At 44.6% G+C, this 70,658-nt stretch overlaps 2 protein-coding genes and 3 long non-coding RNA genes across 5 annotated transcripts; all 5 read right to left on the bottom strand.

The window, feature by feature from the left end:
• Nucleotides 1–22,766: 22,766 nt before the first annotated feature.
• LOC121561205 (mucin-5AC) lies at nt 22,767–34,487 on the bottom strand. Its single transcript, XM_045216097.1, has 8 exons — nt 34,334–34,487; nt 33,274–33,665; nt 26,446–26,510; nt 26,152–26,306; nt 25,663–26,054; nt 24,197–24,255; nt 23,948–24,081; nt 22,767–23,818 (listed from the first exon to the last, which is right to left on the bottom strand). The coding sequence occupies exons 1-8, from the start codon at nt 34,485–34,487 to the stop codon at nt 23,715–23,717; spliced, it is 1,455 nt and encodes a 484-aa protein (XP_045072032.1). The 3' UTR covers nt 22,767–23,714.
• LOC123485188 (bromodomain-containing protein DDB_G0280777-like) lies at nt 33,573–35,425 on the bottom strand (the record flags this gene model as incomplete). Its single annotated transcript, XM_045216098.1, has 5 exons — nt 33,573–33,665; nt 33,763–33,917; nt 34,057–34,121; nt 34,317–35,209; nt 35,255–35,425. Coding segments are annotated over 2 exons (462 nt in total), but the record flags the coding sequence as incomplete, so codon positions are not given.
• An 875-nt stretch (nt 35,426–36,300) lies between these two features.
• On the bottom strand, nt 36,301–37,987 carry LOC121561209. Its single transcript, XR_005999176.1, has 4 exons — nt 37,804–37,987; nt 37,375–37,439; nt 37,051–37,205; nt 36,301–36,469 (listed from the first exon to the last, which is right to left on the bottom strand). It is a non-coding gene; the product is annotated as an uncharacterized LOC121561209 (long non-coding RNA).
• Nucleotides 37,988–40,900: 2,913 nt separating this feature from the next.
• LOC121561210 lies at nt 40,901–42,626 on the bottom strand. The gene is made up of 4 exons (XR_005999177.1): nt 42,402–42,626; nt 41,973–42,037; nt 41,651–41,805; nt 40,901–41,069 (listed from the first exon to the last, which is right to left on the bottom strand). It is a non-coding gene; the product is annotated as an uncharacterized LOC121561210 (long non-coding RNA).
• A 22,389-nt stretch (nt 42,627–65,015) lies between these two features.
• On the bottom strand, nt 65,016–70,484 carry LOC121561211. The gene is made up of 3 exons (XR_005999178.1): nt 70,399–70,484; nt 65,373–65,419; nt 65,016–65,087 (listed from the first exon to the last, which is right to left on the bottom strand). It is a non-coding gene; the product is annotated as an uncharacterized LOC121561211 (long non-coding RNA).
• Nucleotides 70,485–70,658: the final 174 nt, after the last annotated feature.

The following is a 70,658-nucleotide window of genomic DNA, read 5'->3' on the forward strand; positions in this document are numbered from 1 at the left end:
TAGGTGGAGCTGTTGTTGTAGTGGCAGAAGCTGTAGTTATTTTGGGAGCAGCTGTGTTTGATGTGGTAGGAGCTGTTGTTGTGGTGGCAGCAGCTGTGGTTGTTGTAGGTACATTTGTGGTTGTTGTTGGTGGAACTGTTGTTGTAGTGGCTGCAGCTGTGGTTGTTGTAGGTGCAGCTGTGTTTGTCGTGGCAGGGAATGTGGTTGTTGTGGGGGCAGCTGTGTTTATTGTAGTACCAGCTGTTGCTGTAGCAGCAGCTGTGGTTGTTGTGGGAGCAGCTGTGGTTGATGTGGTATGAGCTGTTGTTGTGGTGGCAGCAGCTGTGGTTGTTGTAGGTACACTTGTGGTTGTTGTTGGTGGAGCTGTTGTTGTAGTGGCTGCAGCTGTGGTTGTTGTAGGTGCAGCTGTGTTTGTCGTGGCAGGGAATGTGGTTGTTGTGGGGGAAGCTGTGGTTATTGTAGTACCAGCTGTTGCTGTAGCAGCAGCTGTGGTTGTTGTGGGAGCAGCTGTTGTCGTTGCACTAGCTGTGGTTGTTGTAGGTACAGCTGTGGTTGATGTTGGTGGAGCTGTTGTTGTTGTGGCAGCAGCTGTTGTTGTATGTGAAGCTGTTGTTGTTGTGGCAGAAACTGTGGTTATTGTAGATGCGGCTGTGGTTGTTGTTGGTGCATCTGTGGTTGTAGTTGGTTCAGCCGTAGTTATTGTGGGAGCAGCTGTGTTTGATGTGGGAGTAGCTGCTGTTATCGTTGCACCAGCTGTGGTTGTTGTAGGTACAGCTGTGGTTGTTGTTGGTGGAGCTGTTGTTGTTGTGGCAGCAGCTGTGGTTGTTGTAGGTGGAGCTGTTGTTGTTGTGGCAGAAGCTGTGGTTGTTGTGGTAGGAGCTGTTGTTGTGGTGGCAGCAGCTGTGGTTATTGTAGGTACATTTGTGGTTGTTGGTGGTGGAGCTTTTGTTATTGTGGCTGCAGCTGTGGTTGTTGTAGGTGCAGCTGTGTTTGTCGTGGCAGGGAATATTGTTGTTGTGGGGCCAGCTGTGGTTATTGTAGTACCAGCTGTTGCTGTAGCAGCAGCTGTGGTTGTTGTGGGAGCAGCTGTGGTTGTTGTGGGTATAGCTGTGTTTGTTGTCGTTGCGCCTGTGTTTGTTGTGGGTGCAGCTGTGGTTGTAGTTAGTGCAGCTGTAGTTATTGTGGGAGAAGCTGTGTTTGATGTGGGAGTAGCTGTTGTTGTCGTTGCACCAGCTGTGGTTGTTGTAGGTACAGCTGTGGTTGATGTTGGTGGAGCTGTTGTTGTTGTGGCAGAAACTGTGGTTGTTGTAGATGCGGCTGTGGTTGTTGTTGGTGCAGCTGTGGTTGTAGTTGGTGCAGCTGTAGTTATTGTGGGAGCAGCTGTGTTTGATGTGGGTGTAGCTGCTGTTGTCGTTGCACCAGCTGTGGTTGTTGTAGGTACAGCTGTGGTTGTTGTTGGTGGAGCTGTTGTTGTCGTGGCAGCAGCTGTGGTTGTTGTAGGTGGAGCTGTTGTTGTAGTGGCAGAAGCTGTAGTTATTGTGGGAGCAGCTGTGGTTGATGTGGTAGGAGCTGTTGTTGTGGTGGCAGCAGCTGTGGTTGTTGTAGGTGCAGCTGTGTTTGTCGTGGCAGGGATGTGGTTGTTGTGGGGGCAGCTGTGTTTGTTGTAGTACCAGCTGTTGCTGTAGCAGCAGCTGTGGTTGTTGTGGGAGCAGCTGTGGTTGATGTGGTAGGAGCTGTTGTTGTGGTGGCAGCAGCTGTGGTTGTTGTAGGTAGACTTGTGGTTGTTGTTGGTGGAGCTGTTGTTGTAGTTGCTGCAGCTGTGGTTGTTGTAGGTGCAGCTGTGTTTGTCGTGACAGGGAATGTTGTTGTTGTTGAGACAGCTGTGGTTATTGTAGTACCAGCTGTTGCTGTAGCAGCAGCTGTGGTTGTTGTGGGAGCAGCTGTGGTTGTTGTGGGTATAGCTGTGTTTGTTGTTGTTGCGCCTGTGTTTGTTGTGGGTGCAGCTGAGGTTGTAGTTGGTGCAGCTGTAGTTATTGTGGAAGCAGATGTGTTTGATGTGGGAGTAGCTGTTGTTGTCGTTGCACCAGCTGTGGTTGTTGTAGGTACAGCTGTGGTTGTTGTTGGTGGAGCTGTTGTTGTTGTGGCAGAAGCTGTGGTTGTTGTAGGTGCAGCTGTTGTTGTTGATGGTGCAGCTTTAGTTATTGTGGGAGCAGCTGTGGTTGATGTGGGAGTAGCTGTTGTTGTTGTGGGAGCCACTTTAGTTGTTGTGGAGGCGGCTGTGGTTGTTGTGTGGGAGGCTGTGGTTGTTGTAGCCGCAGCTGTTGTTGTAGATGAAGCTGTACTTCTAACTGCGGCTTTGGTAGTTGTGGCAACTGTGGTGGTTGTAGCAGCTGAAATTGTAGTTGTTGTCCCTGTAAAACCACAGAAGTTAAGTAATAACAATTAACCCAATATTAATGTGCCAATGGTCAATGTTGAAAGTGATGACAATGACAACAAGGTCAGCAATGATGGCATTACTTACTTGCAGGAATGGGTTTTTTATAAACAGTGAGGAAGATCTTCCCCTGAGACAGAGAGTCAATAAATCCCTGTGCTGCACTGGTTGCATTTGGAACCACACTCTGGCTCTTGAAGATAAGTTTAATGTTGACAATCCCTGAACCACTCCTGTAAAAAAAAATGATATAGACAAAGAAATACATAGTATTCCTTTTCAAGTGAGGTGCTTGAACAATTGTTTCTGAAACATTTTCATTCATTTAATGATTTATTTTACATACATATGAGAATTCACAGAAATATTATTTTACATCTCTCTTAGTCAACTTTTATATCATCATATTAATGTTGTTTAAGTAACGCTATTAGAGTATAGATACACAGTTATACAATCATTAGTAACTTACGAGAAATTAATGATCCTACACCTTAGGTAGGACAAAGGATATTTTTTTCTGTATACACGATTCACCTAAAACAAAAATAGTTAATTAGTGTCAATAACTCCATCCTATATTTCAACTGTGAAACTACTGACACATTCTTGTTCAAATATAGAACGGTTGCTCACCTCTTTGGTCACATTTGCTGACAATTCCTGATACGCAGTTGTGGAAGTGTCCAAATAGTCATTTAGGAATGTGATGATAATTCTGAATCGTAATCCCAGTGACCCCTCGTTTCCTGTGGGTGCTGCTGTTAAGTCTTTAGTTGTAGTTTCGGCAGCTGTTTGGATTGTGGGAGCAGCTGTGGTTGTTCTGACGATGGATGTTGATCCTGCAGTTGTTGCCAAAGTGCTGACAGGTGTTTTTGACCCTACATTTGTTGCTATGGAACTAACTGGGAGTGTTGATCCTTCAGTTGTTCCTGTAGAACTTATGAGTAGTGTTACTCCTTCAGTTGTTCCTGTTGAGCTAACTGGGGGTGTTGATCCTGCAATTGTTGCCAAACTGATGACAGAAGGTGTTGATCCTGCTATTGTTGTTCCCGTTGATGACGTGGGAGTTATTGCTGTTGAAGTAGAATCAGTATTTAATATTTTGGAACTAGCAACGGTTGCTGATACTGAAGTTACTCCTGGTGTGTTTGAGGGTGCAGCTGTTGTAGTAGGAGTTAACTCTATAAAACCAGAGATATGGCATTCAACAAATTAACCTTTGAATATTTTATGAAATATACATTGAAATGTTGCAAGCAAGCTGTTTATGTGTGCTCCTTTTGAATTATGTTCTAAATATGTTTACTAGATGTGCAGAGAACATCTTTATTCATGACACTGATGACAATGACAAAACAAATATGGCTTACTTGCAATGATGGATGCCATTTCAACTGAAAGGGAGGTGCTGCCCTTGGACAGAACTTCAGTAAATGCCTGCTCTGCGCTGGTTGTATCGGGAACCACTGTGTTGTTGTTGAATATTAGAGTCATGTTGACTATCACTGAACCGCTCCTGTATTATAAAATAAAAGTAATTTTCAAAGGTAAAGTACAACAGTATTGTAAATGATTTATGTAAAGGAGTCATGCATATCAGATTAAAAATAGAAACAAGTTTGTACTTACGAGAATGTATTGACGCGACATCTTTTGTACGTAATGGGATAGATTGTCCTGTACCCACGATTCACCTGACAGAAGAACAAAACAAATAATTGTAATATTTAAATAATAAGGAGTAAGCCGGTAAAAATAAAAAATAAACAGCTGAGGGATGGAACTGAAGAAATGTAACAACTCTCAAATTCATAGACAGAGCTATGGATGCAAGGACTGACCATCCATGAGATCAAAATGATAGTTTTAACCATGTTTTGAAGTTATAGAGTGCTTATTTACAATAACGTTGTTTACAAATAATAGAGTAAAACAAGCTTTTATGTTGGTTTCTGATGGGGTATGACAGTTGAACGTGAGACATTTATGAGTTATATTCTTCAAGAATCAATGGCTGTATGTAATTCCTTTCAATCCAAAAAATGTATGTACCAATGTCATATTGACCTTTAACTCAGTGGAGCCAATGAAATGATCTTGTCCAAATTTACCAAGAAATACAAACATCGTACCTCTGCAGAAACATTTGCTGCCAGATTCTTGAATGCTGCAGTGGAAGAGTCTGAATAGTCACTTATGAAGGGAAGCGCCATTCTGAATCCTAATTGCAGTGACCCCTCTTCTCCAGTGGGATCTGCTGTTGAGTCTGCCAGCTCAGTTGTAGCAGTTAAAGTTGTATTAGGAGATGTTGCAGTGGAAGCAGCATTTGTTGCCGCTGAACTAACATGGGTTGTAGTTATGTTAGTGATGGCTGCCGAAGCACCGGGTGTTGTAGTGGATGGTGAATTTGATGCTGTGGAACCAGTTGCTGTAGAGTCTACAGGATGTGTTGTTGATACTGAACTTGTTCCTGAAGATGTCACTCTAGAAACACTAAGTGAGTTGGTAGAACCAAATAACATTGACCCAGACGTGGTTGCTGTGGAAGCTGATTGTGTTGTTGTAGTTGCCATGGGAGTTGTGGTTGTGGCTCTGTTTATTAGAGTGAGGACTGAAATAAAGAAATGTTTTTAAGTTTTGGAAAAAAGAAACCAAAATAGTAAAATATCACTGTCCTCCCCGATATAATATTTAAAAATGCTTGCTATTTCATCATCCGAGAATCCCAGATTCTTCAAATTCCTGAACAAATCTATGTTGATGTTGTTAATTTGAAAGCCTCTCATCTTTTGACCCTAGTGGCATAAAGGCATCTTGAAAATTCTACAATGTTAAATGATACAATCATACATGGATATGAAACATTATCAAAAACTGTATGTGTCTTTTTATCTTACCAATAAAACAAAACTTTATCCTGTTCATTGTGAAATCAGTCGCAGTTGCACCTTGAAGGGAGAAGAAGTCAGTATGGTGGTTTTACATCAAGTCAAGTCTTATCTTTCAAATCATAGTCACACTGTAAGCTGCCGTGATTTACATGATTTGAATATATATATTATATGTTTACAATGTCTCCTATGACAATAATAAATACAAAAATGGGTAATGTTATAAAAACTAGAAATGTAAGACTTCCGCTCTAAACACTGTTGTGGTTTACTTTTCTTTATATATATATACCAGAAATTGCAGCCCAAATAAATGCTTCACAGAGTTCAAGTCACAGACGCATCTCAACATCAACTGTTCAGAGGGGACTGTGTGAATCAGGCCTTCATGGTTGAATTGCTGCAAATAAATCACTACTAAAGGACACCAATAAGAAGAAGAGATCTGAATGTCCAAGACAGGTTGACAACAACCATTAGGAATAATAATTATGTAGGATGATTATGTTTCTATTGCGTTAACCCTAAATGCGCCAACATGGTCAATTTTGACCCCAAGGGGTCAAAAATGTCAATTTCAAAACCTTTTTTTTATCCTTCTGAAATGTTAAGACTTTGTCAAGTAACTAGCTAGTTACTGACAAAAAACACAATTGATAATGATTTTTGTGTTAATATGGAGGAATTAAAAATAATCTCTATTTTGTATACTAGCGGTGCAAATGAGAAAATATATAGTAAACTTTGTGATAAAAGCACCACATTTGGCACATTGGTAGATGTATGTCTCCTGAAAATATATAGAGATGGAGCCACACCAGATTTGTCCCCTGGGGGGCATGGCAGCCACTATAACAAAAAAATTACTCAAACATTTAAATACATGTTTAGCTTCCAGACAATGTCTCAATACCAAGCCGAGAGTTTCGTCTTTCAGATGTAATTGGAACTGAGTTGATAGCCCATTGAGTTCCAAAGTTGGAGCTAAAAGAATGATGGCACTGGCACACATGTCACCTATATCACCCATATTGGTGACCATTTTAGGTCGTACCGATATGTCGGATTAGCTCAATCGCCAATTTCTCAGCCTCTGAGTATCACAGAAACACAACACTTTTAATAAATAACAGACAAATGTTCATAACAAGTGGCTATGGATAAAGTTGATCAAAATATCTGTTAAAAACATGAAAAAACATCTATTTTGAAACATGCATTTTTAGTATAAATGTGTGAAACTTATGCTTATTTGGGGGAATTTAAACAACTTACTTGTGTCACAAAAGGTTAATATAATTTTTTTAAATGTACTTCTTGACAGACAGTGTCCCTTTGCCTCATTACCAGTTTGGGGTAAAAATTACCCCCCTTGGCGCTTTTATGCAAAATATTTCCAATTTTTAGGGTTAAATGCTGTAATTCCATCAATATCTGATGTATTTGGAAAATTCCAAGATTATATTCACTCATTTTCTAACTGGTACATTTACTGTTGCCCAACTGATACATTTATATTTCAGACTTTTCAAAACTTTTAGTGCTATTTTTGTCACTGACATGATTGATCATTTTATGTCCCTAACTGCTGAATTGAGGATAAATATAGGGCTACATGCATATCCAGATTTACTTGAACTGTTGCCCATAAAAAAAAGTCTGAATAGAGGTTTCTATAAAATGTGAACTATGTACAGTACACAGTCTAGCTAGAGTGGTAGTTCAGACATTTTACAATTTAGTTAATATGTCAGTAAATGATGATGAAAATAGTTTCCTCACTTAAATGTTACAGTCTATACAGTCAAAACTACTTCAAAACAGTCAAACTTTCATGTAATTATTTCGGAATAAAGGTTGGGAAGTTGCAACTTTGGGTAACACTTTACTTGAAGGGTACCATCTACAAAATTCGATTGATTTTGTTTGTCAACAATCTCTGTTCTCTTGGAATTAATAATTTGAAAAAAATGTAACGATCGTGGTAATATGCCGGTAACAGGTTATTTTTCTCATTGTTGGTTAAGGGCTTGTAAGTAAGCATTTCACTGTAAGGTCTACACCTGTTGTATTCGGCACATGTGAAAAATAAAATGTGATTTGATTTGACGTGTTGGATGCCGATATAGGGTGTGTTCATCAATTCAATCTGGAATGCCAGAGTGCGCTCAGAGTGCGCTAGGGGCGTTCATAAATTCAGAGCATTGTCAAATTGTCCGTTCCTAAATTCAGAGCGTTTAGCTCTCGGAGCGTTCAGAGCGCACACTGGATGCTCTGGCGGAGGAGTAGGGTTGATCCTCGCATTCAGACCTCACAACCGCAATCAAGCACCCAAACTAAATGGCTAACGTTGGCTAGCTACATCCAGAACAAATGAGAGAACACCCCACTCTGACCATTTTACTCGCCCTAGCAGAGCTGGTTAGGCTATTTTCATGTTATCCAGAGCGTTGGTGACTAACTGCGCTGCTGGCAACAATTTAATTAAGCTTTTTTGCCGACGTTTACTGACACCGGTCATATTCAACAGGTGTTGAGCGTTCATATATTAATCAGTTATGCTGCGCTCTGGCACACTCAGACTAGAGTGCTCTGAAATCAGAGTAGATATCCAGAGTGAATTTACGAAGGCGCCCATGAGAAGGGACGAAATACAGTGGTTCGCATCCAAAAGGTGGGTGGTAACTAGGTGTGTCGAGTGTTTGTACCTAATGGGGCTATGATGCTCCGTGCTTCGTTTTAACCACATTATTTTTACCACAAGGACAAGTTATAAGATAAATAATTCCCTTAGTGGAGCACGTGATAACACCATTGATTAGGATCTGTTTCCCTGTTTGAGGGTGTTTGAAAGAACTACATTTGTAAGTGCCATTGCATTGAGCACAGCCATTACACTTGTGGTATCTATCTGTAGAGGCGCAAATAAACGTTGTGCAGGGCTATTTTGGGGTGGTAAATCAGAGTTTCCTAATTGATCTCTGAGATGTGGCCCTCCTGTAGCTCAGTTGGTAGAGCATGGCGCTTGCAACACAAGGGTTGTGGGTTCGTTTCCCACGGGGGCCAGTATGAAAAAATGTATGCACTCACTAACTGTAGGTCGCTCTGGATAAGAGCGTCTGCTAAAGAACTAAAATGTATAATGTAAATTTCTGCCCCTTGAGAGTACGACCCAGGGAGGGTCCGAAAACACATTATGGATACTGTCATCGGATCTTAGAATATGCCAATGTTTGTGAACAATTCCCTTAATTTGTTCAGAGCACTTTGAATAGTGCATACAGTAGTAAGAATGCTTCTTTTTGTGAGACTGTCCTTGAAAGAGATCATGTCTCGATTTGTTTTGGATTTTCTCAATGGCAGTATTAATCTGACCGTTTTTGTACCCCCTCTCCTTGATTCAACAGAATTGGCTGTAAGGCAAACTGTTTTTCAAGGGAAGCGGGTAACAGCTATCAGCCCTCAACAAACTGATACGATCAGTAGGCTTATCCTCACACATCATCTAAAGGTAACTGATTTGACATGTGTCAGATTGCATAGTAAATCTCAGGTGCTCAGAACAAGAGTTAAGAAAAGCATGGAACGCCTGGAGCTGTTCTGCATCACCCCTCCATAGAATAAAAATATAATCAATGTACCGTTTCCAAATAATAATGTTAGGCAATAAAGAAATATGCCGGTAACAACTATAATAGCAAGATGTATTGTGTATTAATGTTATGATGATATAGATCATTTTCCCTATAACAGAAATATAAAGATTATCATATAAAGATCTGGATTTTTATAAGTAAATATTTTTATTGATGTTATAATTAATGGATAATTTCGTCCCTTTTCATGGAATTAACTGTTATTGAACGATATCTACTTGCTTGTAATCTAATCTGCATATCTATTCAGATGCTGTATCTGATGAAATAATATTGATGTTCAGCTTTTCTGATTTTTTTTTTTTTTTTTACAACAATTGTGGTAATATGCCAGTGACAACCATAATAGCAAAATGTATTGTGTATTAAATTAACATTACTATTACATACAAATAACAGCAAATCAGATATGTTTTTAAAGTAGATAAATGTACATATTTACATTGGGCTTAAAAATTAAATGTATGATTTTATTCATGTTCTATCCGTGGCATTAAATGTTATTGAATTTGGATATTTATTTGCTTGTAATCTAATCTGCATGTCTATTCAGATATTCGATTAAACAATATTAATCTTCAACTTTTTATCATCTTGAAAGAAATGTTGAAAATAACATAAATATGTAGCCAATATGTCAGGGATGTTTTGATATAGGTTTGTATTTAGGTTATTTCAAATTGCTCTTCCAAACCAACCATAAATAATTTCAAGACTCACCTGCTCGCAATACTGTGAATGTGTTATCTCCCATTATTGAATAATAATTCCTTTGCTGCGATAATTCTGAAAACTGATTCACTTGAATGGCTTAGGAGTGAGTGGAATCACCTTTATATGGAATTTAAAACAATGTTGCCCTTCCTGCCCATCTGCAACCCCACCCTTTCCAATGCGAAATCAAAGGGAATTTCTCTGACATAAATGTTTGCGCATGTGCATGTGGGAGTGAGTGTGTGTGTGTCAAGGGTGCATATGAGAATCTTTGTAAAATGTGTCTTCATATCAACATAGGGGCTAATTGAATACTTACATAACAGAACAAACACCTGAATAGCATCAATCCCCCTACTGTATTATTGTCACATGCTTATCTATTTCCAGCACATTTTATTCAGTTGTGCATTATAAAGTACACGTTGACAGGACTAGTTCATCATTAACCACATTAGTGGCTGAATTGTAATAGGATTGGAATTCCAAGGATGCTGTCTGACCTGATGCGATGACTCTTTATTGGCACTTTGCACAGTGACAGAGGGAGTCCTAATGAAATGTGAAGTGCTGAAAGATCTCATTAAATACTCTCAGATTGGATAGTAGTTAATACAGACGTTTAGCCTTTTTTAATAAAATAATTGATTAAATCTGAAAATCAGACAAAAAGGTGAAACTTTGTGTTTGAATGGTAGTTACACGGGCATTTGCAATGTAGGTAAATTTGATTGGTATTTCCATGTTTGACTTTTAAATTAACAATATATACAGTAGCCATTGATTCTTGAATAATATAACTTCAAATGAGCTTAGATCAACTGTCTCACATACTTACAACCCAAAATATTACCTTATTTTACTCAATGAATTGTAAACAATGTAATTGTAATCAAACACTGTAAAACTATAATTTTGATCTCATTGCATCCATGGCTCTGTCTATTAATTTGAGCGTGGTTACATTTCTCCAGCCCCATCCCTTAGCTGTTTACAAAAAAAGTGGTGGGGTGTGCTTTGTTGTTGTTTTAATCCCAGATTGCCCTTTTAAATAGAACATAAATGTTTTATACCTGGTTATGCATATCACTACATTTCAACTTGTAATTACATGAAACCACAAACAGCCGTAACACTTGAAATTATATGTAACAATGTGTACCTAGGTCCTAGACTGGTATTACAGTGCCTGCCTATGTAACTACTGTGTATTAGGGACATTTATTGTGAACTGGAACTGACAAGAATTAAAGGGCAATTCCACCACTTTTCAACCTTACTTTCATTATCTCCAGCACAAAAGCAGTGTCTACATATATGAAAATGTTGCATTTCTACGTTTTGTAGAAAAACATCTAAACTTAACACTGAGATTCGTGGTGATATAGGGAGCAAGTAAATTGCCACCCCTGGCTAGAAACTCGTTGAAGATTTTGAAAATCACCATAAAAAATTTTAAAAAATGTTACCCTGTGATGTCACAGAGAAGGATGTTTTAGGACCTTTCTTCTTATCTTTATAACCACAGATCATAGAAACACGCTGTTTTCACAAATGTATACACTGGTTTGGTGCTGGAGATAATGAATGAGGTCTAAAAGTGGAGGAATTGCCCTTTAAGATATGTTTCTCTCTGCACTGTAAAACATTTAAGTATAATATACTTAGATTTTAGTGTTTCAGTAACACAAAAAAAGAAAAGTCAAACCAACTTACAGCATTTAAAAAATTTATTAGATCCTTAATTTAATTTATTTCAGAACTGTTATTGTATATTAGATCTACATTATCTTTTTGATTAATTACTTTTGGGGATCGGGTCACAATGTTTAAGGTGCAATATGCAGAAATCACTCTGCCATTTCCTGGTAGCTATAATTTAAATAGTTCAACTAATTTCCGTTTATGTGAAAAAACAAGCAGTTATTATGTAGAGAATCATTGTAACCATCTAAACCTCTGTAAAATATATTTTCCATAACTAAGAATATTATATTTTTCAGCTGTTTGAAGCTGTTGTACAAAACCGAAAGTAAAAGATGCAAACATTTAATTTAAGAACGGGAAGTATAGAAATAGCACATAGAAGAGATCTACTGCTTCTTAGACTTGCTTTCAATGAGAATGACAGATCTGTCACTCACATTTCCTCTGTAGCTCAATTTGTCACAAGCCGGGCTAGAACTCCGGTCTCAAATATGTAGAGCTGGGGGTACTACCCCTTGCCACAGAGGAGATGTTGTAGGACCCAAATGAAACACCCCAGGCAATACTCCAGGTAAGTAGATTTAATGTTCAAAACAGGAGGCAAAACAAAACAACTCCCCGAGGGGAGAAAAACAAACTAAAGATAACTACGAATAACTTACTAGGACTGATACGGTGGGACAAAGCAGGAGACACATAGACAGGACGCAATAACCAAGTGAGAAACAAGGGGAAAACACACAGCTAAAATACTCAAGGGGAAACAAGGCACAGGTGACATAGATAAGCTAATTAGGACACATGAGGAAAAACTAAGGCAAAGGGGGAACACAGCTGACCTCTAGAGGCCAGGAGACAAACAGGGGAAGCAGGAAGCTGACAGGACCCCCTCCTCTAGGAACGACTCCTGACGTTCCTTCCAGAACACCCTGGCCCCAGGGTGCGAAAATCTCGGATCAACCCTGGGTCCAGGATGTCCCTGGCCGGAACCCAGGAGCGCTCCTCTGGCCCGTAGCCCTCCCAGTCCACCAGATACTGCAGAGAGTTCTGGACCCTCCGGGAGTCCAGTATCCGGCGGACTGTGTAGGCTGGCTGGCCGTCTATGATCCTGGGAGGTGGCGGGGGTCTGTGGGGGGCAAAAGGAGAAGACAAGACAGGTTTAAGGAGTGAAACATGGAAAGTGGGGTTAACTCTAAGGGAGCGAGGCAGAACTAAACGATACGACACAGGGTTAACCTTTCTAGAAATGCGGAAAGGGCCGATGTATCTCTGGGAAAGCTTCTTGGATTCGACCCGGAGGGGCAAGTTCTTAGTGGCCAACCAAACTCTCTGACCAGCTCGGAAACTAGGGGCCGTCCCGGGCGGTGGCGATTAGCCTGACTTTGGTATCTCTGGGAGGTCCGAAGGAGGGTACACCTGGCCTTCTTCCAGGTCCGCCTACAGCGTTGGACAAAGCGCTGGGCCGAGGGAACACCAACTTGCGCCTCTTCCTCTGGAAACAAAGGAGGGTTGTAACCGAACTGGCATTCGAAGGGGGACAATCCGGTAGCTGAGGACTGGAGGGTGTTGTGGGCATATTCAGCCCAAATGATATAGGTGGCCCAAGACGTGGGATTACTGGCCGCCATACACCGCAGGGTGGTCTCCAGATCCTGATTAATCCGTTCCGTTTGGCCATTAGACTCTGGATGGAATCCTGACGATAGGCTGGCTGTGGCCCCAATAAGCCTGCAGAAGGCCCCCAAAACCGGGACGAGAATTGGGGACCTCGGTCAGAGACCACGTCCAGGGGAATGCCAAATATCCGGAAGACATGGTTCATGAGGAGCTCCGCAGTCTCCTTAGCCGAGGGCAGCTTGGGCAGGGGAATAAACCGGGCAGCCTTAGAGAAACGGTCTACCACCACAAGGATGACGGTGTTGCCCTGGGATAGAGGAAGTCCCGTAACAAAGTCCAGAGAAAGGTGTGACCATGGCCTTCGAGGAACAGGTAAGGGATGGAGCAGTCCCTGGGGTCGCTGGCGTGTCGACTTTCCCTGGTTGCACACAGGGCAGGCCTCAACATAGACCTGCACGTCCTTCTTGATGGACGGCCACCAAAACCGCCGTCGGAGGAACTCCAGTGTGCGAGCACTGCCAGGATGGCATGTCAAGGGCGACTCATGACCCCACTGCAAGACGCGGGCCCGAACCGAGAGAGGAACGTACAGGCGACCGGCAGGACCACCGCCTGGATCGGGCTCATGGGCAAGAGCTTCTCGTACCCCTCTTTCTAGTTCCCACTGAAGAGGTGCGACGATCCTAGACCTCGGAATAATCGATGCCAAGGGCTTCTCTTGTACCTCGGGAGAATAGACTCGAGACAGAGCATCCGGCTTGACGTTCTTGGTGCCAGGTCGGTAAGTCAGGATGAACTGGAATCGATTAAAGAAAAGGGACCATCGTGCTTGCCGAGGGTTCATCCGCTTAGCCTGTTGGAGATATTCCAGGTTCTTGTGGTCTGTGAGAACCTGGAAAGGGTGCTGAGCCCCCTCAAGCCAATGGCGCCACTCTTCCAAGGCCAGTTTAACCGCAAGCAACTCTAGATCCCCCACGTGGTAGTTGCGCTCGGCCTCAGACAGGCGGCGAGACATGAAGGCACAAGGGTGTAATCTCCCATCCGCACCCCTCTGAGACAGGACGGCTCCCACCCCCACCTCTGAGGCGTCCACCTCCACCACGAAAGGTCTCTCTGGGTCAGGGGTCACCAGAATCGGAGCAGAAGTGAAGCGGCGCTTGAGATCCTCGAAGGCCCCTGCTGCTTCCGGACCCCAGTGAATCTTGGTCCCTCCTCCCTTGGTAAGCGTCGTCAAGGGGGCTACCACCGAGCTGAAATTCTTAATGAACTTCCGATAGAAGTTAGAAAAGCCAATGAACCGTTGAACCTCCTTGACCGTGGCAGGTGTGGGCCAATCGTGGACCGCCTTGACCTTCTTGGGATCCATCTCTAGGTGCCCGGGAGTGACAATAAACCCGAGAAACTGAGTCTGAGAAACATGAAATTCACACTTCTCAGGCTTAACGTAGAGGTGATTGTCAAGGAGCCTCTGGAGAACCCGGCTAACATGCCCCTCATGCTCCTTCAGTGACCTCGAGAAGATGAGGATATCGTCCAGGTACACGAAGACGAACAGATTAAGCATATCCCGGAGAACATCATTAATCAGGGCTTGGAATACTGCGGGGGCATTGGTGAGCCCGAACGGCATCACCCGATATTCATAGTGTCCCGTGGGCGTGTTGAACGCCGTCTTCCATTCGTCTCCTGGCCGGATCCGCACGAGATGGTAAGCATTGCGGAGATCCAGCTTAGTAAAAATGGAAGCCCCTTGAAGCAGCTCAAAAGCAGTGGCCATGAGAGGAAGAGGGTATCGATTCCGAACCGTGATCTTGTTGAGTCCCCGGTAATCAATACAAGGCCTCAGACCCCCGTCTTTCTTTTCAACAAAAAAGAAGCCCGCCCCAGCCGGGGAAGTAGAGGCATAGATGAGGCCGGCTGCCAAGGACTCCTTAATGTAGGTGTCCATAACTGCGTGCTCGGGGGAGGACAAGGAAAAGATCCGACCTCTAGGAGGGCAGCACCCAGGGAGTAGATCAATGGCACAGTCATAAGTGCGATGAGGCGGTAAGGCAGTAGCCCGGGCCTTGCTGAACACTGCTTTGAACCGATGGTAAACACTGGGGACTCGGGAGACGTCAACAGACTCTTGAAACTGGGTACTAGGGGCTGAGGAACTCTGAAGCATGCAGGTGAGTTGGCAAGTGGGACCCCAGCTAAGAATGGTGCCAGTAGGCCAGTCGATCTGGGGATTATGTCTGCATAGCCAAGGGTGACCCAGGATAATAGGATACTCGGGAGAGTCAATGAGATAGAAGGTCTCCTCCTGCTGGTGTTGAGAGATGGTAAGTCGCAGGGACTGAGTCGCCTCAGTAACTTTTCCTGGTTCCAGAGGTCTGCCATCTAAGGCTGTAACTGCCTGGGGTTGAGGAAGTAGTTGGGTAGGGATCTTAAGTTCCTTAGCCAAGGTTACATCCATAAAATCACCTGCGGCACCGGAATCGATCATAGCCTGGACCCGATGCTGGTGGCCCTCCCAGGACAGAGTGGCTGGAATAGCTAGGACCGCGTTAGTAGGAGGAGCTCTAATTTTCCCCATCACAACCCTCCTGTAGCTGGGCGGGGACAGGCGTTTCCCGAAAGCTCGGGGCAAGTGGAGCGGAAGTGGCCGGCAACCCCGCAGTAGAGGCACCGACGCTCCCTCATGCGACGTTCCCTTTCGTTGGAAGAAAGCCTGGAACGGCCTAACTGCATGCTCTCCGGGGAATCCTGGGGCAGTTCAGGAGCCGGGGCAGCTCTGAATGACGGAATCCAAACAGGAGAAACAGAGCTGCTCAGAGGAACTTGGGACTGAGACACCTGATGGCGAGCCGTTCTCCGCTCTCTTAGACGATTGTCCAGGCGGATGGCCAAGGCTATGAGGGACTCGAGATCTTCAGCTGGTTCACGGGTGGCTAACTCATCTTGAAGGGGCTCAGATAACCCTCCCTGAAAGCAGACCCTCAGCGCTTCATCATTCCATCCGCTCCTTGCTGCTATGGTTCGGAACTCAATGGCAAAATCTGCCGTGCTTCGGGGGCCCTGACGGAGAGACAGTAGGCGCTTGGAAGCCTCCCGCCCACTGACAGGATGATCGAACACCCGCTTGAACTCTTCTACAAATGCAGCGTGGGAGTCACAACAGGCCTCCTGGGACTGCCACACCGCAGAGGCCCAGGCGAGCGCCTTGTCTGAAAGAAGGGTAATGAGGTAGGCAATCTTGGAACGGTCTGTGGGAAAACTTGAGGGTTGGAGCTCGAAGGTGAGGGAGCATTGGGTGAGGAAACCCTGACAAGAGCTTGGATCCCCAGAAAAGGGCTTGGGAGGTGGTAGTCGGGGCTCCGCCAACCGAGAAGGCCTGTCGTCACTGGGAGGTGACCGGGGGAAGGGGGAGAACCAAGGGAGGCGTTCAAAGAGCTGGTGAAGGGAACTCATCATTTCGGCCAGGAGTTGAGAATGTCTAGCCATCAGCTCCTCTTGTCGGCTGAGAACGGCTTCATGGCGCTGGAAAGAAGCCTCATGTCGAATGATCACCGCCAACAGGTCCTGGGAACTGAGTGTTTCTGGGTCCATGATTGACTTGGTTATTCTGTCACAAGCCGGGCTAGAACTCCGGTCTCAAATGTGTAGAGCTGGGGGTACTACCCCTTGCCACAGAGGAGATGTTGTAGGACCCAAATGAAACACCCCAGGCAATACTCCAGGTAAGTAGATTTAATGTTCAAAACAGGAGGCAAAACAAAACAACTCCCCGAGGGGAGAAAAACAAACTAAAGATAACTACGAATAACTTACTAGGACTGATACGGTGGGACAAAGCAGGAGACACATAGACAGGACGCAATAACCAAGTGAGAAACAAGGGGAAAACACACAGCTAAAATACTCAAGGGGAAACAAGGCACAGGTGACATAGATAAGCTAATTAGGACACATGAGGAAAAACTAAGGCAAAGGGGAACACAGCTGACCTCTAGAGGCCAGGAGACAAACAGGGGAAGCAGGAAGCTGACACAATTGGTAGAGCATGGCGCTTGTAACGCCAGGGTGTCACGCTCTGGCTCCGGGACTGTGTATTTTGAGCCAGGGTGTGTTCTTTTGGTTGTGTTTCCTTGTTTGGTCGTGTGACTCCCAATCAGTGGTAACGAGTGTCAGCTGTCGGCTCGTTATCTCTGATTGGGAGCCATATTTAAACTGTCAGTGTTCACCTTAGTGTTGTGGGTTTTTGTTCCTTGTCAGTCATTGTAACTGAGGACTTCACGATTCGTCATTGTTTGTTGTTTTTTGTAGTGAGTACTTTAATTTAATAAAGTCATGTTCGCTCAACGCGCTGCGCTTTGGTCTCCCTCATTAGACGATCGTGACAGAAAAACCCACCTTAACCAGATCAAGCAGCATGAAGAAGAGAGAGGATGGACTTGGGAGCAGTTGAGTAGGAGTCTCGACTGGGCCAAGCCAAGAGAAGAGGAGAGAGGTTGGACTTTGGAGCAGTGGGGTGATAGTCTGGCGAGAACGATGGAGGCCTGGTCCACGAAGAGGAGAGAACCCCAGAAAATTTTTAGGGGGGGGCTCACGACGTCGGACCAGCAGGAGGCCGCGATAGAGCGGTCCAGTGGGTTGCCGGAGGAGGCCGTCGGGTTACGGGAGCCACTGGTCGAAGAGGGGATGGAGGAAGTGGAGGCACGGCGAGAGGTACTGGCGTGTGTTGCCAGTCTGGTCCGGCCCGTTCCAGATCCCGGTGTAGGGCCAGTGGTGTGTGTCCCCAGTACAGTCCGGCCCATCCAAGCTCCCCGCACCAAGCCAGTGGTGTGCGTCGTCAGCCCTGTCCGGCCCGTTCCTGCTCTCCGCGCCAAGTCTGTGGTGCGCGTCGCCAGCCCTGTCAGACCCGTGCCTGCTCTCCGCCCAAGTCTATGGTGCGTTTCGTCAGCCCTGTCCGGCCCGTTCCTGCTCTCCGCACCAGGTCTGTGGTGCGCGTCGCCAGCCCAGTCCGGCCCATCCAAGCTCCCCGCACCAGGTCAGTGGTGCGCGTCGCCAGCCCTGTCCGGCCCGTGCCTGCTCTCCGCACCAAGTCTATGGTGCGTTTCGTCAGCCCTGTCCGGCCTGTTCCTGCCACTCGCACCAAACCAGGGGTGCGAGTCGCCAGCCTGGTCCAGCCCGTTCCTGCTACTCGCACCAAGCCAAGGGTGCGAGTCGTCAGCCGGATTCTGCCTGTTCCTGCCACTCGCACCAAGTCAAGGGTGCGAGTCGTCAGCCGGATTCAGCCCATTCCTGCTACTCGCACCAAGCCAAGGGTGCGAGTCGTCAGCCGGATTCAGCCCATTCCTGCTACTCGCACCAAGCCAAGGGTGCGAGTCGTCAGCCGGATTCAGCCCATTCCTGCTACTCGCACCAAGCCAGGGATGCGAGTCTTCAGCCTGGTGAGGCCTGTTCCGGCTCCACGCACCATGCAAAGGGTGCGTATCGTCTGCCAGGTCCGGTCCATTCCTGCCTCACGCGCCAAGCCAGGGGTGCGCGTCGGCAGTCCTGATCCAGCTAACTGGGTCAGATCGGACTGGGGGGCACTACGGGGGATTGTAGTAGGGTGGTGGTCAAGCCCGGAGCCGGAGCCGCCTCCGAGGAGCAATACCCACCCAGCCCTTCCCTATTTGGGGTGTAGGCGCGGTCGGAGTCCGCGCCTTTAGGGGGGGGTACTGTCACGCTCTGGCTCCGGGACTGTGTATTTTGAGCCAGGGTGTGTTCTTTTGGTTGTGTTTCCTTGTTTGGTCGTGTGACTCCCAATCAGTGGTAACGAGTGTCAGCTGTCGGCTCGTTATCTCTGATTGGGAGCCATATTTAAACTGTCAGTGTTCACCTTAGTGTTGTGGGTTTTTGTTCCTTGTCAGTCATTGTAACTGAGGACTTCACGATTCGTCATTGTTTGTTGTTTTTTGTAGTGAGTACTTTAATTTAATAAAGTCATGTTCGCTCAACGCGCTGCGCTTTGGTCTCCCTCATTAGACGATCGTGACACAGGGTAGTGGGTTTGATCCCCGGGACCACCCATACGTTAAAATGTATGCACACATGACTGTAAGTCGCTTTGGATAAAAGTGTCTGCTAAATGGCATATTATTGTTATTATTACATTTCTATGTGAATTTAGTCGGGTCGCCCAAAAAGTTACATATTGCAGCTTTAAACATGGTTTAAAAGGCATGGTTGAGCACAATGCTCATTCCACTTGCAGTAAGAGGTAAAACCGTAAGCACAGCAGGATGCTGCGATTGCCTCATTAGAAGTGGTACACATGGGCCTGATGTGACAGCTCAGAGCTTCTGCTCATTTCTGTCCAAATAGTTCTCTTGGGTCGAAGGAAGAGGCAAGAAAGGCAAGAATCAAGAAGTTAATGTATGGTTTACTGATGGGGGAGAAAGACAATTTGCCCAACAGTATTGATACCTGTCCATCATGATACATTACACCTCATAGCATTACAAACTACTTAGTACTAATACAGAAATATACTGTTCATTCTTCAAAAACATGCGTACAACATTGTATAAAAGTGTCAAAGTAAAAACACAATTAATTTCCCTAAAGCCTCTAAAAATGGAGCCACATGGCAAGTTGTTGCAAGAACTACACATTCTTCAATTGAGAGATAGTCTCCTCCGAAATTATTGGCACCCCTGATAAAGATGAGCAAAAAAACACTGAGTGTACAAAACATTACGAACACCTGCCTAATATTGAGTTGCACCCCCTTCCTAGTTCCCACTAGCACTAGCATATGAATGTGGCATTATTGCGCAGAGATAGAGATTTTGTTTAACCACCTAGAGACTATCTAAGTAACATTTTTTAAAATCCTCATCAAAATCAGTCGATTTAAGCTAGAGATATCTGTTTTTGCATGGGCTGTATCTCAATCCACCACATCCGCCTATGTCGCAAATCCTCATCTGCGGTGGAAATTGGCAGAGCTACAGCACTGTTTGTCAGACCAAGAGAAATCCTGAAAATTGGTCTTCTCATGAAAATGTCTAACATCCGAAGGGTTTCGCCTACAAACTAATATGACCCCACTGTAGAAAGGGGAAACTCTCACGAATACGAGGTTGTTCTCCAACAAGTGTCATGGGACTCGTGTAAAGGTAACCCATACAAATTAATGGAATTAATAGAAGTATGGAGGTAGTTTTGTGCCAACAAAAATAAGGATTTAAATATGTGTAGAAAAAAAGAATATATATTACATACAGTACCAGTCAAAAGTTTGGACACACCTACTCATTCAAGGGTTTTTCTTTATTTTTACTATTTTTTACATTGTAGAATTATAATAATAATATGCCATTTAGCAGACGCTTTTATCCAAAGCGACTTACAGTGATGCGTGCATAAAATTTTTTTGTGTATGGGTGGTCCCGGGGATCGAACCCACTACCTTGGCGTTACAAGCGCCGTGCTCTACCAGCTGAGCTACAGAGGACCACATAGAATAATAGTGAAGAATCAAAACTATGAAATAACACATATGGAATCATGTAGTAAACAAAAAAGTAAACAAATGAAAATATATTTGATATTTGAGAATCTTCAAATAGCAACCCTTTGCATTGATGACAGCTTTGCACACTATATATATATTTCCTGAGCATTCTTATATCTCCTAGATATAGGACAGAAACTTCAAAACCTTTTTCTTTATGATATACTTTTTGACAGTCTTTTTTAACAATTTTAGCCAATCCACAAAGAAATGGTTAATTGACTACAAAATCAACATTCTGCAATGACCATTTCATTTTCTGGACCCCATTGAAGACCTGTGGTTTGAACTGAAGAGGGCAGTCCATAAGTGCATACAGAAGGATATCAATCTGGAAAGATTACGTATGGCGGAATGGTCTAAGATCCCTACCAATGTGTTCTCTATCCTTGTGAGGATAACCATTGCTGTTATCCTCACAAGGGGAGTGTGCACAAAGTATTGAAAAGATGGTTGACATTAATTTCGACTCCTATTTTGTGAAACAAAACCTCTCTGAGCAAGAGTATAAGTATAAAGGATAAGTGTCACATTTTGGGGGGCATATAATATAGCTCACTATTTGTATTATTTATTTTATACAGTATTTTTTGCTAATCTTTGTCAAGGGTGACAATCTTTTTTTAGGTTATTTTGTCAATTAAACTGGTCAGCATTGTAATTTTAATTATCAAATAAATTGTGTGTGTTGTCAAACTTGATGTATTATTCCTACTGATGGTATCGGTCAGAATATGAACTGGTATTTTTCAATGTTGAGTGCAAGTCAACATGTTCTCTACTATGTGTATCAATTGGAACACGAAAGAAAGAAAGAAAGAAAGAAAGAAAGAAAGAAAGAAAGAAAGAAAGAAAGAAAGAAAGAAAGAAAGAAAGAAAGAAAGAAAGAAAGAAAGAAAGAAAGAAAGAAAGAAAGAAAGGACGTTTATTTACTGTTTCATTAAAAAAGTTTATTTACAAAATGATTTTTCAGAAAATGTACCTATATCTTAACATTTACATACATTTTAGTCATTTAGCAGACGCTCTTATCCAGAGCGACTTGAGTTATTTTTTATTTTTCATACTGGCCCCCCTTGGGAATCGAACCCACAACCCTGGCGTTGCAAATGCCATGCTCTACCAACTGAGCTACATCCCTGCCGGCCATTCCCTCCCCTACCCTGGACGACGCTGGGCCAATTGTGCACCGCCCATGGGTCTCCCGGTCGCGGCCGGCTACGACAGAGCCTGGATAACATACCTATTAGGACTTGAATGGATGATTCTATGGGCCAATTGTAAAAACACAGTGTGCCTATAAAGTATCTTTAAGATGGATTCCATAAAGCAATTGTAAAATGGTCTTCTCTGTTTTCACAGGAAGTCGAGGCATTGTTGGAGAGGAGTTCTTCTTGAAGGGCGGTTCCTCTTGTAGTCAATGATGGTGCCCAGGTGCTTATAGTACTCAACGTGCTCAATGATCTGGCCGACATACCACCATAATGGTATGTACACTATTTATGAATAATTGATTAATTAAGTATTACTGGCTAATCTGAGATGTGGTGAAATTCCACACACATGTTTTAAATATGAATGTAATATGGTGGTTCATTTTTACTTAATATGTCAGTGACATACCACTGTGAAATAAAATAAATGTCTAGTTGTCATTTTTCTGCTGTCTTGTAATAAAAGCATCACATAGCCTATAATGTATTAGAATAATCAGCTGTCCAATGGCTGGTTGTAGCCCTGTCCTGCAGTCAAATGACCAAATCTCCCTCTAATGGCCTCATGGGTGGAATATTATTCATAGTTCTCATAATGACATAATGACATTTCTTAAATGCTGAAAATCCGGTGTTTCTATGTAATTGATGTCAGCGAGAGCCTGTCTGCTATGTCAAACGGTTTTGTTATATTTCAGTCTTCTGTGATGTATATAAAGTGTAATATTGGGATACAAACTCAAACTTAAATGCATCTCAACTCCATATCTGACATGGTACAGGTGTCTTCTTTTTCTTAAGCCCATAACCTTGTGTGTGACGCGTATACTTTTGTTTCAAAGTCGATTTGTTTGACTACCAAGAAACAAATGTGTGACCTTGATTAAGCTCATTGCAGTAAAATGTTAACGTCTGCTTATTTAATTTCATCCAACAGCATATTTTACACAATGATAACATTGCACAAAGAGAGGGGAGTTCATTTAAGTAATTTGTATTTAAATATAAGATGACCGTTCATAACATAATTTGGGGTGCATGTTTGTAAAGTGTTACTCACATGAGTACTCATACTGTAAATGTTTTGTAAACAAATTATTCAACCCAATTACATGTGATCCAAAATATAATTATATTTAAACAGTAATGAAGAAATATATTAGATTTAATAATAACAGGATAAGTACAAACCAGGCTTTACAACATTTTTAAAATATTGCAGTGACCCATATTAGTTCCTCGTCCACTTTGAAGCTTTAATGATATGCCCAAAATAACTAAAAGTAAATATCATAAAGGTATTTGCGAATTTAAATGTAAATATAGTTACAAATCAAATAACACATTTAAAAAAACGTTCAAAATGTTTTTAAAAAGCAAACAAATTATACAATAGGATTTGGATGTCACACTTTGCGGAAAGGTTTTCTAATCTTTCAGTTATTTTCAGAATAAATCTAATGCATATCTGACAAGGTACTGTACCTAATACAAATAAATAAGTAATTGATGTCAGCGAGAGCCTGTATGGTTAAGTGGAAATACAGTCAATTGAAAGATAAGGTATATGCATTTAACCTTGTCACATACATTTTAGCATTGGTTTGTAAAAACATATATATTTAATTTCTTTAATCCCTTAATTCAAAATACTATAAATATCAATATTCATAAATAAAAACAATACAAATTCTTAACGAATGTCACAAATATTTTGGCAACAAAAAGTACATTTAGTAGTGTTTTTGTTTGTGTATGTATGTAGGGGAATGTACATAAAATGCATATCTATTTTGCCTATTAACACGGTTAAAATCCATTGTGCACTCTCCTGCCTAAGCAGGTCATCAATTTTAAGGCTTTCTCTCTGAGAGCTGGGAAACAGTGAATTGGTTAAACCAATGCCACAGCAGCTATGACAGGCTATTAGCTAGACAACAGTTGTATCATTAGCAGTGCCAAAGTGAGAGGCAAGGCAGCCAGACAGAAGGTAGTGGGTCCGGGAGCACTTCCCGAATTTACTGATGACTCTGAAAAAGTAGGACAAATTTAGATATTGTTCAGTAAATTATGAAAGCGGATTGTCTTTTCAATGTTTTGTTTAAATGTTGACTTTTCTCTTATAGATGTCTAGTTGTATGATGATGATGGATATTTACCAACAGTGACGCTGCCAGATACGATGCTCAGGGAGGTGGAACTGTTACTGAAAGTTGCCAGTGCGCTGCTTGCGTTGGGAACCGAAGTTTGGTTTCTGAACACGAGAGTCATTTTGGTAACTACAGATCCACTCCTACTCAGGAGAAGAAAAGAAAATGGACAACTCACATTAATCATTATCATCGTCATCATCATCACTGTCATCGGCAAAGTTTTTAAGTCAGTCGGTAATGAGAATTCATACTTACGTGAATGAGTTGACAATGGAACGAAGGAAGTTTGGGGTGCTAGCATAAATCCTGTTCACCTGCATTGAAAGATTACCATACGATTGATTACCAAAGGTTATCATAATTCACGTAAAAATTAAAAGAGGGCCAGAACTCACAGCGCCAAAACAGCTTTGTTTTAATTTTCTGTCATAGTAACATGGCCACACAATGGAATACATTTCAGATTGCATCTTCCTCAGTGTGTGTGTGGTGTGTCTATACCATAATTCACATAAATAATGGAACAACAAGATGGTAGTCCTTTACACTCACAACCCATATATGAGTTGAAAATGGCAGAATTGGTCACTGATAAGTGCCTAAATTGGAACGTAGCTATACATAACATCAGCTTAGGGTCTCCACTTTACAGTGCAGTATGGGATTCAACTGATAGATGTTCTAAACGTGAGCACCATGCGCTACAAGAAGGTGCCCCCATCCCTCCCGCTAATTGGGCTACTTTTGCTATTTTTTTTGTCTGAGAGAGGGGAAAGCTGTAAATCAAGAGGACTTGATGTGTTCTGAAAGATGAGATGTTGAGGATTATAATAAATACAGCTTTGATGTCATACAAGCAAACCCAGACAGATCGCTCAAGATTGACTTTGAAATTGGACGTCTGTCCATGTCCTGAGGACGTCGGGAAATCCCATAATCCCGTGACTCCGGATTCGAAGGTTGCATATTTATTACCAGTAGTAGACATTAGTTTTTTATGTTTATGTTTCAACTCTATCCCAAACATTAACCGTTAACTTAACCTTTCGGAATGAATGCCTAAGCGTACTGTTTTAACCCTGTCCAAAACCTTAACCATTAATTAAAGGAAAATGTGTCATGCTATACATGAGTGCTGACATGCTGTACAGTGTCAAATTTCGAAGTTGCTCCAAAGTTCAAATGTAAAAGTTAAAGGAAAACGCCACTCAAAAACGGTCTTTTGGTATTTGTTTCATTAGTCCATTGTTGATATAGTCCCCCAAAAATTTCCATGTCAACAATCACGTTTTCAAGATATATAACTATCAAAATACAGAAATACAGCCAGTATGATCCATTTTGAATCATAAGATGCTGCGTTTGCTTCATATGATGCAAAATGCATCATACTGGCTGTATTTCTGCATTTTAAAAGTTATATATCTTGAAGACTTGATTACTGACATGCAAAACTGTAAATGTTTCCCATGTTGTGCGCATTGCACTCTCTGTTGCCCATAACAGTGGTTAGGCAGGCACAAGGGTTCATAGGCAGGCACAAGGGTTCATGTCCACTAAGAAGACCATAAAATAGTCTGGAAACTGTTCTAAATGGGGAGGTCCCAGAGTACGATATCTTCGTACTGAATAATCTTTGGTTCTAACTAACAATAGGATGCCAACTCATACCAGTCTCTCTTGTGTGGTGTATATTGATGAAAAGGGATCTGGATACTTACCTCCGAGACCACTCTGCCAGCCAGAGCCTTGAATGCTGAAGAGGACGAGTTGGCAAGATCCGAGGTGAACGTCTGGTCGAGGCTGAACCGAAGACTCAGGGTTCCTTCACTAGAAGATGGAGGGTCAGTTGATGCGACAGCAGTGGTGGTGACCGCTGCCGGAGCGACGGTGGTGGTGGTGACCACTGCCGGAGCGACGGTGGTGGTGGTGACCACTGCCGGAACAACGGTGGTGGTGGTGACCACTGCCGGAGCGACGGTGGTGGTGGTGACCACTGCCGGAGTGACAGTGGTGGTGGTGACTGCTGCCGGAGTGACGGTGGTGGCCACTGCAGTTGTTGAAGCAGTGGTGACAGCTGTGGTTGGAGCTGCAGTAGTTATTGTAGAAGTGCCTGCAAAATTGCAACATTCAATGTAATGTTTAAATATTGCAATAAATGAGTGTGTGAGAATAAGTAAGTAAAGTGATGTTTTGGTGAATTTTCTTACGTGTAACCACAATGGAGGATGAATTGACAGGCAAGGTCAGGCCAGAAGTGTTGAAAGTAATGGCATTTTGTAAAGTTTGTGCTGCCAGGCTATTGTTAGGCACTGAGCTGATGTTGTTGAATATCAACGTAGAATCCACCACAATTGATCCTGACCTGAAAATAATATGAGACAAATGTTGATCTTTTGCTAGCTTTACTTCAGTAACAAACCCCCTCCCAAAGCATACTAAATAAAAATGCTTGTAGAAATCGTATTTTTCTCCATAATCCACACTGTTCCAAAGTTACCTACCGGAAACTATTGACAACAGTTCGAATGAAGCTCGCTCCAAATTTAGCCTTGTACACATTATTCAGCTGAAAAACATTGGATAAAGAATTATAAGTTATATTACGTTAACAATTCATCAATGTAAGGGTGGTTTCAAGATGCCATATGATCAATTATGATGAAGATGATCATGATGATGATCGTGATTATGATTTTTTGAAGCGCCTTTCAAGACAACTAAGGACACTGTCTATGGTCAAATGAAATCAAGGTTATCATAATTCACGTAAAAATTAAAAGAGGGCCAGAACTCACAGCGCCAAAACAGCTTTGTTTTAATTTTCTGTCATAGTAACATGGCCACACAATGGAATACATTTCAGATTGCATCTTCCTCAGTGTGTGTGTGGTGTGTCTATACCATAATTCACATAAATAATGGGACAACAAGATGGTAGTCCTTTACACTCACAACCCATATATGAGTCGAAAATGGCAGAATTGGTCACTGATAAGTGCCTAAATTGGAACGTAGCTATACATAACATCAGCTTAGGGTCTCCACTTTACAGTGCAGTATGGGATTCAACTGATAGATGTTCTAAACGTGAGCACCATGCGCTACAAGAAGGTGCCCCCATCCCTCCCGCTAATTGGGCTACTTTTGCTATTTTTTTTGTCTGAGAGAGGGGAAAGCTGTAAATCAAGAGGACTTGATGTGTTCTGAAAGATGAGATGTTGAGGATTATAATAAATACAGCTTTGGTGTCATACAAGCAAACCCAGACAGATCGCTCAAGATTGACTTTGAAATTGGACGTCTGTCCATGTCCTGAGGACGTCGGGAAATCCCATAATCCTGTGACTCCGGATTCGAAGGTTGCATATTTATTACCAGTAGTAGACATTAGTTTTTTATGTTTATGTTTCAACTCTATCCCAAACATTAACCGTTAACTTAACCTTTCGGAATGAATGCCTAAGCGTACTGTTTTAACCCTGTCCAAAACCTTAACCATTAATTAAAGGAAAATGTGTCATGCTATACATGAGTGCTGACATGCTGTACAGTGTCAAATTTCGAAGTTGCTCCAAACTTCAAATGTAAAAGTTAAAGGAAAACGCCACTCAAAAACGGTCTTTTGGTATTTGTTTCATTAGTCCATTGTTGATATAGTCCCAAAAAAAATTCCATGTCAACAATCACGTTTTCAAGATATATAACTATCAAAATACAGAAATACAGCCAGTATGATCCATTTTGAATCATAAGATGCTGCGTTTGCTTCATATGATGCAAAATGCATCATACTGGCTGTATTTCTGCATTTTAAAAGTTATATATCTTGAAGACTTGATTACTGACATGCAAAACTGTAAATGTTTCCCATGTTGTGCGCATTGCACTCTCTGTTGCCCATAACAGTGGTTAGGCAGGCACAACGGTTCATAGGCAGGCACAATGTCACGGTTTCGGCCGAGGCTGCTCCTCCTCCTTGTTCGGGCAGGCTTCGGCGGTCGTCGTCCCCGGAGTACTAGCTGCCACCGTTCGATGTTTCATGTTTGTTTGGTTTTGTCTGTTTGTACACCTGTCCCTTGTTAGTGTTTGATTTGGTTGCCTATTTAGTTTTCGTGTGTGGGGGCAGGTGTTATGTGGTATTGTTTATTTGTCAAGCTGTTGCTCTTTGGTATTACTCTCAGGATTGTTGTTTTTCCGAGAGTCCGCACTGTGTGCGCTATCGTCATTTTTACGCACTGTGTGTGTTGTGCGTACTTTGTATTTTGCCTCCCGGTTGGGTTGGCTGTTCGCCTGTTTGGTGCTGTTAATTTTGTTACTAAAGTCTGTTGACGAACGCCCGTGTTTCCTGCGCTTGATTCCTCACCGCATCTACACTCAGCTACTGACAGAATACCACATCACCCCATGGAGTCAGCAGGAGCACCCGCGCCGACAGAGGTCATGGAGGACCGTCTTCGTGGACAGGAGGACCGGATTAACCAGATCGGGCACGCCTTGGATTGGGTGATGAACACTCTCCACCGATGGGAAAGCAGCGGGGTACCCACGCCCCCACCTACCGGACCATCCCCATCGGTCAGTCCTCCTGTCCACATTCCGGAACCCAGTGGGATTCGGCTCTCGCTCCCGAGGGCGTACGACGGCTCCGCTGCCGGGTGTCAAGGGTTCCTGCTACAGGTGGAGCTCTACCTCGCCACCGTACACCCGGCGCCCTCGGGACACGAGAGCGTCTCCGCCCTCATCTCCTGTCTCACCGGCAAGGTGTTGGAGTGGGCCAACGCCGAATGGAGGAGAATGGACGCCGCTACCATCACTTATGCGGAGTTCTCCCGCCGCTTCCGGGCCGTGTTCGACCATCCACCAGAAGGGAAGGCGGCGGGGGAGCGTCTGTTCTTCCTCCGACAGGGGATGAGGAGCGCACAGGATTTTGCCCTGGAGTTCCGGACTCTAGCGGCAGATGCAGGGTGGAATGAGCGGGCCCTCATAGACCACTTCCGTTGTAGCCTCCGGGAGGACGTCCAAAGAGAGTTGGCGTGCAGGGATACCATGTTGACGTTTGACCAACTAGTCGACATGGCCATTCGGTTGGACACCCTGCTCGTCACCCGTGGGACGTCCCCGGATGGGGGTCGCCCATTTCACCCTCCAGCACCTCCGAGCCGAGCCCTATGGAGCTTGGAGGTGCTGGCGCTAGAGAAAGGAGGAGTAGGAACCCGAGGGGGGGCCGTCCCTGCACCAACTGTGGCCGTGGAGGGCACACCGCGGCTAGGTGTTGGGGAAGGTCCCCCGGTGGAGGTGAAGGCAGGCCACGCATTGGGGAGTCCTCCCAGGTGAGTAGGCGCCCTACTTACCCAGAGCTTTCTGTCGTTCATATAACCTTGCCTGTTTGTTTTCCACAGGTAGCACCTCGTTCCCAGCATAAGGCGCTAGTCGATTCAGGCGCAGCTGGGAACTTTGTAGATCGCCAGTTCTGTGTAGAATTAGGGATTCCTCTCCTTCCCGTTGATAAGCCTTTCCCTGTACATGCCCTAGATAGCCGTCCGTTAGGATCTGGGTTGATTAGGGAGGTCACAGCGCCCCTTAAGATGGAGGCGCAGGGGGGTCATGAGGAGACGATTCAGCTCTATCTGATTGACTCTCCTGCGTATCCGGTGGTGCTGGGGCTTCCCTGGTTGATTACCCATGATCCTACTATTTCGTGGCGAGAGAAAGCTCTTAAAGGGTGGTCTGCTCAGTGTGAGGGGCTGTGTCTGGGTGTTTCCATAGGGGCGACCTCGGTGGAAAGTCCGAATCTAATGCCTGCACTGCACATTCCCCCCGAGTATGAGGATTTGACACTGGTGTTTAGTAAGACTAGGGCGGCGCAGCTGCCGCCTCATAGACAGGGGGATTGTGCGATAGATCTCCAGTTAGGAGCAGCCCTCCTGCGGAGCCATGTGTATCCCTTGTCTCAAGAGGAGAGGAAGGCGATGGAAACTTACATCGCCGAGTCTCTGAGACAGGGATACATACGGGCCTCCACTTCACCCGCTTCCTCAAGCTTATTTTTTGTGAAGAAAAAGGATGGAGGTTTGCGCCCGTGTATTGATTACCGCGGTCTCAATCAGATTACGGTGAAGTACAGCTATCCACTTCCTCTGATTGCGACTATGACGGAATCATTACACGGTGCTCAGTTCTTCACAAAATTGGATCTCAGGAGCGCATATAACTTGGTGCGCATTAGAGAGGGCGATGAATGGAAGACAGCGTTTAGCACGACCTCCGGTCATTACGAGTATCTCGTCATGCCATATGGGTTAATGAATGCTCCCTCAGTCTTCCAATCCTTCGTCGATGAGATTTTCCGGGACATGCAGGGGCAGGGAGTAGTTGTGTACATCGACGATATTCTGGTGTACAGTTCTATCCGAGCAGAGCATGTAGCCCTGGTGCGCCGAGTGTTGAGGAGGCTGTTGGAGCATGACCTATATGTCAAGGCAGAGAAATGTCTGTTCTTTCAGAAGTCGGTCTCCTTTTTGGGTTATCAGTTGTCTGCGTCAGGGGTGAAGATGGAGGTTGACCGGGTGTCAGCTGTGCGTAATTGGCAAACCCCAACCACTGTGAAAGAGGTGCAACAGTTCTTGGGTTTTGCGAATTACTACCGGAGGTTTATCCGGGGTTTTGGACAGGTGGCAGCTCCCATAACGTCTCTGTTGAAGGGGGGTCCGGTGTGCTTGCGGTGGTCAGCTGAGGCGGACAGGGCTTTTGGGAGACTGAAGGACCTGTTTACCTCGGCGCCGGTGTTGGCGCATCCGGATCCCGCTTTACCATTCCAGGTAGAGGTAGACGCGTCCGAGGCCGGTATTGGGGCCGTCCTCTCACAACGGTCTGGCACACCACCTAAACTCCGCCCCTGTGCTTTTTATTCTAAGAAACTCAGTCCGGCGGAGCGGAATTATGACGTAGGGGACAGGGAGCTGTTAGCCGTGGTACAGGCCCTAAAGGTGTGGAGGCATTGGCTTGTGGGGGCTCAACACTCTTTCCTCATTTTGACTGACCACCGTAACCTGGAATACATCCGGGCAGCTAGGAGACTGAATCCTCATCAGGCCCGCTGGACTATGTTTCTAGCCCGGTTTGTGTTTAAAATGACTTACATCCCTGGGTCCCAGAACGGGAAGGCAGATGCCCTGTCTCGGCGGTATGACAGGGAGGAGAGGTCCATTGAGCCCACTCCCATACTACCAAAGACTTGTCTGGTGGCACCGGTGGTATGGGAGGTCGATGCAGAGATCGAGCGGGCGTTACGCACCAACCCAAGTCCTCCACAGTGTCCAGTGGGTCGGACGTACGTTCCGCTCGAGGTACGCGATCGCCTCATTTATTGGGCTCATGCGTCCCCCTCCTCTGGACATCCAGGTATCGGCCGGACAGTTCACTGCCTTAGCACTAAGTACTGGTGGCCAACGTTAGCCAGGGATGTGAGGGTTTATGTCTCCTCCTGTTCGGTGTGTGCCCAGTGTAAGGCGCCCAGACATTTGCCCAGGGGTAAGCTACAACCCCTGCCCGTTCCACAACGACCCTGGTCCCACCTCTCGGTGGACTTTGTTACAGACCTTCCCCCTCACAGGGGAATACTACCATCCTGGTCGTTGTGGATCGGTTCTCGAAGGCCTGTCGTCTCCTTCCCATGCCGGGTCTCCCTACTGCCCTACAGACCGCTGAGGCTCTGTTTACCCATGTCTTCCGGCATTACGGGGTACCCGAGGATATAGTGTCTGATCGAGGCCCCCAGTTCACCTCCAGAGTGTGGAGAGCGTTTATGGAACGGTTGGGGGTTTCGGTGAGCCTTACCTCGGGTTACCACCCGGAGAGTAATGGGCAGGTTGAACGTGTCAACCAGGATGTGGGTAGGTTTCTGAGGTCTTATTGCCAGGGCCGGCCGGAGGAGTGGGCGAGATACGTTCCGTGGGCCGAGATGTCGCAGAACTCTCTCCGCCACTCCTCCACCCAACTAACCCCTTTCCAGTGTGTGTTAGGGTACCAGCCGGTTCTGGCACCTTGGCACGAGAGCCAGATCGAGGCCCCTGCGGTGGATGAGTGGGTGCGGCGCTCGGAGGAGACATGGAACGCTGCCCACGTTCATCTGCAGCGGGCCATCCGTCGGCATAAGACGAGCGCCGATCTCCACCGCAGTGAGGGGCCTGTATACGCACCTGGAGATCGAGTCTGGCTCTCGACCAGAAACCTGCCCCTCCGCCTGCCCTGCCGGAAGCTGGGTCGGCGGTTTGTGGGGCCATTCAAAGTCCTGAGGAGGTTGAACGAGGTGTGTTACAGGTTAGAACTGCCTCTAGATTACTGGAATATTAACCCCTCGTTCCATGTGTCTCTCCTCAGGCCGGTGGTAGCTGGTCCACTCCAGGACTATGAGATAGAAGAGACTCCTCCGCCCCCGTTGGACATCGAGGGGGCTCCGGCGTACACTGTGAGGTCCATCCTTGATTCGAGACGCCGGATGGGGGGGTCTCCAATATCTCGTGGAGTGGGAGGGGTACGGCCCGGAGGAGCGGTGCTGGGTGCCGAGGAGGGACATATTAGACCTGTCCCTGCTGACCGAGTTCCATCGGGGTCATCCTACGCGCCCTGCTCCGCGTCGTCCTGGTCGTCCCCGAGGCCGGGATCAGCGCACGGCTGGAGCCGCGCGTCAAGGGGGGGGTACTGTCACGGTTTCGGCCGAGGCTGCTCCTCCTCCTTGTTCGGGCAGGCTTCGGCGGTCGTCGTCCCCCGGAGTACTAGCTGCCACCGTTCGATGTTTCATGTTTGTTTGGTTTTGTCTGTTTGTACACCTGTCCCTTGTTAGTGTTTGATTTGGTTGCCTATTTAGTTTTCGTGTGTGGGGGCAGGTGTTATGTGGTATTGTTTATTTGTCAAGCTGTTGCTCTTTGGTATTACTCTCAGGATTGTTGTTTTTCCGAGAGTCCGCACTGTGTGCGCTATCGTCATTTTTACGCACTGTGTGTGTTGTGCGTACTTTGTATTTTGCCTCCCGGTTGGGTTGGCTGTTCGCCTGTTTGGTGCTGTTAATTTTGTTACTAAAGTCTGTTGACGAACGCCCGTGTTTCCTGCGCTTGATTCCTCACCGCATCTACACTCAGCTACTGACACACAAGGGTTCATGTCCACTAAAAATACCATAAAATAGTCTGGAAACTGTTCTAAATGGGGAGGTCCCAGAGTACGATATCTTCGTACTGAATAATCTTTGGTTCTAACTAACAATAGGATGCCCACTCATACCAGTCTCTCTTGTGTGGTGTATATTGATGAAAAGGGATCTGGATACTTACCTCCGAGACCACTCTGCCAGCCAGAGCCTTGAATGCTGAAGAGGACGAGTTGGCAAGATCCGAGGTGAACGTCTGGTCGAGGCTGAACCGAAGACTCAGGGTTCCTTCACTAGAAGATGGTGGGTCAGTTGATGCGACAGCAGTGGTGGTGACCGCTGCCGGAGCGACGGTGGTGGTGGTGACCACTGCCGGAGCGACGGTGGTGGTGGTGACCACTGCCGGAACAACGGTGGTGGTGGTGACCACTGCCGGAGCGACGGTGGTGGTGGTGACCACTGCCGGAGTGACGGTGGTGGTGGTGACTGCTGCCGGAGTGACGGTGGTGGCCACTGCAGTTGTTGAAGCAGTGGTGACAGCTGTGGTTGGAGCTGCAGTAGTTATTGTAGAAGTGCCTGCAAAATTGCAACATTCAATGTAATGTTTAAATATTGCAATAAATGAGTGTGTGAGAATAAGTAAGTAAAGTGATGTTTTGGTGAATTTTCTTACGTGTAACCACAATGGAGGATGAATTGAAAGGCAAGGTCAGGCCAGAAGTGTTGAAAGTAATGGCATTTTGTAAAGTTTGTGCTGCCAGGCTATTGTTAGGCACTGAGCTGATGTTGTTGAATATCAACGTAGAATCCACCACAACTGATCCTGACCTGAAAATAATATGAGACAAATGTTGATCTTTTGCTAGCTTTACTTCAGTAACAAACCCCCTCCCAAAGCATACTAAATAAAAATGCTTGTAGAAATCTTATTTTTCTCCATAATCCACACTGTTCCAAAGTTACCTACCGGAAACTATTGACAACAGTTCGAATGAAGCTCGCTCCAAATTTAGCCTTGTACACATTATTCAGCTGAAAAACATTGGATAAAGAATTATAAGTTATATTACGTTAACAATTCATCAATGTAAGGGTGGTTTCAAGATGCCATATGATCAATTATGATGAAGATGATCATGATGATGATCGTGATTATGATTTTTTGAAGCGCCTTTCAAGACAACTAAGGACACTGTCTATGGTCAAATGAAATCAAATGAAAGTTACCTGTGTAACCACATTACTTTCCAATTCCTGGAACTCTGGTGAACTGCTGTTGCTCAAAGAGCTAGTGAAGATACGTGTCAGGCTGAACTGCAGTGAAATTTGAGGGCTGGTCAGTGGCGCCTCTGTTGCTGGGGCTGCCTTCGTAGTTGGCACTTGGGTAGTTGCTAACATGGTAGTTGGCACTGGGGTAGATAGTACTGTGGTCAAATTGGTTACCGGAGCTAATGGAGCTAGAGTTGAATTTGCTGCTGGGGTAGTTAGAGACGATATTGCGTTAATTACAGTGGTAGTTGGAGGAGCTGTTGCATTGAGTACTGGGGTACTTGGAGAAGCTGTTGTGTTGATTATTGGGGTAGTTGAAGGAGCTGTTATGTTGATTACTGGGGTAGTTGGAGGAGCAGCAGTGGTTATTGTTGGATCAGCAGTGGTTGTTTTTGGAACAGCTGTGGTTGTTGTAGGAGAAGCTGTGGTTGTTGTAGGAGCAGCTGTGGTTGTTGTAGGAGCAGCTGTGGTTGTTGTAGGAGCAGCTGTGGTTGTTGTGGGAGCAGTTGTGGTTGATGTGGGAGCAAATGTAGTTGTTGTAGGAGCAGGTGTGGTTGTTGTTAGAACAGCTGTAGTTGTTGTGGGAGCAGCTGTGGTTGTTGAGGGAGCAGCTGTGGTTGTTGTGGGAGTAGCTGTGTTTGTTGTTGAAGCAGCTGTGGTTGTTGTGGGAGCAGCTGTGGTTGTTCTTGGATCCGCTGTGGTTGTTGTTGGAACAGCTGTGGTAGTTGTGGGATGAGCTGTAGTTGTTGTGGGAGCAACTGTGGTTGTTGTAGGAGCAGCTGCGGTTGTTGTGGGAGCAGCTGTGGTTGTTGTGGGAGCAGCTGTGGTTGTTGTGGGAGTAGATGTGGTTGCTGAGGGAGCAGCTGTGGTTGTTGTGGGAGCAGCTGTGGTTGTTGTGGAAGTAGATGTGGTTGTTGTGGGATCAGCTGTGGTTGTTTTTGGAGTAGCTGTGGTTGTTGTGGGAACAGCGGTGGTTGTTGTAGGATTAGCTGTGGTTGTTGTAGGAGCAGCTGTGGTTGTTGTGAGAGCAGCTGTGGTTGTTGTGTTAGCAGCTGTGGTTGTTGTTGGAACAGTTATGGTTGTTGGTGGAACAGCTGTGGTTGTTGTGGGAAGAGTTGTGGTTGTTTTGGGAGCAGCAGTGGTTATTGTTAGATCAGCTGCGGTTGTTGTTTGAACAGCTGTGGTTCTTGTGGGAACAGCTGTGGTTGTTGTTGGAGCAGCTTTGGTTGTTGTGGGAGCAGCTGTGGTTGTTGTGGGAGCAGAAGCAGATGTGGTTGTTGTGGAAGCAGATGTGGTTGTTGTTAGAGCAGTTGTGGTTGTTGTTGGAACAGCTGTGGTTGTTGTGGGAGCAGCTGTGGTTGTTGTCGGAGCAGCTGGGGCTGTTGTTGGATCAGCTGTCGTCGTTGTTGGAACAGCTGTGGTTGTTGTGGAAGCAGCTGTGGTTGTTCTAGGAGCAGCTGTGGTTGTTGTAGGAGCAGCTGTGGTTTTTGTGGGAGCATTTGTGGTTGTTGTGGGAGCAGCTATGCTTGTTGTGGGAGCAGCTGTGGATGTTGTTGGATCAGCTGTGGTTGTTGTTACAAGAGCTTTGGTTTTTGTGAGAGCAGCCGTGGTTGTTGTGGGAGCAGCTGTGGTTGTTGTAGGAGCAGCTGTGGTTGTTGTAGGAGCAGCTGTTGTTATTGTGTGTGCAGTTGCGGTTGTTCTGGGAGCAGCTGTGGTTGGTGTTGGAACAGCTGTGTTTGATGAGAGATTAGCTTTGGTTGTTGAGAGAGCAGCTGTGGTTGTTGTGGGAGTAGCTGTGGTTGTTGTGGGAGTAGCTGTGGTTGGTGTGGGAGCAGCAGTGGTTGTTGTGGGAGTGGCTGTGGTTGTTTTTGGATCAGCTGTGGTTGTTGTTGGAACAGCTGTGGTAGTTGTGGGAGCAGCTGTGGTTGTTGTTGGAGCAGTTGTGGTTGTTGTTGGAATGGCTGGTGTTGTTGTGGGAGCGGCTGTGGTTGTTGTGGTAGCAGCTGTGGCTGTTGTTGGAGTAGCTGTGGTTGTTGTGTAATCAGCTGCGGTTGTTGAGGGAGCAGCTGTGGTTTTTGTGGCTTCTGGGGGTTGAGTTTGTACGATCACCTCTGTAATTATAAAATGGATTGTTAGGTATTCTATTCTGATTGACCGAAGGGAGTTCTATAGGATTTAATCAGGCCTAATGTTCATTAACTGCACAGTGACAAAAAATTGTGTACACCTCAAAACTATTTCTAACAGAAAATCCAGGCAACAAAGTTACACAAGTTTCATCAACAATGTTGAGGACGGAAGGTTGCTCATTTTTACTACACTAGCAAACTAGCTAGCCAGCTTTCTAGTCCTGTTATTGAGATTAAGATAAGAAGGAAATGGGTTTTCTCTTAAGAAAATTCTTTTTTTTATAACCACATTTGTTAGTTTGTTTTCTATGTCAAGTAGCAATAATATAAAACAGATTATCAACTCTGGGCTGCGTCGTTCAATGAAAATTAACTACTTCACCTCAGCTCCCTCTTTGGGACCGTATCACACCCCCCAAATTATGATTTATTTTAATAGAACTGCACAGCCTTGAATTGACCATCCCTTGCATATTCAATCTATAATTAACTGATATGTTACAACAAAGTAGTAACAGTAAATCTGTGATGAACAACTAGTGCAAATAATATTTGAGTCTTACTTGTCGCCACAACAGAGGTTGCGTTCACTGGAAGAGAGAAATTAGAGCTGTTGCTTGAAATTGCCTCTAACATCGTGGCAGCCACATCACTGGTCTCAGGGACTGAACTGATATTGTTAAATACCAGCTTAGTGATTACCACAACTGAACCTTGACTGGAAAACAACCACAATTATTATTTTAAATTATATGATTTCATCATCAGATCAGATTCATGTTTCAATTCTATGACAACTATGAACAATTAATCAAATGACTTCTACCTTAAATAGAAACCCACGAACGGCTCAATGTAAGAAAATAATGCTTAGAATTACTACTTACCTGAAACCTAGAACCTCTGTGCGATTGAAACTGGATCCATATTTATTTTTATACACATTGTCCAGCTGTAAAAATAATATGAATGTATCATATTTTATAAATTAATACGTCCTGAGACATTGAGAAGGTACTGCATTGAAAAAGATTTTACAACTCATGGTTAAAGTAATTTACACTCATTTAAAGGTTGGCTTATCATTCTGAAATATTTTCTCCATTACTTGTAAACTACTTCTAAATCAATATATCAATCAATCATTTAAATTCAGTGGTAGCAGTCATTGAGCAGACCTTAAAAAAAAGTTTTACTTTAAATTCCCTGGATTAATAGCATGATCTTTGTTTTACTGAATTGACTAGACTAAGCCTATTTTGTTAGGGAACCTAAAAGCTTGACATTAAACGGGTGGAAAATAAATGAGTATTTACCGCTGTAGCCACAGTTGTTGCTAATGCTTGGAACTCTACTGAAGACGCATTATTCAAGTCTGCTGTGAAGTTTTTCTCCAATTTGAACTCCAACTTCACCTCTGGTGGTGGAGGGGCCGGTGTTGTGGTTGTTGTGGGAGCAGCTGTTGTTGTTGTAGGAGCAACTGTGGTTATTGTGGGAGCAGCTGTGGTTGTTGTGGGAGAAGCTGTGGTTGTTGTTGGAGCATTTGTGGTTGTTGTTGGAACAGCTGTGGTTGTTGTGGGAGCAGCTGTGGTTGTTGTGGGAGCAGCTGTGGTTGTTGTTGGAACAGCTGTTGTTGTTGTTGGAACAGCTGTGGTTGTTGTGGGAGCAGCTGTGGTTGTTGTGGGAGCAGCTGTGGTTGGTGTTGGAACAGCTGTGGTTGTTGTTGGAACAGCTGTGGTTGTTGTGGGGGCAGCTGTGGTTGTTGTTGGAGAAGCTGTGTTTGTTGTTGGAGAAGCTGTGTTTGTTGTTGGAGCAGTTTTGGTTGTTGTAGCAACAGCTGTTGTTGTCGTAGCAGCAGCTGTGGTTGTTATGAGGGAAGCTGTGTTTTTTGTGGGAGCAGTTGTGGTTGTTATGGGAGCTACAGTGTTTTTTTGGGGAGTAGCTGTGTTTGTTGTAGCCCCAATTGTAGTTGTCGTTGGAGAGTCTGTGGTTGTTGTGTAATCAGCTGCGGTTGTTGAGGGAGCAGCTGTGGTTGTTGTAGGAGAATCTTTGGTTGTTGTGGGAGCAGCTGTGGTTGTTGTGGGAAAAGCTGTGGTTGTTGTGGGAGCAGCTGTGGTTGTTGTGGGAGCAGCTGTGGGAGTTGTTGGAGCAGCTGTGGTTGTTGTTGGAACAGCTGTGGTTGTTGTTGGATCAGCTGTGGTTGTTGTTGGAACAGCTGTGGTTGTTGTGGGAGCTGCTGGGGTAGTTGTAGGATCAGCTGTTGTTGTTGTGGGAGCAGTTATGGTTGTTGTTGGAGCAGTTGTGGTTGTTGTTGGAGAAGTTGTGTTTGTTGTTGGAATGGCTGTTGTTATTGTGGGAGCAGCTGTGGTTTTTGTGGGAGTAGCTGTGTTTGTTTTTGGAGAAGCTGTGGTTGTTGTTGGAGCAGCTGTGGTTTTTGTTGGAGCAGCTGTGGATGTTTTGGGAGCAGCTGTGGTTGTTGTGGGAGCAGCTGTGGGTGTTGTTGGAGAAGTTGTGGTTGTTGTTGGAACAGCTGTGGTTGTTGTGGTAGCAGCTGTTGTTGTTGTTATGGGAGCAGCTGTGGGTGTTGTGGGAGCAGCTGTGGGTGTTGTTGGAGAAGTTGTGGTTGTTGTTGGAACAGCTGTGGTTGTTGTGGTAGCAGCTGTTGTTGTTGTTATGGGAGCAGCTGTGGGTGTTGTTGGAGAAGTTGTGGTTGTTGTTGGAACAGCTGTGGTTGTTGTGGGAGCAGCTGTTGTTGTTGTTATGGGAGCAGCTGTGGTTGTTGTTGGATCAGCTGTGGTTGTTGTTCGAATAGCTGTGGTTGTTGTGGGAGCAGCTGGGCTTGTTGTGGGAGCAGCTGTGTTTGTTGTAGTATCAGCTGTGGTTGTTGTGGGAGCAGCTGTGGTTGTTGTTGGAGCAGTTGTGGTTGTTGTTGGAGCAGTAGTGGTTGTTGTTGGAATGGCTGTTGTTGTGGGAGCAGCTGTGGTTGTTGTTGGAGCAGCTGTGGTTGTTGTTGGAGCAGCTGTGGTTGTTGTGGGAGCAGCTGTGGTTGTTGTGGGAGCAGCTGTGGTTGGTGTTGGAACAGCTGTGGTTGTTGTTGGAACAGCTGTGGTTGTTGTGGGGGCAGCTGTGGTTGTTGTTGGAGAAGCTGTGTTTGTTGTTGGAGAAGCTGTGTTTGTTGTTGGAGCAGTTTTGGTTGTTGTAGCAACAGCTGTTGTTGTCGTAGCAGCAGCTGTGGTTGTTATGAGGGAAGCTGTGTTTTTTGTGGGAGCAGTTGTGGTTGTTATGGGAGCTACAGTGTTTTTTTGGGGAGTAGCTGTGTTTGTTGTAGCCCCAATTGTAGTTGTCGTTGGAGAGTCTGTGGTTGTTGTGTAATCAGCTGCGGTTGTTGAGGGAGCAGCTGTGGTTGTTGTAGGAGAATCTTTGGTTGTTGTGGGAGCAGCTGTGGTTGTTGTGGGAAAAGCTGTGGTTGTTGTGGGAGCAGCTGTGGTTGTTGTGGGAGCAGCTGTGGGAGTTGTTGGAGCAGCTGTGGTTGTTGTTGGAACAGCTGTGGTTGTTGTTGGATCAGCTGTGGTTGTTGTTGGAACAGCTGTGGTTGTTGTGGGAGCTGCTGGGGTAGTTGTAGGATCAGATGTGGTTGTTGTGGGAGCAGTTATGGTTGTTGTTGGAGCAGTTGTGGTTGTTGTTGGAGAAGTTGTGTTTGTTGTTGGAATGGCTGTTGTTATTGTGGGAGCAGCTGTGGTTTTTGTGGGAGTAGCTGTGTTTGTTTTTGGAGAAGCTGTGGTTGTTGTTGGAGCAGCTGTGGTTTTTGTTGGAGCAGCTGTGGATGTTTTGGGAGCAGCTGTGGTTGTTGTGGGAGCAGCTGTGGGTGTTGTTGGAGAAGTTGTGGTTGTTGTTGGAACAGCTGTGGTTGTTGTGGTAGCAGCTGTTGTTGTTGTTATGGGAGCAGCTGTGGGTGTTGTGGGAGCAGCTGTGGGTGTTGTTGGAGAAGTTGTGGTTGTTGTTGGAACAGCTGTGGTTGTTGTGGTAGCAGCTGTTGTTGTTGTTATGGGAGCAGCTGTGGGTGTTGTTGGAGAAGTTGTGGTTGTTGTTGGAACAGCTGTGGTTGTTGTGGGAGCAGCTGTTGTTGTTGTTATGGGAGCAGCTGTGGTTGTTGTTGGATCAGCTGTGGTTGTTGTTCGAATAGCTGTGGTTGTTGTGGGAGCAGCTGGGCTTGTTGTGGGAGCAGCTGTGTTTGTTGTAGTATCAGCTGTGGTTGTTTTGGGAGCAGCTGTGGTTGTTGTTGGAGCAGTTGTGGTTGTTGTTGGAGCAGTAGTGGTTGTTGTTGGAATGGCTGTTGTTGTGGGAGCAGCTGTGGTTGTTGTTGGAGCAGCTGTGGTTGTTGTTGGAGCAGCTGTGGTTGTTGTGGGAGCAGCTGTGGTTGTTGTGGGAGCAGCTGTGGTTGTTGTTGGAGCAGTTGTGGTTGTTGTAACCACAGCTGTTGTTGTCGTAGCAGCAGCAGTGGTTGTTATGAGGGAAGCTGTTGTTGTTGTGGGAGCAGCTGTGGTTGGTGTGGCTTCTGGGGATTGAGTTTGTACGATCATCTCTGTAATTATAAAATGGATTGTTAGGTATTCTATTCTGATTGACCGAAGGGAGTTCTATAGGATTTAATCAGGCCTAATGTTCATTAACTGCACTGTGACAAAAGATTGTGTACACCTCGGAACTAATTCTAACAGAAAATCCAGGCAACAAAGTTACACAAGTTTCATCAACAATGTTGAGGACGGAAGGTTATTCATTTTTGTGTCACTAGCAAACTAGCTAGCCAGCTTTCTAGTCCTGTTATTGAGCATAAGATAAGAAAGTAATGGGTTTTCTCTTAAGAAAAGTCTTTTTTTTACAACCATATTTGTTCGTTTGTTTTCTATGTCAAGTAGCAATAATATAAAACAGATTATCAACTCTGGGCTGCGTCGTTCAATGAAAATTAACTACTTCACCTCAGCTACCTCTTTGGGACCGTATCACACCCCCCAAGTTATGATTTATTTTAATAGAACTGCACAACCTTGAATTGACCATCCCTTGCATATACAATCTATAATTAACTGATATGTTTTAACAAAGTAGTAACAGTAAATATGTGATTTACAACTAGTGCAAATAATATTTGAGTCTTACTTGTCGCTACAACAGAGGCTGTGTTCACTGGGAGAGAGAAATTAGAGCTGTTGCTTGATATTGCCTCTAACATCGTGGCAGCCACATCACTGGTCTCAGGGACTGAACTGATATCATTAAATACCAGCTTAGTGATTACCACAACTGAACCTTGACTGGAAAACAACCACAATAATTATTTTAAATTATGATTTCATCATCAGATCAGATTCATGTTTCAATTCTATGACAACTATGAACAATTAATCAAATGACTTCTACCTTAAATAGAAACCCACGAACGGCTCAATGTAGGAAAATAATGCTTAGAATTACTACTTACCTGAAACCTAGAACCTCTGTGCGATTGAAACTGGATCCATATTTATTTTTATACACATTGTCCAGCTGTAAAAATAATATGAATGTATCATATTTTATAAATTAATACGTCCTGAGACATTGAGAAGGTACTGCATTGAAAAATACTTTACAATTCATGGTTAAAGTAATTTACACTAATTTAAAGGTTGGCTTATCATTATGAAATATTTTCTTCATTACTTGTAAACTACTTCTAAATCAATATATCAATCAATCATTTCAATTCAGTGGTAGCAGTCATTGAGCAGACCTGAAAAAAAAGTTTGAGCAGTAATTCTCTAAATTAATAGCATGATATTTGTTTTACTGAATTGACTAGACTAAGCCTATTTTGTTAGGGAATCTAAAAGTATGATATTAAACGGGTGGAAAATAAAACAGTATTTACCGCTGTAGCCACAGTGCTTGCTAATGCTTGGAACTCTGGTGAAGACGCATTATTCAAGTCCGCTGTGAAGTTTTTCTCCAATTTGAACTTCAACATAACCTCTGGTATTGCAGGGGCCGGTGTTGTAGTAGTGGTTGATGAACCAGCTGTAACTGTGGTCAGAGCAGCTGTGGTTGTTGTTGGAGTAGCTGTGGTTGTTGTGGGAGCAGCTGTGGTTGTTGTTGGAGCAGCTTTGGTTGTTGTGGGAGCACTTGTGGTTGTTGTGGGAGCCGCTGTGGTTGTTGTAGGAGAAGCTGTAGTTGTTGTGGGAGCAGATCTGGTTGTTGTGGGACCATCTGTGGTTGTTGTGGGAGCATCTGTGGTTGTTGTTGGAGCAAGTGTGGTTGTTGTTGGAACAGCTGTTGTAGTTGTGGGATCAGCTGTGGTTGTTGTGGGAGCAGCTGTGGTTGTTGTAGGAGCAGCTCTTGTTGTTGTAGGAGCAGCTGTGGTTGTTGTGGGATCAGATGTGGTTGTTAAGGGAGCAGATGTGGTTGTTGTTGGATCAGCTGTGGTTGTTGTGGGAGCAGCTGGGATTGTTGTAGGAGCAGTTGTGGATGTTGTGGGAGCAGCTGGGGTTGTTGTGGGAGCAGCTGTGGTTGTTGTAGGATCAGCTGTGGTTGTTGTGGGAGCAGTTGTGGTTGTTGTTGGAGCAGTTGTGGTTGTTGTTGTAATGGCTGTTGTTGTTGTGGGAGCAGCTGTGGTTGTTGTGGGAGCAGATGTGGTTGTTGTAGGAGAAGCTGTGGTTGTTGTGGGGGAAGATCTGGTTGTTGTGGGAACATCTGTGGTTGTTGTGGGAGCATCTGTGGTTGTTGTTGGAGAAGATGTGGTTGTTGTGGGAGCAGCTGTGGTTGTTGTGGGATCAGCTATGGTTGTTAAAGGATCAGCTGTTGTTTTTGGAACAGCTGTGGTTGTAGTGGGAGTAGCTGTAGTTGCTGAGGGAGCAGCTGTGGTTGTTGTGGGAGTAGCTGAGGTTGTTGTGGGAGCAGCTGCGGTTGTTGTGGTAGCAGCTGTGGTTGCTGTGGGAGTAGATGTGGTTGTTGTGGGAACAGCTGTGGTTGTTGTGGGAGCAGCTGTGGTTGTTGTTGGATCAGCTGTGGTTGTTGTTGGAACAGCTGTGATAGTTGTGGGATAAGCTGTGGTTGTTGTGGGAGCAGCTGTGGTTGTTGTGGGACCATCTTTGGTTGTTGTTGGAGCAGCTGTGGTTGTTGTTGGAATGGCTGTTGTTGTTGTGGGAGCAGCTGTGGTTGTTGTGGGAGCAGCTGTGGTTGTTGTAGGAGAAGCTGTGGTTGTTGTGGGGGCAGATCTGGTTGTTGTGGGAACATCTGTGGTTGTTGTGGGAGCATCTGTGGTGGTTGTTAGAGCAGATGTGGTTGTTGTGGGAGCAGCTGTGGTTGTTGTGGGATCAGCTGTGGTTGTTATAGGATCAGCTGTTGTTTTTGGAACAGCTGTGGTTGTAGTGGGAGTAGCTGTAGTTGCTGAGGGAGCAGCTGTGGTTGTTGTGGGAGTAGCTGAGGTTGTTGTGGGAGCAGCTGCGGTTGTTGTGGGAGCAGCTGTGGTTGCTGTGGGAGTATATGTGGTTGTTGTGGGAGCAGCTGTGGTTGTTGTGGGAGCAGCTGTGGTTGTTGTTGGACCATCTTTGGTTGTTGTGGGACCATCTGTGGTTGTTGTGGGATCAGCTATGGTTGTTGTGGGATCAGCTATGGTTGTTGTTGGATCAGCTGTGGTTGTTGTTGGAACAGCTGTGGTAAATGTGGGATCAGCTGTGGTTGTTGTGGGATCAGCTATGGTTGTTGTGGGATCAGCTATGGTTGTTGTTGGATCAGCTGTGGTTGTTGTTGGAACAGCTGTGGTAAATGTGGGATCAGCTGTGGTTGTTGTGGGATCAGCTGTGGTTGTTGTGGGAACATCTGTGGTTGTTGTGGGATCAGCTGTGGTTGTTGTGGGACCATCTGTGGTTGTTGTAGGAGAATATTTGGTTGTTGTGGGAGCAGCTGTGGTTGTTGTGGGAGAAGCTGTGATTGTTGTGGGAGCAGCTGTGGTTGTTGTGGGATCAGCTGTGGTTGTTAAAGGATCAGCTGTTGTTTTTGGAACAGCTGTGGTTGTAGTGGGAGTAGCTGTAGTTGCTGAGGGAGCAGCTGTGGTTGTTGTGGGAGTAGCTGAGGTTGTTGTGGGAGCAGCTGTGGTTGCTGTGGGAGTAGATGTGGTTGTTGTGGGAACAGCTGTGGTTGTTGTGGGAGCAGCTGTGGTTGTTGTTGGATCAGCTGTGGTTGTTGTTGGAACAGCTGTGGTAGTTGTGGGATAATCTGTGGTTGTTGTGGGAGCAGCTGTGGTTGTTGTGGGATCAGCTATGGTTGTTGTTGGAACAGCTGTGGTAGTTTTGGGATCAGCTGTGGTTGTTGTGGGAGCAGCTGTGGTTGTTGTGGGTTCAGCTGTGGTTGTTGTTTGAACAGCTGTGGTAGTTGTGGGAGCAGCTGTGGTTGTTGTAGGAGCAGCTGTGTTTGTTGTGGGATCAGCTGTTGTTTTTAAGGGATCAGCTGTGGTTGTTGTAGGGATCAGCTGTGGTTGTTGTGGGATCAGCTGTGGTTGTTGTGGGAGCAGCTGTGGTTGTTGTGGGATCAGCTGTGGTTGTTATAGGATCAGCTGTTGTTTTTGGAACAGCTGTGTTTGTAGTGGGAGTAGCTGTATTTGCTGAGGGAGCAGCTGTGGTTGTTGTGGGAGTAGCTGTAGTTGCTGAGGGAACAGCTGTGGTTGTAGTGGGAGTAGCTGTAGTTGCTGAGGGAGCAGCTGTGGTTGTTGTGGGAGTAGCTGAGGTCGTTGTGGGAGCAGCTGCGGTTGTTGTGGTAGCAGCTGTGGTTGTTGTTGGATCAGCTGTGGTTGTTGTTGGAACAGCTGTGGTAGTTGTGGGATAAGCTGTGGTTGTTGTGGGAGCAGCTGTGGTTGTTGTGGGACCATCTTTGGTTGTTGTTGGAGCAGCTGTGGTTGTTGTAGGAGAAGCTGTGGTTGTTGTGGGGGCAGATCTGGTTGTTGTGGGAACATCTGTGGTTGTTGTGGGAGCATCTGTGGTGGTTGTTAGAGCAGATGTGGTTGTTGTGGGAGCAGCTGTGGTTGTTGTGGGATCAGCTGTGGTTGTTATAGGATCAGCTGTTGTTTTTGGAACAGCTGTGGTTGTAGTGGGAGTAGCTGTAGTTGCTGAGGGAGCAGCTGTGGTTGTTGTGGGAGTAGCTGAGGTTGTTGTGGGAGCAGCTGCGGTTGTTGTGGGAGCAGCTGTGGTTGCTGTGGGAGTATATGTGGTTGTTGTGGGAACAGCTGTGGTTGTTGTGGGAGCAGCTGTGGTTGTTGTGGGACCATCTTTGGTTGTTGTGGGACCATCTGTGGTTGTTATGGGATCAGCTATGGTTGTTGTGGGATCAGCTATGGTTGTTGTTGGATCAGCTGTGGTTGTTGTTGGAACAGCTGTGGTAAATGTGGGATCAGCTGTGGTTGTTGTGGGATCAGCTGTGGTTGTTGTGGGAGCAGCTGAGGTGGTTGTGGGATCAGCTGTGGTTGTTGTGGGAACAGCTGTGGTTGTTGTGGGATCAGCTGTGGTTGTTGTGGGACCATCTGTGGTTGTTGTAGGAGAATATTTGGTTGTTGTGGGAGAAGCTGTGGTTGTTGTGGGAGAAGCTGTGATTGTTGTGGGAGCAGCTGTGGTTGTTGTGGGTTCAGCTGTGGTTGTTGTTGGATCAGCTGTGGTTGTTGTTGGAACAGCTGTGGTAAATGTGGGATCAGCTGTGGTTGTTGTGGGATCAGCTATGGTTGTTGTGGGATCAGCTATGGTTGTTGTTGGATCAGCTGTGGTTGTTGTTGGAACAGCTGTGGTAAATGTGGGATCAGCTGTGGTTGTTGTGGGATCAGCTGTGGTTGTTGTGGGAACATCTGTGGTTGTTGTGGGATCAGCTGTGGTTGTTGTGGGACCATCTGTGGTTGTTGTAGGAGAATATTTGGTTGTTGTGGGAGCAGCTGTGGTTGTTGTGGGAGAAGCTGTGATTGTTGTGGGAGCAGCTGTGGTTGTTGTGGGATCAGCTGTGGTTGTTAAAGGATCAGCTGTTGTTTTTGGAACAGCTGTGGTTGTAGTGGGAGTAGCTGTAGTTGCTGAGGGAGCAGCTGTGGTTGTTGTGGGAGTAGCTGAGGTTGTTGTGGGAGCAGCTGTGGTTGCTGTGGGAGTAGATGTGGTTGTTGTGGGAACAGCTGTGGTTGTTGTGGGAGCAGCTGTGGTTGTTGTTGGATCAGCTGTGGTTGTTGTTGGAACAGCTGTGGTAGTTGTGGGATAATCTGTGGTTGTTGTGGGAGCAGCTGTGGTTGTTGTGGGATCAGCTATGGTTGTTGTTGGAACAGCTGTGGTAGTTTTGGGATCAGCTGTGGTTGTTGTGGGAGCAGCTGTGGTTGTTGTGGGTTCAGCTGTGGTTGTTGTTTGAACAGCTGTGGTAGTTGTGGGAGCAGCTGTGGTTGTTGTAGGAGCAGCTGTGTTTGTTGTGGGATCAGCTGTTGTTTTTAAGGGATCAGCTGTGGTTGTTGTGGGATCAGCTGTGGTTGTTGTGGGATCAGCTGTGGTTGTTGTGGGAGCAGCTGTGGTTGTTGTGGGATCAGCTGTGGTTGTTATAGGATCAGCTGTTGTTTTTGGAACAGCTGTGTTTGTAGTGGGAGTAGCTGTATTTGCTGAGGGAGCAGCTGTGGTTGTTGTGGGAGTAGCTGTAGTTGCTGAGGGAACAGCTGTGGTTGTAGTGGGAGTAGCTGTAGTTGCTGAGGGAGCAGCTGTGGTTGTTGTGGGAGTAGCTGAGGTCGTTGTGGGAGCAGCTGCGGTTGTTGTGGTAGCAGCTGTGGTTGCTGTGGGAGTAGATGTGGTTGTTGTGGGAACAGCTGTGGTTGTTGTGGGAGCAGCTGTGGTTGTTGTTGGATCAGCTGTGGTTGTTGTTGGAACAGCTGTGGTAGTTGTGGGATAAGCTGTGGTTGTTGTGGGAGCAGCTGTGGTTGTTGTGGGACCATCTTTGGTTGTTGTTGGAGCAGCTGTGGTTGTTGTAGGAGAAGCTGTGGTTGTTGTGGGGGCAGATCTGGTTGTTGTGGGAACATCTGTGGTTGTTGTGGGAGCATCTGTGGTGGTTGTTAGAGCAGATGTGGTTGTTGTGGGAGCAGCTGTGGTTGTTGTGGGATCAGCTGTGGTTGTTATAGGATCAGCTGTTGTTTTTGGAACAGCTGTGGTTGTAGTGGGAGTAGCTGTAGTTGCTGAGGGAGCAGCTGTGGTTGTTGTGGGAGTAGCTGAGGTTGTTGTGGGAGCAGCTGCGGTTGTTGTGGGAGCAGCTGTGGTTGCTGTGGGAGTATATGTGGTTGTTGTGGGAACAGCTGTGGTTGTTGTGGGAGCAGCTGTGGTTGTTGTGGGACCATCTTTGGTTGTTGTGGGACCATCTGTGGTTGTTGTGGGATCAGCTATGGTTGTTGTGGGATCAGCTATGGTTGTTGTTGGATCAGCTGTGGTTGTTGTTGGAACAGCTGTGGTAAATGTGGGATCAGCTGTGGTTGTTGTGGGATCAGCTGTGGTTGTTGTGGGAGCAGCTGAGGTGGTTGTGGGATCAGCTGTGGTTGTTGTGGGAACAGCTGTGGTTGTTGTGGGATCAGCTGTGGTTGTTGTGGGACCATCTGTGGTTGTTGTAGGAGAATATTTGGTTGTTGTGGGAGAAGCTGTGATTGTTGTGGGAGCAGCTGTGGTTGTTGTGGGATCAGCTGTGGTTGTTAAAGGATCAGCTGTTGTTTTTGGAACAGCTGTGGTTGTAGTGGGAGTAGCTGTAGTTGCTGAGGGAGCAGCTGTGGTTGTTGTGGGAGTAGCTGAGGTTGTTGTGGGAGCAGCTGTGGTTGTTGTGGGAGTAGATGTGGTTGCTGTGGGAGTAGATGTGGTTGTTGTGGGAACAGCTGTGGTTGTTGTGGGAGCAGCTGTGGTTGTTGTTGGATCAGCTGTGGTTGTTGTTGGAACAGCTGTGGTAAATGTGGGATCAGCTGTGGTTGTTGTGGGATCAGCTGTGGTTGTTGTGGGAGCAGCTGTGGTTGTTGTGGGAACAGCTGTGGTTGTTGTGGGATCAGCTGTGGTTGTTGTGGGAGCAGTGAGGGATCTGGTTGTTGTGGGAACAGCTGTGGTTGTTGTGGGAGCATCTGTGGTGGTTGTTGGAGCAGAGCTGTGGTTGTTGTGGGAGCAGCTGTGGTTGTTGTGGGATCAGCTGTGGTTGTTAAAGGATCAGCTGTTGTTTTTGGAACAGCTGTGGTTGTAGTGGGAGTAGCTGTAGTTGCTGAGGGAGCAGCTGTGGTTGTTGTGGGAGTAGCTGAGGTTGTTGTGGGAGCAGCTGTGGTTGCTGTGGGAGTAGATGTGGTTGTTGTGGGAACAGCTGTGGTTGTTGTGGGAGCAGCTGTGGTTGTTGTTGGAGCAGCTGTGGTTGTTGTTGGAACAGCTGTGGTAGTTGTGGGACAATCTGTGGTTGTTGTGGGAGCAGCTGTGGTTGTTGTGGGATCAGCTATGGTTGTTGTTGGAACAGCTGTGGTAGTTTTGGGATCAGCTGTGGTTGTTGTGGGAGCAGCTGTGGTTGTTGTGGGATCAGCTGTGGTTGTTGTGGGAGCAGCTGTGGTTGTTGTGGGAGCAGCTGTGTTTGTTGTGGTATCAGCTGTTGTTTTTAAGGGATCAGCTGTGGTTGTTGTGGGAGCAGCTGTGGTTGTTGTGGGATCAGCTGTGGTTGTTGTGGGAGCAGCTGTGGTTGTTGTGGGAGCAGCTGTGGTTGTTGTGGTAGCAGCTGCGGTTGTTGTGGGAGCAGCTGTGATTGCTGTTGGAGTAGATGTGGTTGTTGTGGGAACAGTTGTGGTTGTTGTGGGAGCAGCTGTGGTTGTTGTTGGATCAGCTGTGGTTGTTAAAGGATCATCTGTTGTTTTTGGAACAGCTGTGGTTGTAGTGGGAGTAGCTGTAGTTGCTGAGGGAGCAGCTGTGGTTGTTGTGGGAGTAGCTGAGGTTGTTGTGGGAGCAGCTGTGGTTGCTGTGGGAGTAGATGTGGTTGTTGTGGGAACAGCTGTGGTTGTTGTGGGAGCAGCTGTGGTTGTTGTTGGATCAGCTGTGGTTGTTGTTGGAACAGCTGTGGTAGTTGTGGGATAATCTGTGGTTGTTGTGGGAGCAGCTGTGGTTGTTGTGGGATCAGCTATGGTTGTTGTTGGAACAGCTGTGGTAGTTTTGGGATCAGCTGTGGTTGTTGTGGGAGCAGCTGTGGTTGTTGTGGGTTCAGCTGTGGTTGTTGTTTGAACAGCTGTGGTAGTTGTGGGAGCAGCTGTGGTTGTTGTAGGAGCAGCTGTGTTTGTTGTGGTATCAGCTGTTGTTTTTAAGGGATCAGCTGTGGTTGTTGTGGGATCAGCTGTGGTTGTTGTGGGATCAGCTGTGGTTGTTGTGGGAGCAGCTGTGGTTGTTGTGGGATCAGCTGTGGTTGTTATAGGATCAGCTGTTGTTTTTGGAACAGCTGTGTTTGTAGTGGGAGTAGCTGTATTTGCTGAGGGAGCAGCTGTGGTTGTTGTGGGAGTAGCTGAGGTTGTTGTGGTAGCAGCTGCGGTTGTTGTGGGAGCAGCTGTGATTGCTGTTGGAGTAGATGTGGTTGTTGTGGGAACAGTTGTGGTTGTTGTGGGAGCAGCTGTGGTTGTTGTTGGATCAGCTGTGGTTGTTGTTGGAACAGCTGTGGTAGTTGTGGGATCAGCTGTGGTTGTTGTGGGAGCAGCTGTGGTTGTTGTGGGTTCAGCTGTGGTTGTTGTGGGACCATCTGTGGTTGTTGTTGGATCAGCTGTGGTTGTTGTTGGAACAGCTGTGGTAATTGTGGGATCAGCTGTGGTTGTTGTGGGAGCAGCTGTAGTTGTTGTAGGAGCAGCTGTGTTTGTTGTTGGATCAGATGTGGTTGTTAAGGGATCAGCTGTGGTTGTTGTGGGATCAGCTGTGGTTGTTAAGGTATCAGCTGTGGTTGTTGTGGGATCAGCTGTGGTTGTTGTGGGACCATCTGTGGTTGTTGTAGGATCAGCTATGGTTGTTGTTGGATCAGCTGTGGTTGTTGTTGGAATAGCTGTGGTAGTTGTGGGATCAGCTGTGGTAGTTGTGGGATCAGCTGTGGTTGTTGTGGGAGCAGCTGTGGTTGTTGTAGGAGCAGCTGTGTTTGTTGTGGGATCAGATGTGGCTGTTAAGGGATCAGCTGTGGTTGTTAAGGGATCAGCTGTGGTTGTTGTAGGATCAGCTGTGGTTGTTGTTGGAGGGGCCAGTGTTGTGGTAGTGGTCGTAGAACCAGTTGTTGCAGTGTCAGGTGCTGTTGAGGAAAAGGTTAAGAACTTACTTGGTTGAGTTATCATACAAACATGAATAATTGTACTGGTATTAGTTGGTGGAGCAGTTAAGTTGTTACCTTGTGACAGGATTGTTGTGTTTGTACCTTGATTTTGAGTTGTCACATTTGAAGGTAATGAAGTAATGAAGTTATTGACTGGTTGTGGAAAAGGTGTTGCTTTCATTGTCGATGTAGAATTGGTATATGGTGTCATTGCAATGATATGTGTATTTGGAGGTAGAGGTCTGTGCGGGACTGATTTCTTCATCTCGCTCCCGCCCACACCAGCAGCTTTTCATACCACACCCCGCCAGCACCCGCTGGCTTTCTGTCCGACTACCCCCCCCACACACACATTTTCTGAAATTGCATTTTTGTCCCTCCCCCCAGTTTTATCATTTCACTGTGATACAAAAACAGGCATCGGTGTGCTTTAGGACACTGATGTCAGCCGGCTGGATTTAAGACCAAGTGGACACCACATAGCATGCAGAAACACTGTGTGAAAGCAAAGCTTCACAGGACAGATGAAGAGAGGCAACTGCTGGGAGACGGAAGTGCAGTTTGGCAAATACTCCTATCTAAGTGTAGAGGGAAGCAGTGTGGTGAGGAGGGTTGGTGTCAAGTGCAAAAGGATGGATACGTGCTCTAGTAGCTCAGAGATGGAACCTGATGAGAGTATGGATGTATTACCTGCTGTAAGGACCGCCGAGTTCAAGCTTCTTCCTGAGGATGAAAAGGATGATTCTGGCCAAGTGGGAATGTATCCTTGCATTTTGGCTGATCCATATGTGTTGTCAGATTGGGTGGAGAAGAGGTTGGGGACTATTGAGTTGGTGAGTGTAACTCGGAGTGGATTAGTGATGATTTATTGTGTTTCTTCAGTCCAGGCGCTCCCAATCACGCAACAAGAAATGTGACTTGCTTTGCTCTCCAGAGCAGGGCGCCGTTGAAAGGAGTGATAACGGGGGTGGCATTAAGGGTTGAGGAGGAACAGTTGAAATGGAAAATTCCCGGTGTCTGTGACGCCCGCCGTTTGTTGCAACGCAGATCTGGTGGAGAGCGTGGGGAAACGGAGAAGACTTTGTCTGTCCTGATGAGTTTTGATGTAGCGTCTTTGCTCGACAAGGTCAAGTTAGGAAGTGTAAGTTATCCTGTTAGAGCTTTTGTTCCAAAAATGCATGTTGCAGAAGTGTATATATATATATTTTAATTTTTTTATTTCACCTTTATTTAACCAGGTAAGCAAGTTGAGAACAAGTTCTCATTTACAACTGCGACCTGGCCAAGATAAAGCAAAGCAGTGCGATAAAAACAACACAGAGTTACATATGGGGTAAAAAAACATAAAGTCAAAAAATACAACAGAAAATATATATATAGTGTGTGCAAATGTAGCAAGTTATGGAGGTAAGGCAATAAATAGGCTATAGTGCAAAATAATTACAATTAGTATTAACACTGGAATGCTAGATGTGCAAGAGATTATGTGCAAATAGAGATACTGGGGTGCAAAAGAGCAAAATAAATAACAATATAGGGATGAGGTAGTTGGGTGGGCTAATTTCAGATGGGCTGTGTACAGGTGCAGTGATCGGTAAGGTGCTCTGACAACTGATGCTTAAAGTTAGTGAGGGAGATAAGAGTCTCCAGCTTCAGAGATTTTTGCAATTCGTTCCAGTCATTGGCAGCAGAGAACTGGAAGGAATGGTAGCCAAAGGAGGTGTTGGCTTTGGGGATGACCAGTGAGATATACCTGCTGGAGCGCAGACTACGGGTGGGTGCTGCTATGGTGACCAATGAGCTAAGATAAGGTTGGGATTTGCCTAGCAGTGATTTATAGATGGCCTGGAGCCAGTGGGTTTGACGACGAACCAACAAGAGCGTACAGCCAACAAGAGCGTACAGGTCACAGTGGTGGGTAGTGTATGGGGCTTTGGAGACAAAACGGATGGCACTGTGATAGACTACATCCAATTTGCTATTTTGTAAATGACATTGCCGAAGTCAAGGATCGGTAGGATAGTCAGTTTTACGAGGGCATGTTTGGCAGCATGAGTGAAGGAGGCTTTGTTGCGAAATAGGAAGCCGATTCTAGATTTAACTTTGGATTGGAGATTCTTAATGTGAGTCTGGAAGGAGTTTACAGTCTAACCAGACACCTAGGTATTTGTAGTTGTCCACATACTCTAGGTCAGACCCGTCGAGAGTAGTGATTCTAGTCGGGTGGGCGGGTGCCAGCAGCGTTCAATTGAAGAGCATGCATTTAGTTTTACTGGTGTTTAAGAGCAGTTGGAGGCTACTGAAGGAGTGTTGTATGGCATTGAAGCTTGTTTGGAGGTTTGTTAACACAGTGTCCAATGAAGGGCCAGATGTATACAAAATGGTGTCGTCTGCGTAGAGGTGGATCTGAGAGTCACCAGCAGCAAGAGCGACATCATTGATATACACAGAGAAAAGAGTCGGCCCAAGAATTGAACCCTGTGGCACCCCCATAGAGACTGCCATAGGTCCAGACATCAGGCCCTCCGATTTGACACATTGAACTCTATCTGAGAAGTAGTTGGTGAACAAGGCGAGGCAGTCATTTGAGAAACCAAGGCTATTTAGTCTGCCAATAAGAATGCGGTGGTTGACAGAGTCGAAAGCCTTGGCCAGGTCGATGAAGACGGCTGCACAGTACTGTCTATTATCGATCACGGTTATAATATCGTTTAGGACCTTGAGCGTGGCTGAAGTGCACCCATGACCAGCTCGGAAACCGGATTGCATAACGGAGAAGGTACGGTGGGATTCGAAATGGTCGGTGATCTGTTTGTTAACTTGGCTTTCAAATACTTTCGAAAGGCAGGGCAGGATGGATATAGGTCTGTAACAGTTTGGATCTGAAGTGTCACCCCCTTTGAAGAGGGGGATGACCGCGGCAGCTTTCCAATCTCTGGGGATCTCAGACGTTACGAAAGAGAGGTTGAACAGGCTAGTAATAGGGGTTGCGACAATTTCGGCAGCTAGTTTTAGAAAGAAAGGGTCCAGATTGTCTAGCCCAGCTGATTTGTAGGGGTCCAGATTTTGCAGCTCTTTCAGAACATCAGCTGTCTGAATTTGTGTGAAGGAGAAGCGGGGGGGCATGGGCAAGTTGCAGCGGAGGGTGCAGAGTTGGTGGCCGGGGTAGTGGTAGCCAGGTGGAAAGCATGGCCAGCCGTAGCAAAATGCTTTTTGAAATTCTCGATTATTGTAGATTTATCGGTGGTGATAGTGTTTCCTAGCCTCAGTGCAGTGGGCAGCTGGGAAGAAGTGCTCTTATTCTCCATGGACTTTACAGTGTCCCAAGACTTTTTGGAGTTAGTGCTACAGGATGCAAATTTCTGTTTGAAAAAGTTAGCCTTTGCTTTCCTGACTGCTTGTGTATATTGGTTCCTAACTTCCCTGAAAAGTTGCATATCGCGGGGGCTATTTGATGCTAATGCAGTACGCCACAGGATGTTTTTGTGCTGGTCAAGGGCAGTCAAGTCTGAGGAGAACCAGGGGCTATATCTGTTCTTAGATCTGTATTTTTTGAATGGGGCATTTTATTTAAGATTGAGAGGAAATTACTTTTAAAGAACAACCAGGCATCCTCTACTGACGGAATGAGATCTATATCCATCCAGGATACCTGGGCCAGGTCAATTAGGAAGGCCTGCTCGCTAAAGTGTTTTAGGGAGCGTTTGACAGTGATGAGGGGTGGTCGTTTGACCGTGGACCCGTTACGGACGCAGGCAATAAGGCAGTGATCGCTGAGATCCTGGTTGAAGACAGCAGAGGTGTATTTAGAGGGTAAGTTAGTCAGGATGATATCTATGAGGGTACCCATGTTTACAGATTTAGGGTTGTACCTGGTAGGTTCGTTGATAATTTGTGTGAGATTGAGGGCATCTACTTTGGATTGCAGGATGGCCGGGGTGTTAAGCATATCCCAATTTACGTCACCAAGCAGTACGAACTCTGAGGATAAATGGGGGGCAATCAATTCACATATGGTGTCCAGGGCACAGCTGGGGGCTGAGGGGGGTCTGTAGCAAGCGGCAACAGTGAGAGACTTATTTCTGGAAAGGTGGATTTTTAGAAGTAGAAGCTCAAACTGTTTGGCCACAAACCTGGATAGTATGATAGAGCTCTGCAGGCTATCTCTACAGTAGATTGCAACTCCACCCCCTTTGGCAGTTCTATCTAGACGGAAAATGTTATAGTTGGGGATGGAAATTTCAGAATTTTTGGTGGCCTTCCTAAGCCAGGATTCAGACACTGTTAGAACATCAGGGTTGGCGGAGTGTGCTAACGCAGTGAATAACTCAAACTTAGGAGGTAGACTTCTGATATTAACATGCAAGAAACCAAGGCTTTTGCGATTACAGAAGTCAACAAATGATAGCGCCTGGGGAGTAGGAGTGATACTGAGGGCTGCAGGGCCTGGGTTAGCCTCCACATCACCAGAGGAACAGAGGAGGACTAGAATAAGGATACGGCTAAAGGCTTTAAGAACTGGTCTTCTAGTGCGTTGGGTACATAGAATAAAGGGGGCAGATTTCCAGGCGTTGTAGAAAAGATTCAGGGCATTATGTACAGACAAGGATATGGAAGGTTATGAGTAAAGTGGAGGTAAACCTAAGCGTTGGGTAACAATGAAAGAGATAGCATCACTGGAGGCACCGATTGAGTCGGTCTCCACGTGTATAGGGGGTGGGACAAAGGAGTTATCTAAGGCAGGTTTAGCTGGGCTGGGGGATCTACAGTGAAATAGTACAATTAGAAATAACCGAAACAGCAATAAGCAAACCATATTGACATGGGAGAGAGGCATAAAGCAATCACAGGTGTAATTTGAGAAAGCTAAGACAACAGCTGGTAATGACTACACAGTGTGGGCTGAGGCTAAACATTAACAGGATGCGGTACCGTAAAAAGGAACAATCCAGCAGGCATCAGCTGTATAGCTGAGTTATCATAAGGTCCGGTGAACAGCAATAGGATAGTTCGGAGGTAGTTCGGGGGCTGCTAAAGCACTAGCGAGCAAGAGGCAACGGCTAGCGTGTGCTAGCGGGCCGGGGCTAGCAGATGAAATCTTCGTGGTCGACGTCGTACCGGGAAGCCTGTTGTAACCACATCAGACGATTTCGTCGGCAGACCAGTCGTGTAGGATCGGCGGGGCTCCGTGTCAACACTAGGTGGTCCCGTCCGGTTGACAGAGAGGTAGATAGCCGGGAGATGGGCCTAGCTCAGGATGATTAGCCAAACCACAACGTCCATTTTGTTGCAGCTAGCTGGTAGCGATGAATCCGGAGTTAAAGGTCCAGTGATTCAGTGATTCCGGCAGAAAAACTGATATGTTCTGGGTCGATAACGCGCTGTGCAGACAGTGCAGACTGGCCGAATAATAGTCCAGGCTAGAGCTGGCTGGTAGGTGGTGCAGGCCACGGACAATGGTGAAAAACCGCTAACGGTAGCTAATAGCAAGTAGCTAGTTAGCTGGCTACTCCCGTCCAGTAGACCGAGAGGTAGATAGCCGGGATATGGGCCTGGCTCTAGGCTAGCTAGAGGCTAACTGGTGCTTGCATCGGGGGCAGTGGTGATTAACCAAACAGCAACATCCATTCGGTTGCGGCTAGCTAGTTGCGATCCGGTGATTAATGTCCAGTGATTAAATTATTCCGGCAGAAAAATCCAATGTTCTGGGTGAAATACCGCTAACTGTGGCTAATAGCAAGTAGCTAGTTAGCTGGCTAGCTAGTTTCAACTGGAGATTCTAGATAAAAGGTAAGTCAATAATAGAATCCGTTCCACATTGAGTGAGGCGGGTTGCAGGAAAGTATATTTTGTAGAAGGATGAAAAGTCTGATAGGGAAATATGTACGAAAAATACAAAAAAAAACAGGGTATTTACAGGCTATTTACAGACACACGACAAAAACAGGACTGCACTACTACGCCATCTTGGATTAAGCTGAGGGAGATTCCTAGATGTGAGAGAATTCCTAGATGTGAGAAGTGTGCAGGAGGGCATGAGATGAAGGAATGTGTTTTATCGATGGAGAAAGTTGTGTGTTTTAGCTGTGGGGGTGCCCATGGGGCTGGAGATCGGATGTGTCCGGTGAGAGAAAGGCAGGTTGAGGTTGACAGGGTTAGAGTAGTACAGAAAGTGTCTTATGCCGAAGCAGTGAAGAGAGTGGTAGAGGAAGATGGGTACAGGGTGAAGGATACTGAGAGGATTCCTCTAAGTAGGCAGAGACCAAGAGAGAGTGATGGGAAGAACATGTGCTTCAGTAAGGTGGGCTTTTTAGCATAGCAGGATACAAAGTTCCATCTTGAGTTGATGGGTAGGCTACAGTTTGGGATCTGGAAATAATGGTAATTTCAATTATTTAACCATTGATTCTATTCTTGGGTAATATAATGTATAAATGTACACCAAGGTAATTCTTTGTCATGCCTCATCTTAGGAGGATCAGATGGTGATGGGTCTCTGCAGGGTCAGGCAACCAGTTGAAGAACACTCTGTGACGGCGCTGAGGTGAACTTTTGCAGATACAGCAAACACTGGACAGAAAACACTGGACAAGCCAGAAGCTTCATAGATTGAAACCTCTAAAGTTGATGGATGGTATTAATGTCAAGTTATGTATCACTGGATTGAATTTATTACATGATTATGGGTATACTGTGCAACTTTCATAGGGTCTGGATGACTTATATGGAATAATATACGACAAAAGGAGTTTCTATTGAAAACATGCCAACGTCAAGGGAAAAACCTATTTAGGCAATCCCTAGCTGCTGGGCTGATCAGTCCTGGCCCTGGGGGTATGCCGTACTATTGGTTGTCACTGGCCTTGGCCTAACACACCTGAAACCAATAATGAATGTTTCACTAAGATCCTAAAGCTGAGTGGGATGTGTTGGGTTGGTGCGCTGGTTTACTCCAAAGGTTTGGATTTGAAATCAAACAATGACTGTGAGGTTAAAATGCAGTCTGTCAGCTTTCATTTGAGGGTATTTTCATCCATATCGGGTGAACTGTTTAGAAAATACAGCACTTTTGTACATAGTCCCCCCATTTTAGGGGAGCAAAAGCAATGGGACAAATTCACTTGTACAGTGAGGGTAAAAGGTATTTGATCCCCTGCTGATTTTGTACGTTTGCCCTCTGACAAAGACATGATCAGTCTATAATTTTAATGGTAGGTTTATTTGAACAGTGAGATACAGAATAACAACAAAAAAATCCAGAACAACGCATGTAAAAAATGTTATGAATTGATTTGCATTTTAATGAGGGAAATAAGTATTTCACCCCTCTGCAAAACATGACTTAGTACTTGGTGGCAAAACCCTTGTTGGCAATCACAGAGGTCAGACGTTTCTTGTAGTTGGCCACCAGGTTTGCACACATCTCAGGAGGGATTTTGTCCCACTCCTCTTTGCAGATCATTAAGGTTTCGAGGATGATGTTTGGCAACTCGAACCTTCAGCTCCCTCCACAGATTTTCTATGGGATTAAGGTCTGGAGACTGGCTAGTCCACTCCAGGACCTTTATCTGCTTCTTTTTGAGCCACTCCTTTGTTGCCTTGGCCGTGTGTTTTGGGTCATTGTCATGCTGGAATACCCATCCACGACCCATTTTCAATGCCCTGGCTGAGGGAAGGTGGTTCTCATCCAAGATTTGACGGTACATGGCCCCGTCCATGATCCCTTTGATGCGGTGAAGTTGTCCTGTCCCCTTGGCAGAAAAACACCCCCAAAGCATAATGTTTCCACCTCCATGTTTGACGGTGGGGATGGTGTTCTTGGGGTCATAGGCAGCATTCCTCCTCCTCCAAACACGGAAGAGTTGAGTTGATGCCAGAGAGCTCGATTTTGGTCTCATCTGACCACAACACTTTCACCCAGTTCTCCTCTGAATCATTCAGATGTTCATTGGCAAACTTCAGACGGGCCTGTACATGTGCTTTCTTGAGCAGGGGGACATTGCGGGCGCTGCAGGATTTCAGTCCTTCACGGCGTAGTTTGTTACCAATTGCTTTCTTGGTGACTATGGTCCCAGCTGCCTTGAGATCATAGACAAGATCCTCCCGTGTAGTTCTGGGCTGATTCCTCACCGTTCTCATGATCATTGCAACTCCACGAGGTGAGTTCTTGCATGGAGCCCCAGGCCGAGGGAGATTGACAGTTCTTTTGTGTTTCTTCCATTTGCGAATAATCACACCAACTGTTGTCACCTTCTCACCAAGCTGTTTGGCTATGATCTTGTAGCCCATTCCAGCCTTGTGTAGGTCTACAATCTTGTCCCTGACATCCTTGGAGAGCTCTTTGGTCTTGGCCGTCTGTGGACAGGTGTCTTTTATACAGGTAACACACTGAGATTAGGAGCACTCCCTTTAAGAGTGTGCTCCTAACTCAGCTTGTTACCTGTATAAAAGACACCTGGGAGCCAGAAATCTTTCTGATTGAGAGGGGGTCAAATACTTATTTCCCTCATTAAAATGCAAATCAATTTATAACTTTTTTGACATGCATTTTTCTGGATTTCTTTGTTGTTATTCTGTCTCTCACTGTTCAAATAAACCTACCATTAAAATTATAGACTGATAATTTCTTTGTCAGTGGGCAAACGTACAAAATCAGCAGGGGATCAAATACTTTTTTCCCTCACTGTATGTGTATTAAAGCAGTAAAAAGTTAACACATTCAAGCTTGTGACTCTACACATTTGTTGGATGCATTTGCTGTTTGGTTTGGTTATGTTTCAGATTATTCTGTGTCCAATAGATATTAATGGTAAATAATGTATTGTGTCATTTTGGAGTCACTTTTATTATAAATAAGAGCATAATATGTTTCTAAAACATTTCTACATTATTGTGGGTGCGACCATGATTACGGATAATTCTGAATGAATCGTGAATAATTATGAGTAATAAAGTTACAGACGCACAAATATCATACCCTCAGATCAAATCAAATTGTATTTGTCACATACACATGTTTAGCAGATGTTATAGCGGGTGTAGCGCAATACTTGTGCTACTAGCTCCAACAGTGCAGTAATATCTAACAAGTAATATCTAACAATTTCACAACATATACCCAATACACACAAATCTAAGTAAGGAATGGAATTAAGAATATACAGTTGAAGTCGGAAGTTTACATATACCTTAGCAAAATACATTTAAACTCAGTTTTTCACAATTCCTGACATTTAATCCTAGTAAAAATTCCCTGTTTTAGGTCAGTTAGGATCACCACTTCATTTTATGAAGATGAAATGTCAGAATAATAGTAGAGAGAATGATTTATTTCAGCTTTTATTTCTTTCATCACATTCCCAGTGGGTCAGAAGTTTACATAAACTCAATTAGTATTTGGTAGCATTGCCTTTAAATTGTTTAACTTGGGTCAAACGTTTCGGGTAGCCTTCTACAAGCTTCCCACAATAAGTTGGATGAATTTTGGCCCATTCCTCCTGACAGAGCTGGTGTAACTGAGTCAGGTTTGTAGGCCTCCTTGCTTGCACACACTTTTTCAGGTCTGCCCACACATTTTCTATAGGATTGAGGTCTTAGGACTTTGTTGTCCTTAAGCCATTTTGCCACAACTGTGGAAGTATGCTTGGGGTCATTGTCCATTTGGAAGACCCATTTGCGACCAAGCTTTAACTTCCTGACTGATGTCTTGAGATGTTGCTTCAATATATCCACATAATTTTCCTTCCTCATGATGCCATCTATTTTGTTTAGTGCACCAGTCCCTCCTGCAGTAAAGCACCCCCACAGCATGATGCTGCCACCCCCGTGCTTCACGTTGGGATGGTGTTCTTCGGCTTGCAAGCATCCCCCTTTTTCCTCCAAACATAACAATGGTCATTATGGCCAAACAGTTCTATTTTTGTTTCATCAGACCAGAGGACATTTCTCAAAAAAGTATGATCTTTGTCCCCATGTGCAGTTGTAAACCGTAGTCTGGCTTTTTTATGGCGGTTTTGGAGCAGTGGCTTCTTCCTTGCTGAGCGGCCTTTCAGGTTATGTCGATATAGGACTCGTTTTACTGTGGATATAGATACTTTTGTACCTGTTTCCTCCAGCATCTTCACAAGTTCCTTGTTCTGGGATTGATTTGCACTTTTCGCACCAAAGTACGTTCATCTCTAGGAGACCGAACGCATCTCCTTCCTGAGCGGTATGATGGCTGCGTGGTCCCATGGTGTTTATACTTGTGTACTATTGTTTTTACAGATGAACGTGGTACCTTCAGGCATTTAGAAATTGCTCCAAAGGATGAACCAGACTTGTGGCGGTCTACAATTATTTTTCTGAGGTCTTGGCTGATTTCTTTTGATTTTCCCATGATGTCAAGCAAAGAGGCACTGAGTTTGAAGGTAGGCCTTGAAATACATCCACAGGTACACTTCCAGTTGTCTCAAATGATGGCAATTAGCCTATCAGAAGCTTCTAAAGCCATGACATAATTTTCTGGAATTTTCCAAGCTGTTTAAAGGCACAGTCAACTTAGTGTATGTAAACTTCTGACCCACTGGAATTGTGATACAGTGAATTATAAGTGAAATAATCTGTCTGTAAAAATTGTTAGAAAAATTACTTGTGTCATGCACAAATTAGATGTCCTAACCGACTTGCCAAAACTATAGTTTGTTAACAAGAAATGTGTGTAGTAGTTCAAAAACATGTTTTAATGACTCCAACCTAAGTGTATGTAAACTTCCGACTTCAACTGAATACATATATGGATGAGCAATGACAGAGCGGCATGGAATAAGATACAGTAGAATATTATAGAATACAGTATATACATATGAGATGAGTAATGCAAGATATGTAAACATTATTAAAGTGACTAGTGTTCCATTTCTTAAAGTCGCCAGGGATTTCAATAGGCAGCAGCAGCCTATAATGTTCTAGTGATGGCTATTTAACAGTCTGATGGCCTTGAGATAGAAGCTGTTTTTCAGTCTCTCGGTCCCAGCTTTGATGCAGCTGTACTGACCTTGCCTTCTGGATGATAGCGGGGTGAACAGGCAGTGGCTCGGTTGGTTGATGTCCTTGATGATCTTTTTGTCCTTCCTACGACATCGGGTGCTGTAGGTGTCCTGGAGGGCGGGTAGTTTGCCCCCGGTAATGAGTTCAGCAGACCGCACCACCCTCTGGATAGCCCTGCGGTTGCGGGCAGTGCAGTTGCTGTACCAGGCGGTGATACAGCCCGACAGGATGCTTTCAATTGTGCATCTGTAAAAGTTTGTAAGGGTTTTAGGTGCCAAGCCACATTTCTTCAGCCTCCTGAGGTTGAAGAGGCTCTGTTGCGCCTTCTTCACCACACTGTCTGCGTGGGTGGACCATTTTAGTTTGTCAGTGATGTGTACGCCAAGGAACTTGAAGCTTTCCACCTTCTCCACTGCGGTCCCGTCGATGTGGATATGGGGGTGCACTCTGCTGTTTCCTGTAGTCCATGATCATCTCCTTTGTTTTGTTGACGTTGAGTGAGAGGTTATTTTCCTGGCACCACACTCCCAGAGCCCTCACCTCCTCCCTGTAAGCTGTCTCATCATTGTTGGGAATCAAGCCTACTACTGTTGTGTCGTCTGCAAACTTGATGATTGAGTTGGATGCTCCGGTACCTCAGAGCCCCCCTCTCAGCTCACTTTTTGTTCCGGCACCTCTCAATTTACAAATTAAGCACTGGTGGTGTGGTTGCGTTGGAAGCCAATGGTTTGGTATCTTGATATGGCGTTGTCACTTTGGAGGCACTGATGTTCATTAGTATCTGGTTGTGTTGTCCCATGAAAAGCCACTGAAGTTGTCTGCTTTTGGTGATGTTTGATGTTGTGTTGGTATCTGGTTAGGGCGTTGTTACGTTTGAAGTTGTGTTGGCATTTACAAAACATTGGAGACATACAGTGGGGAGAACAAGTATTTGATACACTGCCGATTTTGCAGGTTTTCCTACTTACAAAGCATGTAGAGGTCTGTAATTTCACATTGTATGATTTTTTAGTAATTAATTTGCATTTTATTGCATGACATAAGTATTTGATCACCTACCAACCAGTAAGAATTCCAGCTCTCACAGACCTGTTAGTTTTTCTTTAAGAAGCCCTCATGTTCTCCACTCATTACCTGTATTAACTGCACCTGTTTGAACTCATTAACTGTATAAAAGACACCTGTCCACACGCTCAATCAAACAGACTCCAACCTCTCCACAATGGCCAAGACCAGAGAGCTGTGTAAGGACATCAGGGATAAAATTGTAGACCTGCACAAGGCTGGGATGGGCTACAGGACAATAGGCAAGCAGCTTGGTGAGAAGGCAACAACTGTTGGCGCAATTATTAGAAAATGGAAGAAGTTCAAGATGACGGTCAATCATCCTCGGTCTGGGGCTCCATGCAAGATCTCACCTCGTGGGGCATCAATGATCATGAGGAAGGTGAGGGATCAGCCCAGAACTACACGGCAGGACCTGGTCAATGACCTGAAGAGAGCTGGGACCACAGTCTCAAAGAAAACCATTAGTAACACACTACGCCGTCATGGATTAAAATCCTGCAGCGCATGCAAGGTCCCCCTGCTCAAGCCAGCGCATGTCCAGGCCCGTCTGAAGTTTGCCAATTACCCTCTGGATGATCCAGAGGAGGAATGGGAGAAGGTCATGTGGTCTGATGAGACAAAATTAGAGCTTTATGGTCAAAACTCCACTCGCCGTGTTTGGAGGAAGAAGAAAGATGAGTACAACCCCAAGAACACCATCCCAACCGCATGGAGGTGGAAACATCATTCTTTGGGGATGCTTTTCTGCAAAGGGGACAGGACGACTGCACCGTATTGAGGGGAGGGAGGATGGATGGGGCCATGTATTGCGAGATCTTGGCCAACAACCTCCTTCCCTCAGTAAGAACATTGAAGATGGGTCATGGCTGGGTCTTCCAGCATGACAACGACCCGAAACACACAGCCAGGGCAACAAAGGAGTGGCTCCGTAAGAAGCATCTCAAGGTCCTGGAGTGGCCTAGCCAGTCTCCAGAATTGAACCCAATAGAAAATCTTTGGAGGGAGCTGAAAGTCTTTATTGCCCAGCACAGCCCCGAAACCTGAAGGATCTGGAGAAGGTCTGTATGGAGGAGTGGGCTAAAATCCCTGCTGCAGTGTGTGCAAACCTGGTCGAGACCTACAGGAAATGTATGATCTCTGTAATTGCAAACAAAGGTTTCTGTACCAAATATTAAGTTCTGCTTTTCTGATGTATCAAATACTTATGTCATGCAATAAAATGCAAATTAATTACTTATAAATCATACAATGTGATTTTCTGGATTTTTGTTTTAGATTCCGTCTCTCACAGCTGATGTGTACCTATGATAAAAAATTACAGACCTCTACATGCTTTGTAAGTAGGAAAACCTGCAAAATCGGCAGTGTATCAAATACTTGTTCTCCCCACTGTATGTTCATGCTAGAGTGGCAGTAAGCTTTTGTCAATTATAGATAACATTCCATTCTGAAACCTTAGAGTTCTACTATTGTATTTTTTTATTGTATACAGTATCTTACAGTACCAAATTTCCTGAAACTTTCCAGAATTACAGGTAAATTCCTGGTGAATTACAAAACAAACTGGGACTATTCACAGCTTTTGCAACCCTAGTTACTGCTTACGAACCGCAAACAGATATAACAGTTACAAATACCTATATCTGTATTTACATTGTACCTGCCTATATAACTACCATGTAAATGTAGGTATTAGGGATATTTATTGTAAGGTGGGAATTCAAGTAAACCAGGAATTTTGCATGCAAAGAGAAGACAAGTACTCCAGCTACCAACTATCTTCTCCAAGTGTTTAAGTACTTGTGGTATCTGGTGGCAGATTAGTCATATTCAGCCTGAAATCACACAACCCGCAAGTGGCGATTAATTGAATGCAGACGTGTTTTTTGTGTAGTTTTGTTTTCTGCGTTTACCCTAACCACTTGGTAGCATCTGTTCGTGGTATTGTTCAGTAGCTGTGTTGATAACTGCATATTGCCATTCTAAATGTTATGAGGCAGTGATTTTGACAGCATCTAGTGTGGTCTCAATTAACATTGAATCTGTTTCCCAATTGGGGTTTGTTGCAATGGATTGTGTTGAAGTAGTTGGAATATTGATACATATGAAGGTACATTACCCATTATTGTATTGACCCAAAAACTTGTGGTTGTTGCTGTTGTGTTTGTCGCTGATGTCTTCCCTACTAGTCCTGTTAGAAAACAATTTAGAAAAATGTAAGACAAGACTATACATTCCAGTCCAATAAATCCATCCCCCCTTATACACTGTACAAGATCCTTTAAGTAGGCTAATAAAGTCATAACTATTATTTCCAAATATAGTGGTAAAAAGTGGCTATGAACTGCCTCATGAGCAAGTAGCTATTTTAACCTGTCAGGTTAACCCCTGAGGAACACACCCACACACACACAAAACACACACAGAAACACACACACACACACACAACTACCCCCCCACACACACAGTGTATTACCTGCTAGCAGAAGGAGAATCATCAGAGGCTCCATATCTGCCACGTCCCTGTAGAGGTATACAACATCAATCCATGCACATCAAATCTTAAATTTACATTAACCCAAATTGAATGACTTATGATATAGACCAGGGTTCCCCAACTGGTGGCCCGCGGGCCAAGTGATTATATTTGGCCCCCCAAATTTTCTGATAAAAAAAATATATGTGATTGTTGGACATAAAAGACTGTAAAAACAAATCAGCTCCAAGTGATTATAATTTTGGAAATCTATTCTAAAGTACTTCCATGCATAATAGAGAAATAGATGTGATCGTATACAAATGTAAGCAAGGTTTGAAATTATTGTTTTATTCAACTATTATATCTGTTTGGCCTTCTTGCGGTCAATTTGCAGTGAACTATATATTTGTAATTATGTTCCGGCCCCCTGACCATCCGCTCAAGAAAAAATCGTTCCGCAGCTGATTCTAGTTGATTATTCCTGATATAGACTAATATTAATATTAGTCCATAATATGGCAATTTAGGTCAATGATCAATGAACCCAATTAGATCGTACATTTACCAATGTTAAAGAAATTATCATGTCATATAGACTAACATTAATTAGTCCCTAATATTAATTTGTCCATAATATGTGAGATCAGTCAATATTCCAAAATCGTATAATGTTAATTGATATTCAAAAATAAATCCCCTAACTACTTTCAGTTGTGTTAACAGTATCCCTGTGCATTTACCAGTAGGCCTATGTCTCATATACTTGATAAATGCATTCAACCCTGTTCTCTGCTTTCAGTGTAGATTAGTGTATTATCCTAAAATCCATAAGAAGAAATAAGTATTGCTAACACACTTGTTTTTGGACAACATTGTCAATCTATCAAAGCTGTGACTAGATGTATCAAAAATTTAGTGATTTTGACCAAAGCCACGATAGCCCACGATGATGTATGCACTCACTAACTGTAAGTCGCTGGATAAGAGCGTCTGCTAAATGACTAAAATTGAAAATGTAAAATGTAGCCCCATCTAGCTCAAAGGGCTGTGTTTAGACAGGCAGCCCAATTATTATATTTTTTCCACTAAATGGTCTTTTGACCAATCACATCAGAACTTTTCACATCAGATCTTTTTCAGCGTTGATCTGATTGTTCTAAAGACCAATTAGTGAAAACAAGATCAGAATTGGGCTGCCTGTGTAAACATAGCCAAATTCAAACAATTCCTTCAACAACAGTACTTAAAAATGTGCTTTTATAGTAACCACTCTTGGGTCCCTTTGTTACAGTAAGCTTCGACCAAACCTCTAAAGGTGTAAATCCTAGTTATCTTAAAAAGATATTACAAAAATCTGTGACTTCAAGGCTTACAACCGGGACTCAACACCTAAGGGTGACAGATCAGAATTCCAACAGAGAATTCCTACTTACTTAATTTGACAAATCATAGGTTGGCATTTCACTGACAGTACATAATGTACACACACAGCGATGTGTTTATCCAGCCAGATTAGAACTTCAGTTCATAACATCCAAACCTGCGCTTCCCCATTCTCTGTTACTGTGTAATCTTTGTAGATCCTATCTCAGTGGGTGTTCCGAAGGCTGTTACAACACCTACATTTAATAGACTCTTTAAAACAGATAAGAGAGATGGACCAAAACCATTACTGTTTTATCTCAGCTCAACATTTGCATTTCTAGTTCATCTGCCCCTGTCATTTATATCTGGACTTTCAAACACCAAGTGCTGCTGAAAGATGAGAACCATTTATAGCTACAAATTAAAACCTGTTGGGGGGAAATGTGTGGCATTCGAACAAAGCTCACAGAACCAGTCTTGGAGAGGATGAGTGATAATACCATATCTCTCTCTCTCTCTCTCTCTCTCTCTCTCTCTCTCTCTCTCTCTCTCTCTCTCTCTCTCTCTCTCTCTCTCTCTCTCTCACTCTCACTCTCACTCTCACTTCCACTCTCACTCTCTCACGCTCGCTCTCTCTCTCTCTCTCTCTCGTGACAAGATACTTTCAGGAGAATAAATATATTTGCGGTTCATTTGATATCAAAGCAAATCAACTATAAATCAACTATTACCTGTCTTGTCTGTGCTATCAACCTATCAACTTTAAGCCTTGATAGATACAGTCAGGTCCAAAACTATTGGCACCCTTGATAAACATGAGAAAAAAAGACTGTATGAAATAAATAATACAAATACTGAGCTATATTGTATGCTCAATTCTTTTTGAAATTATATCATTTTATACAAATACTACTACTAAACAGGTGCCCCCTGTTTTTAATACACCAGCACCCGCCCCTTGCGAGGATAACGACACTGGGGATTAAAAAAATATGTTTTATGAGATTGGAGAACACATTGAGAGGGTTCTTAGACCATTCCTCCATACAGAGTTTTTCCAGGTCCTTGATATCCTTCATCTGTGCTTTTGACCACTATCTTTTTTTTAATTATTATATTTTTTGTTTGTTCTCTGAGCAATTGTAGTAGTATAAAATAGTACACATTTTAGGGCTGTGACAATGCCATGGTAAAAATGAAAACATGAAGCAGACAAAACTCTTTGGACCTGACTTTATTTTTACATCTCTAAGCTTCTGTTGAATATGAACTGTTCCACATTGCATGACATTCGAGATATTCCTGAATGCGGAACGTACAACTGAAGTAAAAACTCAAAGAACAAGTTGAGAACTTCCTAAGTGACTCACATTACTCAACAAAATGACCTCATTAGTTTAGGTGTCTGTTTAAGGTGTCTGTTTCTTTACTTTGCAGCAGCAAACTGTCAAGTCACTAGCTGTGACAAACCTGGGGGCAGGCTATTTGGGGCAGGCTTTATACAAATTAATTGTGAAACTACTTCTTGCTAAGGTGATGAGCGTCATCCTTCTCTGTACTAGAATAAGCCCCCATATTGACAAACTTGCTGGCTAGTACACATGTTGCACTGGTGAAGGACTCATGTTATTCTATAAACAGTGGCTCTAATGATTCCATTCTATCAGGAAGTACATTTAAATTCTTACTGAAGAATAATATTTATTGCTCACAAAATGTGCCTTCATCTTTGGAAATGTAACCCTGGTTGCTATATCTTCATATCGAGTCATTCATATACTTATGGGAGTTATTCAGATAATTTAAGACAGAGATATGCATTCTGAGAAGCTGCTCAAGTCTGACATTACTTGCAGTGAGCACGGTTACATGCACACAATAATATGTTTATTGTGGATAGTCAGATTAACATAAAAGTTTGTTTATATGCATTGAAAGAAGAACAATTTCCCTAATAATCCTGCTTACATGGAAATCAGGCTACCTGATGGGACTTTTGATGAATGCAGAAAATCGGCAATCAAAATAAACCGTCTACAACAGTGACCATGTTATTTTTGTGAAGCCTTTTTGATTCTGAGTTTGGACATATAAAGTTTGTATGTGAAAACGACTTCTAAGATGCACAGGAGGCTGTTGAGGGAAGGACGGCTCATAATAATGGAAGCTCACTATTGTTTCCAGCCCCTACTCATAATAATGGAAGCTCACTATAGGTTCCAGCCCCTACTAGATTGGCTGTTGATAACATGAGGGTGAAGCAAGCTTGGCTATCCGTAGTTACACATTAAAAGGATCTCTGCTGTAAGAGGGAGGCTTGCACTACCGGTGCTAGCACATGCGCAGATCAAATAAACCACTGGCCAATTAGGCTGTTTACATTTCCTAATAATTCTAAAGATTGCTCAGAAAACCAGGTGTTTTAATCAGCGTATGCTTACTTCGATTTTGACCTTACGTCGATTAAGATAAGCAGAGTAAGGTCTTTACATGACTACTTCCATACTACACTGAACAAAAATATAAACACCACATGTAAAGTGTTGGTCCAATGTTTCATGAGCTGAAATCAAAGATCCCACAAATGTTCCATCCGCACAAAAAGTTTACATCCCTGTTAGTGAGCATTTCTCATTTGCCAAGATAATTCATCCACGTGACAGGTGTGGCATATCAAGAAGCTGATTAAAGAGCATGATAATTACACAGGTGCACCTTGTGCTGGGGACAATAAAAGGCCACTCTAAAATGTGTAGTGGAATGGGAATGGGCCAAAATTCACCCAACTTATTGTGGGAAGCTTGTGGAAGGCTACCCAAAACGTTTGACCCAAGTTAAACAATTTAAAGGCAGTGCTACCAAATACTAATTGAGTGTATGCAAACTTCTGACCCACTGGGAATGTGATGAAATAAATAAAAGCTGAAAGAAATCATTCTCTCTACAATTATTCGGACATTTCACGTTCTTAAAATAAAGTGGTGATCCTAACTGACCTAAAACAGGCAATTTTTACTAGGATTAAATGTCAGGAATTGTGAAAAACTGAGTTTAAATGTATTTGGCTAAGGTGTATGTAAACTTCCGACTTCAGCTGTACTTTTATGATTAAGTGTCTTAATACATTAACCCTATTAAGGATGTTTTCTGAAATATGTGTTTGACCAATAAAAAATACATCAAACATGACAGCAGATATTATTCCAAATATCAATAAAATCACAATATCCCGTAGCCTATAAGTGGTTCTCAAACTTCTCCTAGTCTTTCTATATGTTTGATTTATTCCAGAGCTTGCACACTTGATTTAAATTGTCAACTAATCATCAAACCAGTTCAGGCGTCCCCGAGGAGAGGTTTGAGAAACCATGGCTACATCAACACCTAGGCTACATCAACACCTTCGTGCACTGCTATACAAATATCCTGTCAAGCAATCACTCAACAGATGCCCCACGCCTTTAATTGCAACCAAAACAGTTCTAAAGAACATCAGAATTAATTGGCTATATTGTCTTTGGAAGACGCCCCATTAATAACAGATGGTGCAGATGTGCCAGTGTTCAATTGCATACAAGGTCTTGAAATATGACAAAACATTGCTGTGAAATTTGAACAAGCAAACATGGCCATCAAATTCACTGCAGCTGCATTTTACCTGAGAAGAAGTTGTCCTATATCCGAGACGTTGTCAGCTAGGACCTATGGATTGTAGCCTACTCAAATTAGAAATTATGCACAAATAACTTCTCCTCCTCGCTTTCTGAGAACTGAAGATGAACAACTTCTGGAAAAATGGTGTTGTATGATGACAAATAATGAAACTTGAAGTTTGGCCAACCAGTGTGGTTCTAACCCATTTATAGGCTAAGTGGTTAAAACTTGCGGGACTCGTTTGGCAGCTGCCATTGATGAGCA

This window comes from Coregonus clupeaformis, unplaced genomic scaffold, assembly GCF_020615455.1.
Source record: "Coregonus clupeaformis isolate EN_2021a unplaced genomic scaffold, ASM2061545v1 scaf0606, whole genome shotgun sequence".
NCBI classification, from domain to species: domain Eukaryota; kingdom Metazoa; phylum Chordata; class Actinopteri; order Salmoniformes; family Salmonidae; genus Coregonus; species Coregonus clupeaformis.

What these genes read in the sequence shown, in the direction of transcription:
- LOC121561205 (XM_045216097.1), bottom strand. Translation starts at nt 34,487, where the DNA reads ATGTTAGCAACTACCCAAGTGCCAACTACGAAGGCAGCCCCAGCAACA. An exon ending in AGAGTTCCAGGAATTGGAAA is followed by an intron (nt 33,666 to 34,333) that starts GTAATGTGGTTA and finishes GCAATTTTGCAG; the next exon opens with GCACTTCTACAATAACTACT. An exon ending in CTGGCAGAGTGGTCTCGGAG is followed by an intron (nt 26,511 to 33,273) that starts GTAAGTATCCAG and finishes AATGTTTTTCAG; the next exon opens with CTGAATAATGTGTACAAGGC.